General features: G+C 37.5%; 3 protein-coding genes across 8 annotated transcripts in view; 2 read left to right on the forward strand and 1 right to left on the reverse strand.

The window, feature by feature from the left end:
* Window positions 1-13,916: 13,916 nt before the first annotated feature.
* LOC114360075 (homeobox protein Hmx) lies at window positions 13,917-47,867 on the reverse strand. The gene is made up of 4 exons (XM_028314632.1): window positions 47,737-47,867; window positions 37,692-38,001; window positions 22,275-22,381; window positions 13,917-15,132 (listed from the first exon to the last, which is right to left on the reverse strand). Exons 2-4 carry the CDS (start codon window positions 37,973-37,975, stop codon window positions 14,489-14,491), a joined length of 1,035 nt encoding a protein of 344 aa, XP_028170433.1. The 5' UTR covers window positions 37,976-38,001; window positions 47,737-47,867; the 3' UTR covers window positions 13,917-14,488.
* Window positions 47,868-53,706: 5,839 nt separating this feature from the next.
* On the forward strand, window positions 53,707-58,154 carry LOC114360074 (CBP80/20-dependent translation initiation factor-like). Its single transcript, XM_028314631.1, has 4 exons — window positions 53,707-53,785; window positions 55,190-55,387; window positions 56,014-56,233; window positions 56,850-58,154. Coding segments are annotated over exons 2-4 (408 nt in total). The 5' UTR covers window positions 53,707-53,785; window positions 55,190-55,201; the 3' UTR covers window positions 56,852-58,154.
* A 5,290-nt stretch (window positions 58,155-63,444) lies between these two features.
* Window positions 63,445-72,089, forward strand: part of Frl (formin-like protein) — a 90,671-nt gene continuing 82,026 nt past the window's right edge. For all 6 annotated transcript variants that reach the window (XM_028314641.1, XM_028314636.1, XM_028314638.1 and 3 more), the window contains exon 1: window positions 63,445-63,814. In XM_028314641.1, the coding sequence (XP_028170442.1) occupies window positions 63,662-63,814 (153 nt within the window). In that variant the 5' untranslated portion in view covers window positions 63,445-63,661. The remainder of the gene's footprint in view (window positions 63,815-72,089) is intronic.

Here is a 72,089-nt window from a genome sequence, read left to right on the forward strand (position 1 = left end):
GCTATTCATCATCATCATCATCATTTCAGCCATAGGACGTCCACTGCTGAATATAGTCTCCCAATGCTTTCCATGTTGTCCGGTTGGTAGCGGCCTGCGTCCAGCGCTTCCCTGCTACTTTTATGATGTCGTCGGTCCACCTTGTCGTTGGTTCTGGAATGGAGGCCGCGTACTGGAAAACGCTGCGTGTGATGTAAGGTGGACTGACGACATCATAAAAGCTATTAATTGTAATAATGTATTGAATAGCTTTGGAATGAAACACTCAAAATGTACTCAGAGGATTTACACATCTACTCAGGCGCCATTCGATCAGTGCACAGATTATATCTCCGCATCATCCAAGAACAACCGTGGAGTATGGTCGGTCAGCATTATTTAGTGCAGAAATTATATTTTATGATGGCTATTTTCAAACGGGTTTCATTTGATTTTTATAAGAATGTTGGCGTTCCAAATTCTCTATAGGCTTGAGTTGACAGAGTTTTGAACACTTAATTTTTTATTAAAATATAAATAAATTATTTTCAGACTTTATTTTATGGGACAAGAGGCAAACGAGCAGACGGTCGTTTTAGCCAGTAAATAACGCTAAAAACTGTGTTTTATTGTTTAACCATCTCTGTCTATATTTTTGTACAGAAACATTAACGCTATTAAGCCCAAAGGCACGGCATCCGCTCGTTAGGGCACATCAAGCTCCACATAACCTTCGGAAAGCAATAACTGAGCCATTTGAGCTATTAAACTACGCTTAATTGTAATTAAAACTTAACTTGTCATAAAAATAAGCTTAACACATCGCTAACAAAAAATATACTTTGGAGTAAGTATGTATTTCATTACTTATGGTACTTAATATCGAAATATAAATAAAATAATACCTATAACTTCTACAGGGTGTTAGGTAAATGGGTATATGAGCCGACACTAGCCCATGTTAACATGGGCATATAAATGGTATGGTGAAGTAAGCAAATTGATATCATCATATTAATTTTTTTAATTTTCATACAAGATAAATTTTATAAAATCCGATTTGTATGAAAATAAAATAATTAAAATGAAGATATCAATTTTCTGACTTCACTATACCATTTATATGACCATGTTAACATGGGCTAGTGTCGGCTCATATACCCATTTACCTAACACCCTGTATATCAAAATACTTATTAGCACATTTTTTCTAAAATCTCTGTTTTTTTGTAATTTTGAGACAATATTTCACAAATCATATTATTCGTTGGTATGAAAGTTGACTGAGTTTCTTGCGTTGCTTTTTCTCAGCCCTGACTTATTTATTTGTCCCAAAGCAGTGGTAGGATAAAGCAGTACTGAGATGCGTAAAAGCGCTTTTTAAAAGCCTATTTGCAGAAAATAATTATAACTTTATGCAGTTGTTCCGGCGCGGCGTTTCTTCTCAGCAATTGCCATTATGTTTGCCTCGAAGCGCTGGTAGGGCCCAAAAGATAAGGAGACATGTTTCGTATCATTCTTTTTTTATTATTTCTATATTTTGACGTTCATACCTAAGTGTCACTTGTGGTCTAAACTGAATAAATATTTTTGATTTTCATACACTAGATAAATAACCCTAGTAATCCAACCAAAGAAATAGCACGAAAAAGTAATAGATAACCTTAACTAAAGGCCTAACTTTCTTAACTAATATGCAAACCATAAAAAGTCTTGTTGACGAATTAGTATCATATCCACGCGCCACGTGTCATTAACCTGAGTAATTGCTAACTAATATAATTGTCTAATAGTAATTAAACAGATCATTAACTGTTTTGCGGCTCGAAACTATCCACTCGAAATGCACCCGAAAAATACCATAACAATACAAAGTTATAGGATAATACGTGTTGGTAATTGTCTACCTTATTTCAATGGTATTTGGTCGAGAATTAAATAAAAATAGTTTATGGGCAATAAAATAAGTTGGCGTTTCTAATGCTTCCAAAATTACTTTTGCTGTTATGAAAATCGCTATTAACATTTATAGAGTGTAAATAAGGTTGATTTTTGCCTGTTCCTCATTTTAGTAGGCGTTCAAAAAAGTTTGCTGCGCCCGTTTAAAATCGATTATCGCGTTCAAAACATCTGCCGTTCGAAATTTAAATAATTGACAGTTCTAAAGAAAACAAACATGTTTTGGCGCGAGCGGCCATTAGAGTCATGTTTTGTGTTATCTGTTACAAAAACTGACAGCGCGCGTAAATTATAACCTAACTTGTAATTAATGCTTTTTGGGCGGCTGTCCGTGACGTCACTTTACATGATATTTTGACCACATTGTAGGTTTTACAGCAAGTTTAATAAGCCCTGTGTGTGGTCATTCACAACGATCGCCCATATCAGAGTTAAATTGACCATTATTTTTTTAATGTTGTTTAAAGGAACCACTTAATTGTTGATAAGATAAGCTTTTATGTTGTCTTAGTATAACGTTGTGCAAAATTTTATAAAAACTAAGACCACCAGCAATCATGTAAAAATATTTAATTAACGCTATTTTGCTGTCAGAGTAGGTACGGCAATACAATGTTATGTACCTAAGTAATATAAGAACGTACATTTTTAAAAACAATTTTTTCCTATTTTTAAGCAATCCCGCTTGCTGGACAATTAAATAACCCAGGTGCTGACACCGCAATAGCGGATTGCCGTTGGAAATGGTCCTTAGTCTCCTAATTGTTATGTATTATCTATGAAATAAGTAGTGGAGTAACATCGTTGAAAAAAAATAACAATACTGCTGCCACCTCTGGAACTCTGTCAAGAAACATTTGGCTGCTTTGGATTCGGTGGAAAGGCGTGCCAAAAGACTAATCGACGGCCCGACCCTTGTTGAAGCGTCGCTCCAGGAATTTGACCACCGCCGTAAAGTAGCTTCTCTAACGGTTTTCTACAGGTTTTCTTTGAAGAATGTGCGAAGGAATTACACGAGCTAATTCCACCAGCCCCCTTTCATCACCGAGGAACCAGACGCAGGTTAGCGTAACCTCCCTATATTGTCGACATTTCCTGTATTATTAGAAGGTCTAGGCCAGTGGTTCCTAACCTTTTCAATGTCACTACACCTGTGAACAAGTATGAGAATATTGAGTGTACCCCTAGCTAATTTGAAATAAGTAAAGGCATGTATTTAAATGATCTTTTTAAATTAGCAAAAACGGCAAATAAAAAAATCTAAATGGTCACCTATTTTAATGATTGATCCTCTTTCTTTGAGACATAAAATAAATGAAATCGATCGATATTTTAACCTCTTTTGAACTACGCAAAAAATTATTGAGATGTAAAAATTATATCTGATCGTTACTTAATGGTCCTCAAAAATAAAAGAAATGGGCACCAAATATTCAATATTGTGATACTTTTTTAAATAATTCGATTTGTGTAAATTATTTTTTGTCTATATCAAATAATCTTCAAAATAATTATGTTATGGTACTTATTTTTATTAAGTTGTAGTCAAAGGATGGAAACTATTTAAAAGCACTTGATGTTCAAAGATTTATTTTTTATTAAAAAAGCATACATAACACGTTCACACTGCGTTATCGGGTCGAATTGACCTTAGGTGCTGGATGCGTTGGTGCGGGATGGATATATTCGGTCTTTTCAGTAGTACGAAAGATACATATTGTTTTGCAATTGTTTCGTCAAACACAGTAAATATTTGGAAAAAAAACTTATCAGGTCCTTACGACCCGATGTCGCACTAAAAGTAAACAAATATCGTTTAGTGCTTTTATCGTGTCTAATCGACCCGTTGACAGATGACTTTATGGTCACTGATCACGGTCGAGATCGGTATACTAAGAGAAAATCAACCTTACGATTTAAAAAAAAATAAATAAAGAGGTAAAAATTATGATGTCGGGTTCAGGGATGTCAGAAGTAAGAAATTTTTTTACATAGCTCCTCTAGTCCAAACTAAGCAAAGCTTGTAATTTAAACAAACATGGCAATGTACCATTCTGCTTGCTTATTGGCCGCTAAGCCCTTGGCCAACTCAGTAGGTAACCAATGACGGACGATTGTCACTCAACCACAAAGTACCGCGTAAATTAAAAGATATTTTTTAATTAAAAATATTAACCAATAATATTTTTAGTTAGATCAAATATATTTTAAAGTTAAGTTATACATAGATCGAAATGTATTTATTAGGTGATCAATATTAAAAGGCAAACTTGATATAAAAATCATCAAATTAACAAAATTAAAGATCAATAACTAAAAAAGAGGATCAAATATTATTTTTGTTTACCAAATATTAAAAGAGTATGTTAAACATAAATATTATGTTACCATAAATGAAGATCATTCATAATTTATCCGTAGATCAACTAATATAGACCCAATAATTAATATAAAGATAAAATATAATAAAATACATCATTTATTTTTAAAAGTGCACATACAAAAAAGATCAATTAGTTTTTAGAGGATCAAATAATATTGTCCCATAAGTAAAACCACAAAAATCTCGGCGGTCTCCTGTGGCTCTACAGAATTTAAGAATTTCGTGGTGGAAGTAAATTAATGTCGCTGTAACCGAAGGCATACGGCACATTTTACGGCGGCCAAAATTACCCCCACACGCAATTTTTTGCTAAATAAGTTTGGCGCGGCCTATAACGTCCTACTATTATTTTGTGTATTGCTATTTTAATACTTTTTCGTGCCATCCCGTGTTACCCCTCTATAATTTCCGTTTTACCCCTGCGGGGGTAATTACCTCCAGGTTAGGAACCACTGGTCTAGGCTGACAAGGTCTCTCAAGCAACTTTTCCTCAGCGACTTTGTAACTATAACCTGTTTTGAGACAAAACTTTCTATCTTTACATGTATCTGCTGAAAAATTGTCCTTAATTGGTGGTAGGTAGGTGTGTGTAATATTATAGCTTGAATTGTGATAAGTATAGTGCTCTGTAAAGAGCTTTTAAAGTATAGTGTTTAACTTACCTTCAAAATAATCACCATAAAGGCCATAATTCGATAATTAACATGGCTGTTGACAACACGCCGCCATCTTTACGACATTACGCAAGCATCAGAACTGTCGTTGCGATTAGTGGCAGTTAACGCGTTCGTTACGTTTCAATCGACGATACGCCCTTTTCGCGTTTGACTGTACGCGGAAAAGGGTCAGTAAATCCGCTGACTTTAAAAAAAACCTGCAAAGTACAAAATGAACCTATGGAGGTTTCCGTACCAGGTTTGATGACTCTATTCTATCTTTCATAGATCGAACGAAAATCTCAAAAGAGATCACGATGGCAATAGATACTTAATCTGAAAATTTCTGTGAGAGTGCGATTCAATATAAACATACTGGTAAAAATATTTGAAATCCATATAACTATATATTTGATGTAAAAATATACTTTCTAATAAAATTTTTTACAACTTTGTCACTCTCCTGAAATAAATTGTTTCATCCTCATTTCCATTCTTCTCCTCTTGATCCTCATTTCTGCACTCTGCACTAAGTTCCTGGAAAAAAACATATTTATCATGTCTTTGTAATTGCATCATGGCTGTTTAATGTCACCATAATCAAATATCGGGCCTTCTCTACTTTGTTACCATGGGATATCTATTTAATTAAGCGATTCGCCATTATTAATTCGATTATTACTGCGCTCGTAAAAAACTTACAACAGACCTTTATCGCGCGTAAGCACGAACCGGCCATCACCGTAAAGCAGTTTGGATTTTATCGTCCACTAATAGAGATTACATTGCCTTATCATGACAATCGTCTAATTACTGTCATGCTTTCACATAGACACGCCATCCGATTGTAGCGAATCAAAATGGATCCTAAAGCCGAGAGGTTAAAATGCATTTAGAAAAAACATTTACAAATTAAAAGGCAATTAAAGTGGTCTTTATTTGTGGGGAGTAGAGTTCAAGTCGACGAGCGTTAGATAGAGTTCGAAATTCGAATCTTAATTTAATTAAATTGGAGCGTTTTTGTCACGCCGTCGATTGTTCGTGGCTTTCCGCAGTTTTGTTGTTGTCAACTGTCACTTCATTATCGGAATTGAATTTGGAACGCTGCGGGGGATTTAAGAATATGTTTTCGGTGGCCGAACATATTTTTTGCGGCCAGTATATTTTATCATCACTAATGAGTTTATCAAAAGGATAACTTCACGTAATAAAGCTGCTTATGTTTTTATTTTTCTTATTCGATTTGATAATACTTCAGTGTGCTTACCATGAGTTTACGTCAGTTGTGCTCGCTAGCGACTGCGTAAAAAAATGACATTAATTGTATGACATATTGTGCAGCGCCCCTAGCGGCTACTTTCAAAAAACAAAATCTTCATAGAGATTTTTGACGTATTCGCTAGCGAGCACACCTAACGTAAACTCATGGTAGGTACACAGATAGCGTTTAAGTTACTCAGTCAGTATGCGTAAGTTTACGGGTACGTAATATGTTACTTAAAGCCCTATCTTTTGTTTATTGGTTCCAAAATACACAAAATGCAACTACATATCTAAAAAACAAATATCCTTAATTCACTGCCTATTTTAAGTCGATTTAATAGTTATTCCTTTTTTTCAACCGGCAATTAACGATTATTCACATTGTTCTCTATTAAAACTATAATTGCGAGCCCGTTAAAAATTCCAAATCCAAATGGGCAATAAATCTCTCCCGCCAATTCATAATGCACCCGTTTGACGCCGTCCGGACCGGACGCGGTGGTTTTGTTCCGGACGCGGCGGTTTTGTACCGGACGCAGCCGCGCCGCTTACACCCGCAATAGCGCTAAATGTGGCCACGTGACATGAAAATGCTCTATGAAAATTATTATTTTAAAGTGGGAGACGTGAAAATAGTTTAGGAGCAAGCTCGGGATCCTTATTTTAAGGTTAAGCTAATGTCATGTAATGCAACCAACCTTTAGGGTTGCAGTGGGGACGTGAGATGATAATAATATAGTGTAGTGTACACCGTACTACAATTTGAATTATCTACCATGATTTTGTATTTAAGTTTACATACGTATCTAACATTTGTACCCCTCAGGCGTTGTACAGTACGTCAGTATTGTAGTCTGTAATTTGAATAGTTTATTAAAATAATAAATACAAACTTAATAAATAAATACATATTACCCATACCTAGCCTCCCCAATCCGTCTGACCAGGGTGGGCTAGGCCAAATACTCCATCTGCCTCTGGTAAATTAGAGAGGGTCGCCCTCCTGTTGTGGGGACTAGACCTGATGATGACTCGTACAGAGGGCCACAGTTCAAGGTCCGTTTTTTCTCTTTCTATCATCGAATGGTGGATTAATTGAGATAGAACGAGACGACATGACAGGAAATGGGTAGCTGGAAATGTGGCCGATAATAGGTTTTAAGTACCTACGTAATAAGTATTTCAAAGTTACGTAAATGTCCTTCTCAGATTGTAACACTTACCTTAAACGGTTAAAGCAAACTCAACTTAAAGTAGTTACAGTAACAATAATCTAAAACTTATCAAAAAATTTAACCCTATCCAACCGGACACGGCGGTTTAGTCCCGGACACAGCCGCGTGGCGCCACTTACGATCGCTATCAGATGGTTACACGAAAGGTTAACAACAAAAATGGGGAAAACACGAAAATTAATGTTAAAGTTCATTCAGTGTATTCAATTACTTACCGACTAATCGGTTGCATCAATGCAAAAAGCTTTGTTAAGTTACTAAACTTGATTAAATTATGTGGATAGGTATAATTTAAATTTGAGTGTACTACGTAGATATTTCAGATTTATTTGTTTTTAATTGTGCGTTTCATCGAGAGCTTTTAAGAGTAAAGGACGTAGCACACTTATCAACCCGGAAAGGGATCGTAACCGTATTAACTCGAGGCGGTCTGTATTATTTGTGTGAAACACTTAAGCATCCTAGTGGGAGGTCTGCCCACGCTACGTCTTCCAACTCGTGGGCGCCACTCAAAAACTTTCCTGCCCCAGCGGCCATCAGCTCTTCGAGCTATGTGCCCCGCCCACTGCCACTTGATTTTAGCGATTCTGCGGGCTATGTCAGTCACTCTGGTTCTCCTACTAGGCCTCCCACTAGGTGGACCGACGATCTGGTGAAGGTCACGGGAGGTACCTGGATGCAAGCGGCGCAGGACCGGTCTTTGTGGAAATCCTTGGGGGAGGCCTTTGTCCAGCAGTGGGCGTCTTTCGGCTGAAACGAAAGAACGAACGAACTTAAGTATCCGCACTATAACGTAAACGCCTCGCCTTGCGGTTGACAGCGCGCGATAGGCGATGAAAGCTCGCGAATGGCTATACGGCGTTGATCCCTTTTCGAGTTGATAAGTCTGCTATTACCTGAGGTTATTTACACTAAATTATAAAGAATTGCGATCTAGATTGTCATAAGTAGTTATAGTGACAACATAAGACAAAAATAAACTTCCAGATATTCCAGCTCAATTTTTTTCAGAGTACTTTAGTACTCTTTCAGCTTCAACTCGACAGAGAAGCAAGTACAGGAAGAATGTATAAAGTGAAAAAAAAACTTATAAACTCGAAAACTCACTTCAACTAGAGGTGGGCGCCGATATACAATTGGCCGGCGGCGGCGCGCCGACTTTTTGGCCTCGGCGGCGGCGGCGTCGGCGGCGTGACCTTGTTTGACCTTTGTTCATTAGGTATTTTTTTTAAATCTGCTTTTTTAGTATCTGTCTGTCTGTGTATCTGTCAAGACTAATCAGGTGATTTGCAGTTGGTTGGGGTTTGAGCCACTGGAGCAGTGGTTTACCCTAGTAAATTAGCTCTCTTGATCATAGATACTTTGATATTTGGATAGCGAGTTTGGCTGAGATCAGGTTCTCGTGTATTTCCTAAAGGCGAGCGTACCGATGTGCCGATAAAAGTACCCTTAACATGTATTTTTGAACTCTTTGGAGGCTCATAGTTAATGTTGGATTAGCTGACTGTCGGTCGAATAATATGTTCAGATTGTTCAGATCTATTTATTTATATTTAAGGTATTTCCATGTCATCCTACGGTTCAGGATTTTAATGCAGGTTGATTGCAGAAATGTTTCGAGGTCTAGATTGGCCGGAGGATAAGTTTCACGTCTTAAATGATAATATGGTGAGACTTCGGGGCTTAATTACATGCGCCACTTGGTCAGCCAAGCAGCTGACTTTTCAACAGTCTAGTCGCTTTAAGGTCACAATTACATTTGAGGGAGGCCGCAGCTTTCTAGTGTCTGGGCTACTTTACTAGTAGATGTTATAGAGAATCGGACCAAGTACAGAGTCCTGGGGTACTCCAGCTCTGCAGCTAAAAAGAGAAGATTTAGTCACCGAGTTTCATTTAAAACTGTCTGTCACTGAGATAAAAATCCATCAGCAGGTAGTAGAAGTGTGCTGGAATATACTTTTTAATTTCATAGAGTAGTCCTTTAGATGATTTAGCTGAAGCCGCAGCGAAAACAGACGTACAGGATTCTTTCTTTTCCAAACATTATACTGATTAATTATGGTTGGTATGGTTTCTGCCAAAATTTATGGTCGGGTATACTATATTACATGGGTCATACTTAGGCAAGGGAATAAACGAACAAGAATGATCCTTTTCCATAATTTTAACAATACAAATGTCAGATTAATTGAGCGATAGGAGAATTCGTTAGGGGACTTGCCAGTCTTATGGATCATTTCCATTCCAAAGTTGAGAAACTTGCGAGGTTCTCACTCAGTGTGGTCATTGTCAAGACCATGGACTTCATGGTGATCAGATCAAATGCAAGCTTTACGAGGGTCCATTTTGGCTATTTCTTTAGCTTAGCCATCTCTCTTAGCGTTAGTTCTTTCGTTTTAGCCGAAAGACGTCCTGCGCTGCTCGCAGGTACTTCCTCCGACCTTCCCCAAATCGTTGGTCCACCTAGTGGGAGGCCTGCCCACGCTACGTCTTCCGGCTCGTGGTCGCCACTCAAGAACTTTACTGCCCCAGCGGCCATCAGCTCTACGAGATATGTGCCCCGCCCACTGCCACTTGATTTTAGCGATTCTGCGGTCTATGCCAGTCACTTTGTCCTCCTGCGTCTTTCGTCCTCACTAAGCGTAATAGGAATCAATCTTCTACTTTGAACTTGAGGAGGGTAAGCGGAAATATGGAGGTCAACTCCTCAGATAGTCAGGTACAAAGATGTCCAGAAGCAGCATACGAAAAGATGCAAAATGGGCCCTCTCAAATCATAATGGGAAGGTTTGGCAGCACAGCACCTAGAATGGCGAGAGATTGTGTAGAGGCAAGTCCGCGAGTTCAAGGAGCAGCACACAACTGAACTCGACGCAAAACGCGATGATGTAAATCTCGTCGATCTGCCGCCATTCACTATAATTATGTTGGCGCCGGGCTTAGATACTTTCAATGTGCGAGGAGTTTGCCGCGAAGATCGGCTATGTAAGTCATCTTCAGGCACACAAGCGCCGGTAAGACAGCTAAGTTGAAGTGGTCACCATGACCGAAATCGGTCGGATGAATCATCATCATCAGTAGAAATCAAAGGCAGGCATAGCTGTAAGTCTCGGATCAAGTCCAATGCTTGATCTTATTTTTTGGATTGAATTGTGTATTTTTTGGATTATCCGTATCAATGGGTTTAAACTTTAAATAAACCGGCTTGTCATGTAGCAAAGGTCTGAGATTTTTCTTTTCAGTTCGCACTCATGTATTACCGGACCTATTAAGCGGAGAACACTTTGAGGGAGGTACTTTGTTGCCTTCCAGAGGTTGTGGTTCCCATTTGCATTCCGAGATATATTTGCCAATCTCTGTGTGAGTGATTCGCTCAAAGTATAGTCCAATAGTGTGGGTTGTCTGCCAGACAAAGGCGGGGATTTTTTTCTTGACAGCAAGAGGTACCGGCACCTCTCGCGATCAATTTTTACTAGAACAAGCAGCAACTTAATTAATTGATATAGTTAGTATTAAGTTATTTAATCAATTTATTAGTATATCAACGGCATTAAGCTCGCCTTGTGTACTAATTTATATGGCATTAAAGAATAATAATATTATAGTTAGTTATTCTGCCTTCGAAACACAAATTAGTACAGCATAGAAGAGGAATAAATTGCAAATAGTTGGTACAGTATCAGTATCGGCGCGCCGACAGCTGATCGTCGGCGGCGGCGGCGCGAAAAAATTCGCGGCGGCGGCGGCGCGCCGGCGTGGCGCCCACCTCTAACTTCAACTACACCTTTAGTTTGAAATACATTCGACATCAAATAAATCGCACCTCCCGCGACAAGCACTTTCAAACGTATGCATCCCCACTTCCCACCAATATTGGCACCATTTAAAAGCCTAGTTCTAAACTTCATTTCATTAAAGGAAAGGTTTTTATCCCAAAAATGTGTCTTTAGACGGATCCAGAGTCACTTCTTCAAAAAATAGGTACGCTTGAGCCAACTTTTATGGCTATAAAACTTTTAAGTTGGGATTAATCTTTATCCATCTGTTAAAGAGGACACGTGTGATCATTATTTGGTTTTATAACCATAAAATTTGGTCTAATTGATCCCAGAGCCCAAAGTGAGGTCTTTTTTCAAATCANGGCTATAAAACTTTTAAGTTGGGATTAATCTTTATCCATCTGTTAAAGAGGACACGTGTGATCATTATTTGGTTTTATAACCATAAAATTTGGTCTAATTGATCCCAGAGCCCAAAGTGAGGTCTTTTTTCAAATCACATTTATGGTATACTAGCTTTCCGCCCGCGGCTTCGCCCGCGTGGAATTTTGTCTGTCACAGAAAAACTTTATCGCGCGCGTCCCTGTTTCAAAAACCGGGATAAAAACTATCCTATGTTCTTTCCCGGGACTCAAACTATCTCTATGCCAAATTTCATCAAAATCGGTTGCGAGGTTTAAGCGGGAAAGCGTAACAGACAGACAGACAGACAGACAGACAGACAGACAGACAGACAGACAGACAGACAGACAGACAGACAGACAGACAGAGTTACTTTCGCATTTATAATATTAGTTGGGATGATAATCATTTATTTAGAAATTAAATGTGTTTTTCTTTAAGGATATTTATTGGGCTTTCAAATGACACCAATATTGTTGGGGCACCATGATTGTGTCAGAAGAAAATCTTTAAAGTTCGCGTCGCGGAAGGTGCGGTTTATTTGATGTTGAGTATAGTTTCTAAAAAAAACAAATTCTAGAGAAAAATTGTGCAGCATTTGCCAACTTAAAAATGATAACTTCAAAACAATAAATAACGTGAATCTATCTATCTAATTGGATGACTTACTATCACCTTCGTGACTACACTCGGGCTCGAACCCCAGACCTAGCACCCTAACGATGTTATCTGTAAACGTTGTTAAATATTGGCACGCGACTGGCCCGTGTTACATTAGAAACTCATTATGGATGGACGGCCTTTTTTTGAAATTTTATTACTTTTTTTTTATTTTGGTCCAGGACTTTTTTCGCTGTGACTTCTTTATAAGTGACCAGTCATGTACAATTTCAATATTAACACTGAAAAAAAAATCTAATTTATAGTTGTTTCATTCATAACTTTTTATTTCTTTTCTATACTGTAATTTAAGTAAAACTTAAGTTAGAAAAAGATAATGATTGTTATTGTTGAAAAAAATAATCCCAACTAATATTATAAATGCGAAAGTAACTCTGTCTGTCTGTCTGTCTGTCTGTCTGTCTGTCTGTCTGTCTGTCTGTCTGTCTGTTACGCTTTCCCGCTTAAACCTCGCAACCGATTTTGATGAAATTTGGCATAGAGATAGTTTGAGTCCCGGGAAAGAACATAGGATAGTTTTTATCCCGGTTTTTGAAACAGGGACGCGCGCGATAAAGTTTTTCTGTGACAGACAAAATTCCACGCGGGCGAAGCCGCGGGCGGAAAGCTAGTTAAAGCTAAGAATTGAAGTGTTAATAATCATTAGAAAATGCTTAAAAGATCCGTGTATTTAGATTAAGGCTAAGTTGTACCATCTTACGTCAACTTTAACAAACGTCAAAAATCTGTAATACTCCATACAAAAAACTCCGGTTGTTGTCGTAGTTACGGTTAAAATAAGTTGGTGAAACTCCGCCTAACCGTTTATTAATTTTAACTGTTTTTCTCTAACTAGCAATTTATGAAAAGTTTCAAGTATCTTTTCAGTCAGGTAAAAATAAAATGTACATAGTACGCAGAACTGACGGCCGTTGGGGCAGCAAAGTTCTGGAGTGGAGGCCGCGTACCGGAAAACGCAGCGTGAGACGTCCACCCACAAAGTGGACCAACGAAATCATAAAGGTAGCAGGAAGGCGCTGGACGCAGGCCGCTACCAACCGGGCAACATGGAAAGCATTGGGGGAGGCCTTTGTTCAGCAGTGGACGTCCTATGGCTGAGATGATGATGATGAAAAATAAAATGCAGTGTATATTGCATATTTCTTTTATTTCTCGCCTTATCCCAGCAGACTCATAATATTACAATGCATATGACGAAGATCATCCAACTACTATCAATAAATAACATTAATATTTAGAATTAAGCATTATTCATTTATTAGGCTAGCAATATTACAGAATTACATCGAAGCAACATGGCAACACATTTTTACAATCTATTGGTAGAACAGGCAACACTGAATTAAAATTATTTTATCGTCTTTGGTGTTCATATACTTTTTCGGTTAACGTTAAAAATATTTTGGTTTTGGTAACAATTTAATACTATGATATGAAAAAGAAACAAGCCTAAGTAACTTATAGAAATAAGTAAATATTGTTTTAGAGTATTAGGAAAAATACAAAATAGTAATTAATCTTTTACTATTTTATTGCTTTTATTGGGCAAACCGAGAAAAACTTTTTTCACATAACAAGAAATTCAAGTAAAATCTTTAAAGAAAGAAGCTATTAGTCAGTTCTTTTTAATAACTATGTACAAAATTATCTATATACTTACCACTGAATAAATACATGGAATCCGTAAAACATTCTTATTTACAAAACTATATACAACATGGAATGACGATGATTTTTGTACGTTACATTTATTTGAATTTAGATTATCCTCCATAGCTATTGTATTCTCTAATAAATAAATGTACTAGGTCGTTATCACTAGGCCTTAATTAACACTTAAATATAAATTACAAAAATTACAGTGCGACAAGTTTGAAAAAGCAATATTATTCTTATTTTTGCAACTCAAAACTCTTTTTTAAAAACAGAGATAAAGTTACGAACCAAACGTCAAGGAAGACACCACCTTATTTTTATTTTTCAAAAAAAGTTTGTAGTTCCATTTTCAAACATTTGAAAAGTCTGCTACTTGTCGCACCTCTTTGAACGATTAGCTTTTTGACACATCGACATGACTAGTCCGTTCTAAATTCAAATTCAAAATTGTCCGTCCGCACCGCTGTCGTTCCGGCGAGCGGCTTCAAGCGAACACTACACTAGACTGGACAGCGGCGCTCGGGAGGTGACTGGAGACGCTGGCAGCGGCTGCAGCTGCTGCGGGGCTTGGGGCTGGAAGTAGACTCCGGGTTCGTTCGAAAATTGCGGATGAATAGGTAATGGAGTGTGGGGCATAGACGTCGGTCGCGATTCGTGATATAAAATTGGGACTCGGACAAGTCGTTGCGCGGCGTGAGCCATGTTCGCCGCTTCTAATTCAGCAGCAAGTTGTCTTTTCCACTTGTTCCTTCTGTTCTGAAACCAGATTTTGACTTGTGTTTCTGTGAGATGCAAGCTGGCAGCTAGACCGGCCCGTTCTGAGCTGCTAAGATATCTCTTCATATCGAAAGTGGATTCGAGTTGGAACACTTGGGATCGGGAGAAGACCGTTCTGGTTTTTTTCTTTCTTTTGCCGAGGTTGGCGGTGTGGTCTCTTTTTTCGTCTTTGTCGAAGTCGTCGCTTTCGTCGACGTCGGGGTCGGAGTCTTGGGGGTCTTGTTGTTGCGGGTAGAGCGCGGGGTGGAGGCGAGGGGAGCGGGGGGACGAGCGGGAGGGGGAGGGGGGCGTGGGCGCCCGCGGGGGGCTGCGCGGGCGCGGGGAGCCTCCAGCTGAGCCTTCCTCGTTGGTTGTTGAATCCTCTGCAACAATAGAAAGGATTTTGTTAGAAAAAGTGTCAATATTTGACGTTGAAACCCTACCTATTTAACGGTCAGAAACTTTAGATTTGTTAAGTTGTCGCAAGTAGTAGTATTACTTAGAAAGATTTTTCATGTCGTATGTAAAACTTTCCAAAGTACTACTATTTTATTTAAGTTTCATGTCTCTTTCGAGGATAATTTAAGCTTGTTACTATCCGCTCTATTTTCTTTGAAATCTTAATTTTACCTTATTATGTATAAACATAACCCGTTACGTAAACATTTTACGAGTATTATGCTCGTAATATTAATAAATAAGCTAATTGCTTTATGTAACGAACGTGTGGTTTTAGCTTTATAAGCAAGGCCGTGTTTAGTCACCGAGCATTAGAATAAACCGAATTAAGCGGATTATGGCGTCGATCGGGATTCAGTTAATTTAATTCAGCAGCTTAATAGAAAACAGATTGAATTTGCTGGTTGATTTATAGTACAGTCAACAGCACACATGACTCTACAATTTGTTGAAAAATAGCCTTTTACAACTACAGAAGGCATCACAGTGTTTACATGGAAATAATAATAAATATGCGTCGTTTGTACAAGGGCAGCAGTGTGCGATTTTGCAACAAAACTGTGCAATCGGATGACTCCAGTTCTTCACACATATTTTGCTTCCAGTGGGACTCGAACCCACGACCTCTGCTGTATATAACATGCGCATATAAGCGCTTAGGGGTGGTTTCACTACAGTTGTCCAACACCTTTGATTTACCAGAAATAGTCCAGCAGTCGACATCCTACCAAATTTACTATCAAATAACAATAAAATCAACATCACGTGACTTCCTAGTCGAGTCCATGCATTATCACTGTTGTATTCTATTATTTTGATTTTCAAAATAAAAAGCAATAAAATCAGCGTCACGTGAATTCCTAGTGTCTAAATATCGCGCGACTTTCTTTCTCTAGGTATGTAATATTCGAGTCACTGTTGCGTTCCATTTTCAAGATCAATGAGCAACAAAATCAACGTCACGTGACTACCTAGTGTCTAAATGTCACGTGACTTCCTTTCTAGTTTGTGTAAAGCCACTGTTGTTCCATTTTCAAAATCAAAAAGCAACAAAATCAGCATCACGTGACTTCCTAGTGTCTAAATGGCACGTGACTTCCTTTCTAGTCTGTGTAAAGCCACTGTTGTTCCATTTTCAAAATCTAAAAGCAACAAATCAGCGTCACGTGACTACCTAGTGTCTAAATGTCACATGACTTCCTTTCTAAAGCCTTGTTCGTGAGCACGTAGGCACAAAATATAACAGAAGGTAAACTCATTTATGTAACTCGCTTTGCATACCTCTCTCGCTCGCACGCTCGGCCGTCGCGCTAGGGTTGTCTTGTCATGTGTTGCGTTTATTTCGTTATGATAGAAAAATGTAACTCTTAATACTATGCAAGAAAGACAATAACAGATATCCACGTATACTTATTTATATTTAGTACGTTATTATAGTAATAGTTTGCAAACAAATACACGAGAAGGAAGTAGTATTTAGTTGAGTGGTTGACACTATTATCCAACTAATATTATAAATGCGAAAGTTTGGATGTCTGGATGTTTGTTGCTCTTTCACGCGATCACTACTGAACGGATTTTGATGTAACTTTACAGTATTATTGTTTATAACCCTGAATAATATATAGGCTATAATTTATGACGATCTGTGACAAACTAAATTTCACGCGGGTGAAGCCGCGGGCAAAAGCTAGTTATCTAATAATTNATATCGATAGTTTAAATTAAGTTATAATAAAAATTTAAAAAAGTAACAAACAAAGATGTTTTAATAATTTAGTCTAAATATTTTACAAATAATATATACGTGCATAAATACTTAAATAAGCTTTATTTAAAGAAAACATATTTAATAACATTAAGTTGCAACTTCAAATGTTTGTCACGAAAAACATTATTTAAATTAGCAATAAATCGTGTAGCAAATTAAATTATAATCAATTTGCAGTTTTGATTTTGTTTGTTTCTCTTGACGCCATGTCGACATGTGCGTTTCTTACGAATGCGAGGCAACACTGGCTGCACGAAGCTAGCGTGGGGTGCGGTACCAGGTGCGCAGGGTACAAGGTGCTTCGACCTGGTTTCGCATTGTGAAGACATTTTATTACTTCCGTGCGGTACCAGGTCTAAAAACCTGGTATTAAGGTAGGTACATCATTGGATTCTATTTTAAGAATACATCATAGAAAAATATTCATCACTTTCCTACACCGGACCCAATTGAAGTTATGCCTTTCGCACGACAAGGAAGACTATAATTTTCTTAGCCGCACGGTAAGCGAGACGTGCACAAGGTCTATAGACCTGGTTTCGCACTCAACGTGTTAATGATGAGTTTAAGCAACCAAATACCGAACAATTAAAATACGACTTTTTCTGTTCACTCATTTTCGTCAATTGCGCAAAACAAAATAATATCACAGGCGGTTGACCGGCGCGTGACTCAAGCGAACCACAGGGAACGTGTGGCGAACGTCTGTCTGTCGCGCCACGTCGCGCTCGCATTCGTCCAAGACAGTCTTGCTCGAGCGGTGTCTATGTGTGCGTGGCTCGAGCGCGTTTAGTATGGAGTTTGTCTTCTGTTATATTTTGTGACGTAGGCTTGGGTTCATTGGACAAAATTCTAGATTCAGGCTAAAGTTTGTGTAAAGCCACTGTTGTTCCATTTTAAAAATCTAAAACCAACAAATCAGCGTCACGTCACTTCTCAAAGACGTGTCCGCGTTCATCAGCAAGCATCGGCAAAACAAATCACGGATTAGCATTCAGTTGGGCTCGTGTGAATTCGTCGCGATCCAATTACGCGTCGCGACGCCTGCCGTTGGGCAATTTGACGGATTCCTCTTTAAACTAATCCACGGATTAGTCCAATTACGTATCGGTATGTGACATTTGGTTGGACAGTTCGAGTTCGAAATAGTTGGATTAAACAATTTTGTGATAGACGTGTTTTGGTAAGCTCTATCTTGCAAACAATGTTGATTTGATATGAATTGATTCAATAAATGTTACGAAAATATCAAGGTAGAGTTTAGAATTTTCTAAAAAAAATCTGAGAAATAAAGTTACAACTCATCAAAAAGATCTCTGTGTTATTGTTAATAAATTAAATACCTACCTATCGGGTCTTTTTAATTTTCTAACATGAAAAAAATATTCTAATTTAAAGTAGTTAATTGTTTCACTTCGAAAATAATAAAAATAATACTGGCAATGCTCATGCAAGATTATGAAAAAAACTGTAAGCGATAGAAAAAAAGGAATAAATACCGTTCGATATTCAAAGTTGAATGGAACATGAGCTCAAACCGTGTCATCGATGCATTGCATGAATCACTACAATCAAAAGTTGCGTAATCTTTCCGAAGGACCTTACCCCTTTCGCCATAAAGCTCAATCTAGATTGCACTGATTTCATTTTCGAGTTCACGCGTGTCTAGTGGCCCAGTATAACTTGAGCTGGGGTGAAGTTTGGTTTGTTATGTATGGGAGGTCTAGTCGACTGGTCAGTCGTGTGATTCCAATTGATTTTAGAAGCCAAGTAGGTAATCCTTTGTTACTGCTCGTTTGCTGTTTACACAAACGCTTAGTAGATAAGTAGTTTAGAAGTTTGCACGAATATGCATTTTGTAATATATTGCGTAGCGCTTCGTTCGATTATATAAAAGGATTGGAGACACGAGTAACTTAAGTGCCTTGGCCTTCAGGCCCTAAGTAAGTGGTAAATGATCAAATACTTAATACCTGACACTTCTTGGAACTTGATATTATTGGATGATAAGTTCTTAAAACGCTTTTGAAGTAGGTTATAAAAACTAAGATGAGCAATAATATTAGGTACAGGACTTACAGCAAGAAAATCGCGACCAAAAAAATACTTCTAAAGTGACTAATAACAATAAGCGTTTGAGCGCAGTACAGGTAAATAGTTAAAAAAACAATCAATCATCGATGTAGTTCATCAATTATTGCGGTAACTCCAACTTAACAAAGTACTGGCTGAAGTCATTACATTTAAAAAAACAATGCCAAAAGGAAAACCGCATTCGAAAATTAAAAACGACTCCAAACTGGCAACACGTTTTGGCGCGAAGACACACGACATCCTTACAATGGGTCAGAGAGAGATGCATATACGTTTGACATTTCTGCGGTGCGCAGTGTTGCTACACGCGAATAATCGCGGGTGGATGGTAGAAAAGTATTGTTTGGTCGGTTTAGGCCGTGTGAAATGGCGTGCTCTTTGTTTGGAAAGATGGGTTTTGGAAAATTAAAACGGGGCTGGAGTGATGACGATTGCTTGTTTAGCCATGTGTGTTATGGCGAGGTGGGCAACGGGCTTTGTTCGGGTCCGTTGCACTGTGACGTAATGTTTTTCGACTGAGTTCAAGCGTGCTATTAATATTGAAGTTTAAGAAGTTAGAAGAATGCTTAATCAGTTATGACATTTTTGTCAGAGAAAGTGTGTGTATAGACTCTATATTTTGTTTATCTTAGAGTTAGAGCATTAGGCTTCCAATTAGATGCTTACGACTAGTTAATTGTACTAGAATATCTCAATCCCATCAAAAACAATACTTGTCAAAAAAACCAAGTCTCGCAACTCAGTTGTTCTACGATAAAAAGTTGTGAGATCCATGTAATACCAAGTCCAGGCCAGGAAATCTCTAACGTTTTACATAAATTATTGACTTGGCCATCGCACTAAATAATATTTTAATTTACACGTGTTTTCATGCGATGGCCAAGTCAATATATTTATGTAAAACGTTAAAGATTTCCTGGCCTGGACTTGGTATTACATGGATCTCACAACTTTTTACCGTAGAACAACTGAGTTGCGAGACTTGGTTTTTTTTGACAAGTATTGTTTTTGATGGGATCTCATTTCTTTTTGTATTTTGTAGACAGCAGTTATGTATCTAGAAAACTGGACCGAAATTGAAAAATTTTACTCGACTTGGCGGTTGCACTACCGTGCCCCCAAATATTTTAGTTTTTCCTTGATTCATACACCAAACACTACTTATATTCCAAATTTGAAGCTTCTAGGTCTGCTAGAAGTGCCTTAGAATTTTGATGATCGGTGAGTCAGTCAGTGAGTCAGTGAGTGACAAAATTAAGTAACTTTGACCCGTTATAATTCTTAAACTACTGGTTCAAATTGAATGAAATTTTAAATATACCGTGTCTTTACAATGCCTGCATAGCTAATGAAAATTCAGCCTTCTAGTTTTATCCACAACGAAGTTACAGGCGGTTGAAAATGGCCTGAATTGCTTCGAGAAAAGGATGGTACGGCCGTGCCACTTTTTTGCTCGACTTGGTGGGGGCACTGCCGTGCCCCCAGATAATTTAACAACTTAACGTAATGAAAATCAGGCCTTTGAATATGACCAAAACACAGCAAAGTTAAATTGAGTTCAGAGATTAGCTTAAGTTAGTGTAAATTAACTTCAATGACTTAACTATGACATCTATCGGCCATTTGAATGCTGGCTTTTAATGAAAGGCTTAGACTCCAAGAGAGGCAAAAAGTTTCTAAGTTCATGTTATTTCTTATGTTCTATTTTCAATTAACATTTTCCATCCCTCTACAGTGGCGCCATGTAACGTAATTTAAACGTTACAAAGCTCCAGTTTTCGCACCTAGATGAAAAAAAAGTTTCTGTTTTCAAACAACATCAATTCCGAAAAGTTCTATTTTCAAATGACAACAGTGGCGCCATCATAAACGCTCCAAAGCCAGCTCCAGCTCTAAGCTGTCGCACATAAATAAAAAAAACTTCTAAAGATGACCCACGCTGAACTGTCCCGCCAAACTCAATGACAGGGGGGCGCTACCATCGTTCAACTATATGGTTTCCAACATGGCAAAAATCGGAACCAGCGATCCGGTATTGACAGTGGCGCCCCACTGTCAATGTCATGCATAGGACAGTTCAGTATTTTGGAACTATAATTTTCAAATCACATCATTTTGAAATTGTTCTATTTTCAAATGTCATCCCACAGTCAGTGGCGCCATAGACACTCCAAAGCCCCATCTTTCGCGCTTAGCGCCGAAGCGCGAACCCGACACCGTCGAATCACGGTAACGCGAGCCGCGGCCATACCGGTGCGTAATCCTGCGACATGTGTTGCGTCCGATTCGATTCCGTAACGCGCGCGTAACTTTGTACAGGGTGTTTGAGAATACGCAGCTATAGGTACACACACAATACTTTTTGAAAGTATAAAGATTTTGGGGTATTAAAACAAATATTCGACAAAATGCCGCCGCTGGACTACCTATCCACTTGTGTCACAAGCTTACCGGTAGGCCTAGGATGCGTGCCTAGACACGCTATTTTATCGATTTGACTGATTTTTCAGTCAAAAGTGGTTTTGTCTCTTTCACAAAGTCACTTTTGACTGCAAACGATGTTTTTTATTATAGTTCTTGCAACTCACGAAGGCGAGTGAGCTTTACTTGTGTGCGTACGTGTACATGCACATAACGATAGTGTAATGTCTGTCAAAACTTTTGAAAAACGGAGCGAGCCACCACACATGTAAAGCTCACTCGCCTTCGTGAATGAGGGTTTTCGCAATTGAAAAATCCGCCAGATGGCAATACGTAGACGCGAGGTTCAAATGCTGCATGATTGGTGGATTTTGACATATCTGTCAATGTCATGTCAAAAATTCATTCATTCATTCATTCATTCAATTTCAATCGCGGAAACCCTCATTGCAACAACTATAATAATAATAACCTCCTTATTAACCCTCCTTTTGCTTTGCCGTAGTCGGGTAAAAATATTGTAATAATGTGTGTCTAAAGCCTGGTCCGTGAGCATGTAGAATCCTGTCCAGTGACCCCAAGCTGCCCATCCTTGTCGCTCGCACGTAATTATGTTGCTGTCGCGCTCGCTCACTCACTGCGGGCGCGCGTCGCACAGTCGCGACAGTAATATAATTACGCGCGAGCGATAAGGATGGGTAGCTTGGGGTCATTGGACAAAATTCTACGTGCTCACAGACCAGACCATAGTACCAAATTAACATCTTTCTTTCTACATACCTCTGGGGGGCGAGATTCTCTCCTGCGGCCGCTGCCAGTACCACGGCGCGGGAACCAAACCCCCGTACCGGCCGGCCAGCGCGCTCCACTGCGATATTAGGCCCAACCTGCAACAAAATATTTGGGTTGACTGGTGTTACAAGTTGGAGAGTTCCAGGTTTGGTGCCCGGAGAGGTCAAGAGTGGCATGGCGAGCGGATGTGTGTGGCAGATGTTTCGATAAGCATGCCAATTTTTAAAATAAATGGGCGCAAAGGATCACCGATTCTAACACCCGTATTCACAAACGATGCTTGCTTAAGTGAAGCAGCAATGCTATGCGAAGTCGTACGCATGGCACTCCGCCACTTAAGTGTTGTCTATGAATAGGTTTTTGGGATCCTGTGCGTCCACGCGCACTGTGATACCTCATAGGAATGTTTGTGAATACGGGTGTTTTATTCATTATCACACAAAACATCTTTAAGTGACAAGAACTTCATCATCATCATCATCATTTCAGTCACAGAACGTCCACTGCTGGACACAGGCCTCCTCTAATGAATTCCACATCGCTCGGTTGGTAGTGGCCTGCATCCAGTGCCTTCCTAAACTTAATTAAATTAAGAAAAAGTAAAAACTATTTTAGTAAAATCAGCTAAATAAATTATGCCTCATTATTATATAAATATTTAAATGTAACTCCTTAGGCCTCAGCCTCGAACTTAGCGGGCAGCGAAAACAGCGGCGCGGCAGCGGCGCCGGAGCGGGCAACGAGCGGGCAGGGGCGAGGGAGCGGGTAACGAGCGGGCAGCGCACTCCTTCTTTTGCCCACAATAAATCGAGCGTTAGGAATAAATTTGAATCGAAATAAAATTGTCGCCGTTGTTCAGACATTTCGTTTGCGAATAAAAACAAATATCTTGACAACACAACCCCGAACACAACACTTCGCCGCTAAAGCGCCGCGCGAGCTGCCCGCTTGTTTCGAGAACGGGTCTGCGTTGCCCGCCCCGCTCCCGCGCCGCCGCCGCCGCCGCCCCGCTGCCCGCTAAGTTCGAGGCTGAGGCCTTAAACCCAAAAGTGTCTTTCTTCCAAAGTGAGATATAAGATGGAGACGGATGAAATATGGAAACATTACTAGTTCAACCAAAAATAAACACCTTATAATTTTGTCCAAAATCCACCAATTGCAATCACAAAAACCAACTTTATCCAAACTCCGAAGTAGTGTTAGCCTAAGTGCACGATTTATACCCGAGCAGTCCCAGCAAAACAGTGATAAATCAATTTGTTGGGAAAAACAGGCTTTCATTTATTAGATCATCCTTAGATAATAAAACCAGCTCCATGACATGTGTAGTCATCCGAATTACTGCTCTATTCTCAGTTTGGCCGCAAAGTTGACTGGAGGAGAATGCCGAATAGCATTAAGTCCTCCTTTTGTACCGTGATTTATGTGCATGAAGGTTTTAAATAAATATGCTTGCAGATTGTAAAAAGTATACGAGTACTTGAAAGATGGTAACTACAGCTTATTTAAAAGTGTATTTAAAAGATTTGTAACTACAAAATATGAAAGCAGTCACACACGTCTTTTCATTTGTTCAAAAACCGCTCATTGCAATCACATAGACCAACTATATCCAAACTCCAAAGTAGTGTTAACCTAAGTGCACGATTTATATCCAAGCAGTCCCAACAAAACAGTGATAAATCAATTTGTTGGGAAAAACAGGCTTCCACACTTACCCCGATCGGTATCAATATCGATTGTTTGGCAAAGGGGATTGCAGCACTACGCTCTTGGGAGCGTCGCTTGTGGCTAGTGATGTGCTATCGATCGATAACGGACAGGTGACGGTAATTAAAAACATTTAACTAAGTTTTTATCTTCTATTCTTTCTAAATATAAAAGGAGAAACTGACTGACTTAGTGACATATCTACGCACAGCCTAAACGGCTTAACGTAAGCACTTGAAATTTGGAAGGGACGTAGCTTAGGTACCGCAGAGGTGCACTAAGAAAGGAATTCCCGAAATTCCCATTGGAACGGGAATTAGCGGGAAAATCCTTTTGTATGAAAAATCTAAACCGCTTAAGTTAGACGCTTGAAATTTGGCATGCAGGTATCTTAATAAACTTAAAGCTTAGTTACAACAGGATATTGCAAAATTCCCACGGGAACGGGAGTTAGCCGGAAAAAGCATTTGTATGAAAAAATGTAAACCGCGTAAGATAGGTGAAGGGGGTAAAACGGGATCCACGCGTACGAAGTCGCGGGCGGCCGCTAGTACATAATAAGGCAGGTATGTGACCGCAATCGCACCTGGTGTTAAGTGAGATGCAGTCTACGATGGTACATATCCTGCCTATTCACTCTCCTCCTGAAAAGGCCCGGATTATAAAGGTTTTGACACGAAATAAGTCGACTAGTTCAATCATCGTTGATCTATTGTGATGAGCCTACACCTATCACAACCATTACTTGAATGAATGAATTAGGATAATATTAGTAATTTTTTACACCAAAATTACTTAAAATAAACAAACTTTTTCTTAACAAAAATCATTTAAAACTTTTTAGATGATCGCTTACTACGAACGCCTACGAGTGTAGTCAGTCCGTAGCATCTGTAGCATCTTCGTAGACGATTCGTAGTCAAGCGCCTACGCAGTAAAATGCTACGACAGCGAGTTTTGTACATTTTAAAGGTGAGATCAATTGGCTTTAAATTTTTTCTTCGACGATATCCACTGCTGGACAAAGGCCTCTCCCCTAAGGATTTCCATAACGACCGGTCTAGATTTTCTGTTATTTCTCTAAAAAAATAAAACTATAAGTAATTGCTGCTGTCTTTCCCGAAGACTAGAATCCGGGCGTTTTCAAGGCGAGAGTGAATAGGCACTTGCAGGGCAGATATGTACCATCCTAGACTGCATCCCACTTAACATCAGGTGCGATTGTGGTCAAATACCTACCTGCCTTGTTATGCATAAAAAAAAAGTTAACTCAAGCTCTGCCTAGTTCCGGACTAGACTACTAGATTAATAACTGGTTAGAACTGTATTCTACGCCTAACTTACGAACTTCAACTAAAACATCAAGAATAAAAAGAACGAAGAGAAAGGTCAGTGCGTTGAAGTTGCTCATTTGAACAAACCACAAACGCGGTTGGAATTAAACTCGAAAATTCAAGCTCATTTAAATCCTCGATAAAACTATCGACATATCCCCGCCCTACCGCAGCCTATTCAGATAGAGGCACTATTTATTTTTATCGATACCCGAACAATGGCGGTTTCGCGGCGACAGCCGAAGCCGGGAGCGGAGCCAATGTATGCGATTGAGTGTTTTTTATTTAGCTAGTTGTTCGGGAGAGCTGGGAATAAATATTTGTGAGGCGGTTGAAGCAAAATGCGGGTAGTTTTGATTGTCTCAGTTACTTATTATTACGAGTTCGATTTCCACAGTCAAGCTAAGCCAACTGTATGTAACATATTTTTCAGGTTGAATATTTTGTATGTCTATCCTTGGGGAAGCTTCTATCGAGCAGTTTACGGCTTTCGGATGAATTTACTATCGATCTTATTCGATTTGTTCACAATAAATCTAAGTTGATTGTGTTTTCCTTTCGATTCTACTCGTTTCATATTTATTTCTTAAGTCGAAATAAAAATGGGTGTTGTAGGAACAAAATCATTCCGAAACTTCTTGTAGTAATATATGGACTGTAAAGCTGACAAGGTTAAAATAATTCGAATTGCTTTCTAATATTTGTGACTGACGACTACATTCAAATTTTAATCCGCCGACGGCTTTTGCCAAATCAGTAAATACTCGTACACAATATTCAGTCTAAAAATACTCCGTATTCACGTATCAAGACTTATGAAAACCACAAAAGATCCCAACAGAACTCATTCCACACAATTACATTGTTGCCAACTTAACAAAGAACGCACGACTCAAAAAGTTTAAACTCGGCATATCGCTAACCTCCTAATTACGCTTGAAGTAAAGGAAAATCGATATAAAAAGGCACCACCAATCTGCACTGGACGGTTAATCCCGTCGCGCAAATTTCCAAAACCAAATTCCATTACATGGCGCTTCTTCCTGAAAGGGAGGAAGCCACGTGATTGGTCGGCTCGCCGCGCTCTGATTGGTCGCCTCCTGACCCCGCCCCCCTGTGAGGGTATAAAAATCGATGCTCGCTCGTCGCTTCGTCTTTTTGCTGCGACGCGTCGGCGACACTTCTATTGCTAATAATGGCTGCGCTAAGTGTTTACTTGTATCCGTTGTTGTGCAAGCGACGCGGGAGCCTTTTGTTGGTCCAGATAGGGATAGCCGCTTAAAAGCATCTGGGAAGGCTTTGTCGTTATGACACTAGCCTCCTTAGCGGTACTATGGCGCGGGGAATTGTACGATCCGTTTTTAATGGACTGGTACAGCTGCACTCCGCTAAATGGGTTTAACTTGTACAGATATATTTCAATTGGGACCGGAACTGTTTTTATGTTACAGGGCGATGTCTGTAGAAATATAAAATGCATTCGAAACTTAACTTTTTCTTACAATTGATTTTTCTGTTGAAGGCCTCTGCAATTACATAGGTACATTTATTTTATAATAAGGTGCTAAGATGATAGATTGTGGTAAAATTAAAGGCAATGAAATTACTCCCTTCTATACTTATCAATACTTGATTATATTGTACTCCAAAATATAAGCGATACATTGATTTCCGTGTCTACTCGTAGTGGTTAAAAAGCTGTCGCCAATGAGGTGAAAGATCAATGGGTTCATCTCACCCCAAACAGTCAATTAATTCAAATAAATATCTATTGATGTTATTAACAGAATAAATTAGTTTTTAATTTACATCAGCCACAAATGTGGCTCGATGAAACCAACTATGTATATTGTTATTCCCTGCATGCGGTTACGTATCAGTATGATACTATCGCCCGTATTCACAAACGATGCTTGCTTACGCAGCAAATCGAACGCACAGCGCTGAATAGAGCTCTGTGATTGGTTCATGTGTCATTTTGTGCGCCCACGCGCACTGTGAGACCTCATAGTAATGTTTGTGGTCGTAAGTCAGTTCGTACCGTTGTATCGCGTTGACATTTCCGTCGTAGAACATCTAATAGGATAAATCATGAATATTTAACTCCCCAATTCTACCCAGATCCTCTTTCGAGGATAAAAATGCGCAAAGAAAATAAAAGAATAAAGAAAGAAAGAAAAGACACTCTTATAATCTCATTCCGCCACTAGACGTTAATAACATTAAGTCTTTGGAATCAAAGCCCCAACTGAAGGGCCCTGCAACATTGGGGCTTCGAACCCAAACCTCGTAAGTACCTGCCCCTCCTTAGCGGTGCACTTGGGGTGAGAGTTGTTGAAAATAAACAACTCTTTTGGGTTCTTTTTTTGGTTAATGTTTATTTGATAAAAATGGCTACATGTAAGTTAAGATTAGATTTTTCATGAAAGTTTTTAATTGTAAAATAATAGAAGTAAGTAGTTTTGTAGAATAAGTTTCATAAATGTAGCATTAAAATCGTATTTGAGATAATTCATTTTCACTCTTGGAAAAAATAAATTTAAGTTATTAAAAGCTTATTTATCTATTGTAAAATTTTAAGGAGCAAAAGTCTTTAAGTTTGTTTTCAGGAAGTAGTCTTTGGAACTATTGAACCGATTTTGATAGTTCTTTATGAAAATTACATATTTCTAAGTGAGCTAGGCTTTATATTACAAGTATTCTTATAGTATCTTATTGTGACAGGCCGAAATGCATGAGGGCAAAAGTAGATTTTTATACTTAAATTGTTCTACTTGCCGGCGCACTGTAGCAGACGAGGCGAAGAAAATCGGCAAGACTTGGAGCGAGATCAAACGCGAAGCTCAAGACCGAACGCGATGGAGGACTGTTGTGGACGCCCTCTGCCTTATCTAGGGGACAAGGACCTTAAGTCAAGTAAGTCAAGATTGTTCTACTAAAGTAATCTTTGACTAATTTATTTTCACTCACAGTTATAATTAAAATAATTCTACGAATGATGTCTCATAAGTGACGTCACACATAAGCTTAACCATCCATTAATAAACATTATTAAGCTAATAAAATCTCAAGCCATCTCACCCGCCAAACAAGCGGTCCCATATTAGAGGGGCGCCGCCCGCCCTATCGGCTGGCTTGGGCGGGGACCTTTGGCGTAACTTGAGAAAAATAATGGACCGATTAGCGGTACTTATAGAATTCTTTCCTGTTAAATTTTGGAGTAACTTGATATATTTAATGTCCTGTGATGATGGGTTGGAGAAATGAAATTTTTTGTTTGTTGCGGTATGGTTACTAATTAAATATTATAATTGAAGTCTTACATTATGTAGTTTCTTTCATAGTAATAGAGGTTAGCATTATTTTTAACTAGCTTTTAGCTGGGTTATAAAGTATAATACAGTAAAGTTTCATCAAAATCCGTTCAGTAGTTTTTGCGTGAAAGAGTAACAAACATCCATCCAGACATCCAAACTTTCGCATTTATAATATTAGTAGGATAATAAATAGAAAAGTTTGAGAAGAAAACGTTCCTTAGTTTATGTTTAATTTTCTTAATTTTTCATTTTAAATTGCATCTATGAATATCTCTTAAAATATATATTTTGCATTAAAGTTGTTTATTATGTATTTCAGCCAAATGACGTCCACTGCTGGACAAAGGCCTCCCCCAAGGATTTCCACTACGACCGGTCCGACGCCGCCCGCATTCAGGTACTTCCCGCGACCTTCACCAGATCGTCGGTCCACCTCAAATTCAAAAATTTTTTTTGTGGTGTAGATTTCCGCGTTATAACGCGTAAGTAAGGCTGAGTTGCACCATCTAATTTTGACAGTAAATATAACAATAACCGGTGCTTTTTGTATGGAGTTTGGCAGACTTTTGAGTTAAAAGTTAAAGTGAGATGGTGCAACCCAGCCCAAGTTTAGTTTTGTTTGACGAATGATCTCACAGCACACACGAGTAATCTACTCGGAAAGTCTCATACAAAAAAAAGGACGGATTTCATTCAAATCATCCAATAACTCATCCTATTAAATCTTCTTCACTCAAGTAGGTATGTAAATATTGTTATGTGGTTACCAAAAGGCACGTTGCCTATGGCGAAATAGGGGGAAGGGAACCCTTGCTATGGAGAATATCTCGAAAATTAACTGCTAATAACGAAAACGACGTTTATACTATAATTTCGAGGAGACTTTGACGCTGACAGCGTTGTGTCTCTTGCTTTGCGAAGAGAACACTGCGATCAACTTTTATTGTACAAAGTTGTTAATGGCTATGTTGACTCGCCCTACCTTTTGAGTAAGGTTTTGTTGCGATGTCCGAGAGCGAACATGAGGTCATGCGATACATTTGCCATTTCTTCTTGCCGTACTAATTATGCGATGAACCGATTTATTCTAAGATCAATGAAATTGTATAACTCCAAATACTGTCACTTAGATATTTTCAGCCTAAAACCAAACAAATTTAGGTCGTTGTTAAAACAGTAATTACCTAACTATTTATTGTTTTAACAACGATGTGATATTTCGAGTTTACATTAATTGCCAAGTCATAGTATATTTAACATAGAATCTAAAAAAATTGTTTTCTTTTTCTGTATCTGTTTACTCAATTTTTAAAAACGATACCTATGTATAAACTATTTGTGAAAACTATTTTGGCAAATGTGAAGTTTAATTGGTAACTCTATATGTGTTATAGAATGCTGTTTGTTTTCCTAACAATAAAATAAAATAAAATAAAAATACATCCGACCTACCTACGAGTACCTCGTAGGCACTTCTTAAAGATCTTTTAAAAATATATTTCCCAATAAGTTCAATAACCAAACTTTCCACAGAGAAAACTAATACTTTTGTACCTCGAATTACGCAAATAAATTGATTTGACACATTGAAAGGGCAAGGACACATTATTTATTTAAGTATATTTTTTTACAATTTGTAAGTCTATTTCAATGCTAATAATGTAAAGAAAGAACGATCTCTTTCTCAAATGGGTCTCAACGCGATTTACCCGTAATTTTCTATTTTAAGGTTAATACTCAATACTCAATACTTTTATTGCATAACCACATTAGCATTCACATTTATAGGTCTTACAATTTAGGCAGTTATACAATGTGGTTATTATTGTGGTGGTTAGTATAGACTTAGAGCATTTTCTCGAGCATTTCTATGTAATGTAACGTTCTTTTCAATATTACATTACAGGTATAATGTACGATACGTTTGGTTCGTAAAAGGGTGATACTTTAAAACACTGGTTCTTAAGCGGTGGTCGGCGGACCACTGGTGGTCCCTGGAGGCATTCCAAGTGGTCCACCAAGACATCGTAATAAACAAGAGACGTGACGTGATGAGTCAAGTCAACACAACCCAAACGGCGCACAGTGGGCGAGAAATCGACCTCCTCTTTCATAGGATTTTGAAAAAAAAAGTGGTCCCTGGCAAGACAGAAATTTGGTAACTTAAAGGTTAAGAACCACTGCTTTAAAACATATCATAGAGCGGCTCGTTGTTCTGTTACAAGTAAATGCACTAGTCTATACTCACCTTGACTTTTCATGACGTCACACTATGGAGCGAAATTGCGATTTATGGACATAGCGATTTTTTTCACAATTTCTATTTGAAAAAAATACCTATCGATAGGTTACGTTATTCTGATGAATAAATGCTGCACAAGTTTTTCTCTAAAACCAATAGTTTGACTGGAAAAAAATATTTTCCATTTTCGTTGTATGGAATGAAACATAAAGTGGTCGATTTCGACTAAGCCTTGACAGATCTCAAGCCATAGAACAAGGCTCAAGTAGTTTCAAAGCAAGATCTGTCAAGGCTTAGTCGAAATCGACCACTTTATGTTTCATTCCATACAACGAAAATGGAAAATATTTTTTTCCAGTCAAACTATTGGTTTTAGAGAAAAACTTGTGCAGCATTTATTCATCAGAATAACGTAACCTATCGATAGGTATTTTTTTCAAATAGAAATTGTGAAAAAAATCGCTATGTCCATAAATCTCAATTTCGCTCCATAGTGCGTCATTCCTAAACATTGCACTCAAGACCGACCCCAAACTAGGTACCTACATAGCAAATATAATTTCAAACAACATCAGACACATATCAAAGGGGAATTACTCCCGTAAACACCCGGTATATCACGGGATCACCGTCACGCAGGGATCGATGTGCCCTTTGAAACCCTCCATACAAATATAATAGAGAATTATTAGGTTTTCGTTATGTCGGTCCTTAGCTTTGTCGTGAGATTGAATAGGATTTGCAGGATTTTTGGGATATGCGCTTTGTGTGGGCAGGTTTATAGCTAGAGGCTTTTATCCAATTGATGATTAAAGGCAATTTATGCCATTATAGAGACAAAAATAATATTCTGTTATTGAAAGGCATGAATCCTTTGCAGAAGAAAGGCTAATGACTAACGGGAATATTCCCACCTTTCGTTCCCACCGCTGCAACTCCTGTATAGCCAGGATCTACAGCTTGACCAATAAAAACCCAACCAGTGAAGGTCAAGTTTGTCCCGGGAGAAAGTTAAACTGTCATTAGACCCGCAACGAAATTAATCAGAAGAACATAGGAGTCTAATGGCTCATCAAACACTATCACATCATTTAAATAAAAACATATTAAAAACTTATGTGATGATTGTTAGTTTACCTTTGCCTAAAACCTTGCTCATTTACTCCTCTCAGTTGCTCTCAATCTATATTATGAATCTAAATCATGACTAAATTGAAGTAATTGATTAGTATCAAATTGGTTGCTTACGTTAATTTGACGAAAATCAACAAGAGAAATAACAAAACAATTTACTGTGCAAGAACTACCCTAACACTAATTAACAAAAAAGAAAAAAGCTGACAATTATTCCCCTAATCTACAGAGGTTTAATTACAGAGCCGTGATTTTCTTATTTTTTCCTTCTGAAAATACCTAATTAGCCATTTAAGAAGCTGCCGACAAAACAAGGATAAACACCGTGAGAAATTAAAAAGAAAATAAAAAAGAATACTTCGAGACGTCAAAAAAGGCGGGAGAAATGACAGATCGTTTACATGACAACAAAATGTCCGCGCCTAATTACGAGGGGACAAAAGTTGGAATGAAGATGTTTTATGATAATCTTAAGATTTGTTTGAAGATGCTATTTACAACATTTTGTGACACTGATAAATTCATGAAACAGATTAGGGAGTTTAATCAAAATTGGAAGACATTGACTCCCATTTTATACGTAAAATCTTTGTAAATGAATGAAACGTGATACTTTTCGACTATTCACCGCATGGTGGCAAGAGCAAGAAACTATAAACTTCTTCTGTTTTCTATGAATTTTTATTTCCAGAATTTTGTGAAGTGAGACAGATATTTCTTATCATGAGACCAAATCAAAGTTGCAAGTTATTTATTGTGTAATGTACCTACATCTGTTTGTTTACTATTTCTTACATCACGCTTGTCAAGTTCTCCACCAGATTTTATAGTATTTATTTTTTATTAAATAAGTGAATCAGAATTCGCAGTGTTTTAAATACAAACTTCCTAAGATTCCTTCCTACACCTTTGTCTGCAAGACTTTAATTCAACCCCCAATCCACAGAAAGGGCTTCATTTATCATTATCCCCCCACCCCAAATCACCAAATAAAAACAAAGCTCTTAGCTCTCGAATAATCCTGTTGGAACATCATTACCCATCTAATCAACCTCGTAAGAAGTAGTTTTTCCCCTCTTACAGGGCTTTCACGACCCTTTTATCGGGCAACACAGGCATAAAGTCGGGGAATGGGTAAACGAGTCGGGTAACAAATTAGGGACGGCCACTGTCTTGTCTGACACGCTCGGTGACGTTTAAGCCAGTTGGACATGGGAGGCAGTTTGTTTTGCCAAGCTATTTTGGTTTTGGTTGGTTGAGGGTTTTCATGTTGGGTAATGACGGGGATTTGATTAATTGAACGAATTAAGAGGTTTTAATTGAGATAGATTTAGAAATAACTGAATTAAAGCACTTTGTTGTCATAGTTACACACAAAAGTACATTAAAAAAAATTAAATGACTCTCCTTCTGATGCAGTCGGGTAAAAAGAAACTGATTGTGTCAATTTTTGTCTTTTCCTATATTCTTTAGTTAGAGAGTACCCCTTCAGTTTACATTGGGACTTTGCATTTATGGCTTACTTTCAAACATAAGTACTTTACCAATGCCAATGACTTTATAACATAAGTAGTTGCTAATAGTCACTAGGTAAAAGAAAGCAAAAATCAAAGTTACAACACACAAGTTCTACCTGAGTGAGATTACGTGGCGATTATTTTAAGTGAAAAATTAAGTTTAAGAAACCGATAGATTTTAACGGAGACCAACGAACTCACAAATAACCTAAGCGCTCACACTTTCATTGTAATTTTAGGTACATAGTTGTTATAAAACATTTTATAGATCCTAAGTAAAGGTAAACATCCTAGAATATTCTATAGACACTGGTTAACTGGACATCTAAGATGTAAATTAGAAGACAATAGACGCTTGAAGCCTCAATTAAGGCCAGATGTTATCAACAAACATACAATAACAACAAATCGACAACAATAGGCATGCTCTCAACAATCAGAGTAAAGCACTTGGATCACCAAAGCGATTGTCTATTGACAATAGTCAAGCAAGTAAATAGGTTATACTAGCTCAGTATACGTACAATAGGTGTATTCTCTGTCAATAAAATAAATGAATAAATTGATTGTCATACTGGCCGGCGAGAACTCTCTTCTTCTTCTTATTATTTTGTTTTTGGCCAGATTTTGTTTTAGGGACAAGAACTCAAGCTTTTCGGAGTGACAAGAGCTGTCAATACTCGCTTGGCGGTCTAAACACCCGCCAACATATCATCCAGCTGTCATTTTATTCCTCAATATCCTACTACTAGGTAATATTATAAATGCGAAAGTTTTTTCGAAATTGGATGTCTGGATGTGTGATAAAACTTTCCAGTATTGTTGTTTATAACTCTGAATAACATGTAGGCTATAATTTATGACGATCTGTGACAAACGAAATTTAGCGCGGGTGAAGCCGCGGGCAAAAGCTAGTATACTTAGTTCATAAAGCTGCATAGCTTATAGAATCGATAGCCGTTGGAGAGAAAAGTTCTCAAATGGCAACCACTGGCCGGAGTACGAGCGAGAGAACAGTGACGTAGTGTGGCAGATCTTCCATTCAGTGGACTGACGATCTTTGTCCAGCAATGGACGTCTTTTACTTGAAACGATGTCGGTGTGAGTGCCTGATGAAGCGAGGATCAACATTTGACAACTAGACTTGTCTTCCGCCCGTATTCACAAACATTGCTATGAGGTCTCACAGTGCGCGTGGACGCACAGGGTGACACACGTACCAATCACAAAGCTCTATTCAATGCTGTGTTCGATTTGCAGCTTCACATAAGCAAGCATGGTTTGTGAATGCGGGCAGGCCTGTTCATCTCCGCGAGTTTGCATCGAAAACAAAATTGTTAAATAGTTGACAGTTGACATACGGGACTATTCCCACCTCTCGTTCCCACAACTGCAACTCCTGTGTAGCCAGGATCTACAGTTTGACCGCCATAAGAATCCAACCAATGAAGGTCAAGTTTCTCCCGGGGGAAAGTTAAACTGTCATTGGACTCGCAACGAAATTAATCAGAAGAACATAGGAGGAGTTCGAAATTAAGGTTCGACTTCCCTCCATTGCAAAGCGGATGACAGGTGACAAACAAAGGTTTAAAACCGTTGACAGTTGACAGTTAGTAGCTTTCTCATCAGTGAGACTAAACTCTGATTTTTAATTCGACGGAATTTTGACATTTCAGAAGTGTTGTCAACATTGAAACATTCCCATTATGAATGGAGAGCATTTTCACAAATTAAAAAATAATCCTTTCTTGAATTTAAGGTTTCACTTGAAAAACTAAGGTTTAAAAATGTACTGATCATTTCAAAATGGTTATTTGAATTTTTATTATCATATTTTTGAAGTTACAAAAAAAATTGGGAAATTATTTTTCTATTACTGGACTCCCTGGCCAATAATCCATGGGTTACAAACCTTTTTTATGAAAATCCTTTTGTTAATAAAATCTTAGCCTCATAAAATAACCAATGTAACAATATGCCAATTTTATAATGCAAGTTGATTATGACGACGATAATGATTATTGATGATCAATACATATTTTCGTTTATGATAATATGTTGTTTTACTGTGTTAAAACACGTTTTTTTCTATTTAATCTCTAAAATGTACATAATAATTAGTGTACATTGAATTGACAAAACAAACAATAGTACATTCTTGTAAGTTGTACTTGATGAAATTTCATTTCATATTATTTATTAATAATTCAAAGCAAAAAAGGCTTATTACATCTGAATTGTCAAAAAATGACAGCTGTCAGAATTCCGTCGAATTAAAAATCGGACTATAGTTCCTAAGACGAAGCATGAACCATTGATCGCCTGAGGCCCAACCGATCGGCAAGTTGCTCTCGCCGCAATTTAGTATCAAGCCCGGTGTAAGTGGCCCTGCTACTTGGCAAACTAGGTTTAAAGCGGATACGGAGTATGGTGCTGCGTTTAGACTGAGGGTTGAGGAGAGTTGCTTGAGCAAGTTGAATCAGGAAAAAAAGCTGTCTTCGCTCAGCTTACACTCGTATTTATTTGTATTGTTAAAGAAACATTACAGTGTTCAAATCGTTTTAAAATGCCGATAAAAAGTATATAAACAAAACATAAATCAATAATAAACAAATAACTTTTTTAAACCAATTGCAACTTTTTAGCCACTATTATAAACTTTTGACCGTAATGGAATAATATAGTTGAAACATAATATTCATAGTCGAAAATCTTACTTCTAATCTTAAGCGTGTCGTGTGTCACTATAAAAAAAAACGTTCTAAAATACTTGTGCTTATCGTACTAACTGTGCTTTTGCTTCCGGTGGGATTTGCTACTGAGGTAACCCCAATCTGGCTAGGCAGCTGCCAAAATGGTAGACATTTTTTACGTTTCTACAACCCGCACCCCTATCAAGTAAGGTTTTAAATAACTCTTTAACTCACAAATTCCTCTTTCAAGTCGACTTGCCATCCAAACGCAGCACAGTCTTCAGATTAAGCCGTAATGACCGCGGTCGGCCAATCGATCCTGCCATTATCCCGCACCGGCCAGCTCTGCGCCACTAACCAAACACAAGTCGCAGATTGAGCCTACAAGTGGCAGATTGAGCATTGTACAAGTGGCAGATTGAGCATTGTACAAGTGGCAGATTGAGCATTGTACAAGGGGCAGATTGAGCTTTATTCAAGTGGAGGAGATGGACAACAGCTCATCTTGTCTCATTAGTCAAATTTGTTTGACCCTAGGTATGTAATATAGTTTTCATTTTTAGTACTTTCTTTAGACTTACACATTAGGCATGTGAAGCTATACAGCGTCCATAGATAAAGAGTCAATATACAGAACCCATGATGTACGACTAACATATTTCTAAGAACATTGTTACTAACTCTACTAATATAGTCTCTAAGTTCAAATTGTTACTAACCAAACTATGGACTGCTTTTGTCTGAAAATAAATGATTTTTATTTTTATTTTTATTTTTATTTTTATTTTTATTTTTATTTTTATTTTTATTTTTATTTTTATTTTTATTTTTATTTTTATTTTTATTTTTATTTTTATTTTTATTTTTATTTTTATTTTATTTTATTTTTATTTAGATCTACCTTAACTACATACTTCCATTAATTTTAATTTCGAAAGATCATAAGGTTTTCGCGTTGCTCATTGGATAATGTCATTTAGTTATGTGTAAGTATATTATTTTGAGAGAGAGAGATTAGTTATAGATCCTTGTCAAGTTATCATTAATGTACGAGGTTCGAAAGCCTATAAAAGGCAGTTAATTTTGAGTATGTACATGCATAACAACAATGTTAACAGCATTGTTGTGTTTCGGCAGTTAGAGGTAAGATAGCCAGTTCCTCCGTGGTTGAGGATTCCGGGTGAAGCTCGCTTCCACCTTCGGCCTGATCATCACTTACCATCAGGTGAGATACAGGCCAAGAGCTTCCTCGTTGTGGATAAAAAAATAGTACACTTACGAGTATTTACAACGGACTAGTTAAAAGAAAGAACAACCCAATATGCCTCTTTCAAGGATTTACAACGTTTTCTGTGCCATCCATGACCTTCACTAGACCGTTAGTCTACCAAGTGGGAAACATGCTAAATACGTCTGCTAGTGCATGTTATTTCTTTACAGAAAGAAAATATTACTAACCTGGATAGCATAGCATCATTCGCATTCCCAAACTGGTTCGCCGCCAAGGCCGCTTCTAACACATTCTCTCTTCTCGGCTCCGCTCTGTTCAGTATAGAACTAATAGAGAAGCTGGTGTATGGCGCACTGCCTGTCGCCTTTTCTTCTTTGTCCTTCTTGAGCTCGTAGAAGGGACTCTTCTGGTCTTTTCTAGAAGGAGACGAGGGGATGTCGGGGCTACTGGCGCCTGATACCACGTTGACCTCGATGTCGCGGTCGTCTTGGGAGGACGCGGGGGAATCCATGGTGATCAGCACCTCATGGTTTGTACCTGGAAGAAAAGGTTTGGTAAGGAATGGAAGGTATTTACTCACACAAAAGTGGTTTGGTGAGTAAGGAATTTACTCACACAAAATGTTGTGGTTTTGCATGTATTTAGGGAAGGAGACAAATTCACTATTTATTTATTTTTCCGGCAATTAGAGGCAAGATAGCCAGTTCCTCTTTGGTTGAGGATTTCGGGTGAAGCTCGTTTACATCTTCGGTCTGATCATCACCTTCCATCAGGAGTGATGAGCAGGCCAAGTAAAAAAAATACACTCGCGAGCAAAACTATGGAATCACTTACATGAAGTTGTTTCCACGCGAACTTGTGTACTAACGAATTCGTTAGTAACAAAAAATGTGGCACCATTTTAAAGATTAAACTTTTATCTTTAAATTGATACCAAATTCATTTAAATCACACCAGTATTTAAAAAGCTATCCCGGCTGATGTGAAAAAGTAACGAAAAAGACATGTATGAACTGTTTGATACGTCGCGAGTTGCGGCCTATTTACCCCCTATAAAAGCACGCGTTTTTAGATTTTTGCTTTCACACGTTGATTCATACACATCTCCGCTTCTTTTGACACTTTACCTGGGATTCTACACCTTCAGAAGCAGCACAAATCGTTGCACTATTGCAAGAAAGGCTCAGCCAGCGGGCTGTCGCACGTCAGCGCCACATAAGCCAGTCACGGGTTTCGAAAGTTTCAAGACGCTTTCGGGAGACTAGTGGCTTTATCCCGAGACCAAGTTCTGAACAGCGCCGGTGCACATCGCAGAGGGAAGACCGTTTTTTCATGTCAACCTCTCTATGAAATCGTCATTTGACTGGAATCGATGTGATTGGAAGGCGAGTAATGGAGGCGAGTTCTGTTCTCCGATGAATGCAAACTGTGTTTGCAGGGCAGCAGTCGAAGAGGTCGGGTTTATAGGCGGCCTGAGGAGCGATTTGTGCAGTACTGGTTCGCTGAAACAGTGGCTTATGGGGGTGGCTTGCTCGACTTAACATCGAGATGTGTACGAGCAAATTGAAAGCGTGCTTATCGGTGACCTACCGTCAGTTTCGAGCCTGTGGCAGACCTTTTTGGAGTTAAATTCTATTGCTTATGTCTTAGACAAACTGTCTACTCGCTAACAGCTATCCTACGAACATTTCTGAGCTCTTACTGTACGTCGATTCCAGTCAAATGACGATTTCATAGAGAGGTTGACATGAAAAAACGGTCTTCCCTCTGCGATGTGCGCCGGCGCTGTTCAGAACTTAGTCTCGGGATAAAGCCACCAGTCTCCCGAAAGCGTCTTAAAACTTTCGAAACCCAGGACTGGCTTATGTGGCGCTGACATGCGACAGCCCGCTGGCTGAGCCCTTCTTGCAATAGTGCAACGATTTATGCTGCTTCTGAAGGTGTAGAATCCCAGGTAAAGTGTCAAAAGAAGCGGAGATGTGTATGAATCAACGTGTGAAAGCAAAAATCCGAAAACGCGTGCTTTTATAGGGGGTAAATAGGCCGCAAATCGCGACGTATCAAACAGTTCATACATGTCTTTTTCGTTACTTCTCCACATCAGCCGGGATATCTTTTTAAATACTGGTGTGATTTAAATGAATTTGGTATCAATTTAAAGATATAAGTTTAATCTTTAAAATGGTGCCACTTTTTTTGTTCCTAACAAATTCGTTAGTACACAAGATCGCGTGGAAACAACTTCATGTCCAAGTGATTCCATACTTTTGCTCGCGAGTGTACTTTAGACAATAATTCTGATAAAATGACTTAATGGGGCTTATTACGAACAGCCCACCCGTTGAACACTTGTTTAAATTGTCATTTAATATGGAAATACTATTTTAAAACAACGTAGTTTTTTATTTTTTTTGTAATAATGTCCTTGGAGTTCCTACTTCAAATAAAATACTTCTTTCTGAAATCAATTTTGCCATTTGGTATTAGATATTATTATTTTTGTAAATTATAAATATCTTGGAAAAATCGAACTGCCTAATGTAAATGCCTATTTTTGTAATGTTTACTAAGCCTCCAACGTTAACCCCTCTAAGCCCGTCACAAATGTCACAATAAAGAACCTTTCCAACTTAATGCTTTATTACATTACAATAACAAAGCCATAACCAAGCAAATACGATTACGTATAATCCAAAAGGTTTCCCAAAATACTGACGTAATATTACTTATTCAGACAACGAGTGGGGGGCCTTAATATTAAACTACGGCCCAGGGGACCCTTAAATAAGGCTAGAACAATATAGCACTTAAGACTCGTGAATTATAAATGCGTTAAACGTCTCAGAAGGCTCGGATCGAACTGTGCCATATTGGTGGAAGGTCTTAGGTAGGAAGCGATTTCTCCCAGAACACCTGGGGAAGCTGGATTTAAGTTTAATCGTAAGCATTATACTTAGTTAGCGACAGTAAGATTTGAGTTGTAGGTACGAGAGTATCAGTTTCATCTACCTATATTCATTTTAATACAATTTCATATTAGGCTTATAAGATTTTTAAGTATTTATGTTGATATGCCATCATCTTTACCATGTACCACAATGAGAATACATAGAAGTTAATGTCACCAAGAACCTAAGAAATATCACATTAAAAATAACCCTCCTTCTGGCGCAGTCGGGTAAAAAGGCTGAAACCATTTCAAAGTCAAAGTCAAAGTCAAAATTTCTTTATTTGTTTAGACTAATAAATAGTTCTTACAAATCGTCATTTTGCTCTTAAGGAGCCTCTACATGTCTCATAATCTTTTTACCCTACCAGTTAATTGAAATTACAATTAACTAAAAATTATTACCACCCAATATGCCTAGTAATATCCCAAACACCATTTACGTTAAATGGCAATAAATTAACAAAACGCTCTATCCCTGACGGGTTAATATTAATCAATTTCAACTATGCCATCGGCCATTGATGCATTCATAAAATGGTACGAACTGCGAAATTGCCGTCGAATTAAACTCCAAATGATACGGCCATTACAAAAATGACATCCACCAATACCGGTGTTTACGCCGATTTATTATAAAACCCGAAACTGTGCGAGCAATTCCCGCCAAAAGCGTGTCCGAACCGCGAAATAACGTGAATTTTGTTGCCGCACGAATGTTGTCGCCGTGTCGACAGCGATTCGGAACATTCCGCGTTTGAAATTTGAAAACGTTCGAAAATTGTTTTGCGAACTAAACACGTGTTGCTTTTGTTTTATTTTTTTAATTGGTAGTGCTTTGGGTCATAGATTTTTTAGTTTTAAATTAGGTTTTATATCATTTGCGAGGAAAATTTTTGAATAAAACGTTTATTAAATTTTGAACCTGTGTGTTTTCATTAGTAAGTCTTAGTAAATGAAGTAGATAAATTGGAAATATTGCCTGTTAATTTTCGGATTGTTCGTACAAAGTATCAATTCCAGTTAATAATTAAAATTAATTAATCCTCGATTGTGGTTGTCGAGTTTCAATTCACTCAAACTTTTACACTTTCCAGGAAACCATTTTCATGTTCCGTACTTACCCTTTTCCGATATATTAGAGTCTTTAGTGAAAAAAAGTAGTTCTTTATCCCAAAGAAAAAGCTTTTGGCCTGCATTTCTCCTGATGGAAAATGATGATCAGGCTGAAGAAAAAAGTGAGTGAGTCTAACCTCTAACTACCGAAACAGAACAATGCTGTTAACATTGTTGTTATGGCGACAGACTTGAGTAAGATTAGTGGTAGGCGTACTCAGATCAAGCTCTACCACGAACCTAACCGAAAATACTTTTTTTACAGTTTATAGAAGGCTCACGGTCATCCAAAGGGCGATAGTCCGGGCTATGCTCGGAGTTTCCCTGCGTGATCGAATCAGTGATGAGGAGATCTGCAGGAGGACCAAAGTGACCGACATAGCTCGCAGAATTGCTAAAATCAAGTGGTACTGGGTGGGGCACATAGCTCGTAGAGCCGATGGCCGTTGAGGCAGAAAAGTTCTCGAGTGGCGACCACGGGTTGGAAAACATAGCGAGGCAGGCCTCCTACTAGGTAGACCGACGATCTGGTGAAGGTCGCGGGAAGAACCTGGATGCGGGCAGCACAGGACCGGTCGTTATGGAAAGCCTTTGGGGTAGGCCTTTGTCCAGCAGTGGACGTCATTTGGCTGAAACGAACCAACCAACAAACGGTTTTTTCACACGGTCATATAATTAAAGTAATACATAGTAATATTACTGCGGCCTTTACCTTACAAAGTCGTGCTTTTAAAGTAGAGCTGGCCTATTAAAATGGTTTATTGCCATATAATTAGTCCCGAACGTGCCCGCAGTAGTTAGTTTAACCACCGCCACGCCTCGCAGTCAAAGTTAACTCTATTTTATGTCACCTTTAGTGTTCCGTGAGTACTTTTTTGTATTGGCAACATTATAGGCACCAAGCAGAATATTGTGACTATGGCATATTTTGAGTATAGTTGCAATAGAAGCGATTTTGCACCAAAAATGTAGGTATACAGGGTGGAAATTATAAGTGATCTCACTCGATTGTTTCTAAAGTATACAAGATATCGGAACACTAGTTACTGATCATGAAAGTGCTTCACGAGCTTCTGTCAAACGATATCATTATTATTTTACAAAGTAAACTGGATCTATCCAAAAATTCAATTTTTCCAGCTTCCATACATTTTGTACAGCCAGTTAAGTAATAGAACATTCTTTAATTTTTGTCAATTCAATGCCAAAATGATCTAGCACTTAATTGCCTATGAAAATTAAAAACACATAAAATAATTGCCGTTTATTTCAAGGACAGACATAAAAATTATATTTAAGGCCATTACCGTATCTATATCGCGTTAAAAATATACTATCATTAAATTATGCCTGTAGAGTGTAGATCCAATTGTTTATATTGCGTGACTAGTTAAATAAAACCGGTAGGTTCGGCCTAATATCTAGCCGGCGATGTTTAAAGTCACATAAATTAAAGAATAATACACGCTATGACCAAGTAATATCATTATTGTGGTATAAATGGACCATTTTCATTGTATGCGTGGCTTTTAAATAGTTCACACGGTTGGTGTTGTGGGTGCGGAATGATTTTTCAGTGAAAAGGTTAACAAAATGAGTTTCTACTTCTATTTTTTACAAGCTTTCAGTAGGCTTCTAAGTAAGTACTAAGTAGACGGGACTATTACCACCTCTCATTCTTACCTAACTGTAGTGCGGCGTAAATTGCAGTCCCCGTAGTGCTTTACGGTAAATATCTTCCCACACCAAAAGCATAATTATAAAAAGTAATGAAAACCTAACATTTAGGATCATTATTTCTATACAAACGCTCACCCTGTATTTTCACTCAGATTGATGTGAAGTTAGAGGTTGCATCTATTTCAATTTTAAGAAAATTCATCAGAATAGTCCAGCAGTATAACAACATCCAATGAAAACAATAAACAGAAATACCCACCTAGATAAATCTTTATCTAAGTGGTATGAAATGTTTTCAGTTTTTTTAAGCATGCAAGAATTCTGAAAACTTACCTTACAAACCTACACATTTTATTAGAATCTCTAAATGATTAAATACTTAATTGAATTTAAAATACTTTTTTACGCCTTAACATCAAAATAACTACCGAACCTTATAAAACTAACCATACGAACTCACAGGAAACCACTAGCCAAAACCAATCAATATTGTGAAATCTAACACCAAGGAATCACGCCCGGTGTTGCCGAATCAACCGAGCGTGTTGAAATCGATACTTTCTATCGATTAAACTCCCTAATCATACCGATTTTTAATTTTATCTATGGCTTTGACCTGTCAAAATGTTTTTTGTGTAAAAATAACTTTCTCACGGTAGAGCGGATGTTTGAAACGATATTAGGTTTCTCGGTTGATAGTTTGAGAGATATTTTAATTAGTTGCTTTCAAATACAAAGTGGGAACGTTAGTTTTGTTGGTTATTTTGAACTAAATACGAAAATGGATTTAATAAAATCTATACTTGCAGTTAATTTAAAATCTTTTTTAGAAAAATGCTACTTTCTTGAAGTACCTAGGTAAACTAAGTATTTATTATTTCAGAGGCGGTTTTTCGATACACGAATAACTTATCAGAAATAAATTTTCTGCGCAGAAATTTGGTAAAAAATAATTTATAACAATATGAAAAAAAAGTAGAAATATACATAGTCAATCAGACACCAGCTTTATCCACTACAGAGCCAATTAGGAAAATAATAGCTATCACATTAACCACAAAATATATTAATTTTCATCACACTTATGACCCAAGTGCCATCAAACTAACGCCTGTATTCACAAACACACGAACCAATCACAGAGCTCTATTCAACGCTGTGCGTTCGATTTGCTGCTTCATTCAAGCAAGCATCGTTTGTGAATACGGGTGTAAAAATCATTTCGTAAACTACAACCCTACCCATTAGCATAAAATATTCAAAGAAAGCAAACGCTAAGCACAACTTGGCTAACCGACTACAAAGCTCGGCAGATGGTCACTTGGCGATAGGATCGGCTGTAAACTTGGCAGTAACCGCGCTAATCAACGACCGCCGACGCTCACACCGAAATGTAACGTTACACCGCCGAATGGTGGCTATGAACGAGTGTAGAGCGGGAGTTTTAGACGAAAGTGGGCCTAATACATCCGTGACAGTTTTAATTTTGAATTCGCTTCATGGTGCGAAGTAACTAAATAATAAAAACACCGAAGTGTAGTAATTTCGGAATTACAACTGTCACGTTTGTAACTCTGTCTAGGGGGGACGGGGGGACTAACTATTCTCTAAACCGTCGGATGTTATGCCTATAGAGTTAAGATGAGCAGAGTGACAGACAGATCCGAAACTACATGATAAAATAGGAAAAACTGCTGACAATAGAATTCATGACAGAAAAAGTATTTTTGAAACACAATTTTGACAAAATTTTTTTTTTTCAGATCTAAGTTGAGAAATATTTTTAAAATGCACATTTGCCACTTTTACTCTACCTTTAAGACTAATTACCTATTTATCAACCAATTTCTCTGTCAAGGATATATTTTTTACCATATTTTTCTGTTTTAACCGTCAGCAAAATGGTTTTTAAATAAGAGTACATTTAAGGCTCATTACTTTATATTATTAGACAAACATATAATGTTCACCTCTATGTAAAAGCTGACTCTAAACACCGAAACTCATCTTAGTTGCACGTAAAGGGTTATATAATTTGACTTTGTAATTTTATGGCGCTGTTAAAAGTTCATTTAGGAATGGCCAGGGGTGGCCAATCGGACGCTAATTAATTATATTACCAGCACGCGTGCGCGCGCGGCGGTCCTAAATTCCTAATTATAAACTGCTATTTCTATTTATTTATATTAACCGGCAGACAGTGGTGACTGAGTTTGTTGCGGCGCTTCTTCTCAGCACTTGCCAAATGTTGGTCTCGAAGCGCTGGTAGGGTAAAAAGATTATGAGACATGTAGAGGCTCCTTAAGAGCAAAATATTTGACGATTTGTAAGTACTATTTATTAGTCTAAACAAATAAAGAAATTTTGACTTTGAAATACTAGCTGAACCGGCGAACTTCGTACCGCCTATGTTCATTAGAAATCCACGGAAGACCAGCGTCGTGGTGTCCCTTACGACACCTCGACATGATGCTAAGTGGATACCGTTTCGGTGACACGCACATTACCAACTCTCTTTACATTTGTTTCATATTTTTGATGCTGTTTTGTGTCGCTGAATAAAATATTTCATTTTCAACAAATAGGGTTTTTAGGGTTAGGATTTTAATGGTGGAAGAATTTTTCAAATCGGTAAAGTAGTTTCGGAGATTATTCAATACAAACAAGCAAATCTTTCCTCTTTATAATATTTCGCATAAGATGATAGTAACGGGCTCTAACGCGGCGATTATTAATTATGTAGTACATGAGTACTTCATTATGATCAGGTAATTTAGTAATCCGATATAAAAGGACACAAATTTTACATAACAGTGCAATTTCGGACTAAATAATCAATTTTTCTTTCTTTACGAAACTAATATTTGCTACATTAGTATCGTAATAGAAAGAAAAATTTACATGTTTTTTAAAGTGAGAAATTATCTCATATTATGGCATATATTATGGCCCCAAGGCTTCAAAGTTTGAAGACCCTTGCTATAGATTAAGAAAAATCTAATGGTAGAGCTTACACGAAAGCTAAAGCTTTAATCTTTATTAGCACTATAATCAACCCCTCTCTATTCTCCGAAGATTAATTATAAAACAACTAGCTGACCCGGCGAACTTTGTTCCGCCTTAATGGCAATAAATAACGGGATAAGAAGTATCCTATGTCCTTCTCCTGGCTCTAAACTACCTCCCTGACAATTTTCAGCTAAATCAGTTCAGCCGTTCTTGAGTTATAACTGGAGTAACTAACACGACTTTCTTTTATATATATAGATATAGATAATGGAAATGAAAGGTACAGTTCGATTCTAAGTAGCAGCACTAGTAGCAGCTAGAACCGTTGACATATCCAGCTGTTCTTTGACTAAATTCACAAAAGTTACTTTATTTATTTTATGTTATAGCCATAGCGGCAATTTTAATTGGTAAATATGTAGGTACTAATTAATCTACTCTATCGCATTGGAGTAACCTGTAATGTTAGAGCTAAGATTGTTATGAAATAAACAAATAAAATTATCCCTTAAAATTATTTATCTTTTAAATTAGGTAGGTGGTTATTACTTTCAGAAATCTTTTTAAAAAACCCTACTTGTGGTCAGCCGCTCGGGCGGACAAAAATAACGAAATACCTTTTAAAATTAAAATAGGTTTATTTTTACCAAAAATGCCCACAGGGCTATCAAAACATACAAACTTCAAAACTAAAAAAACAAAAGGTATCAAAAAAGTATAAAACATAGACAAAAATACCAAAAGAGGTTGGTCCACCTACCGGTTCCCAACACCTACTTTTCATAATTCTGATAAATTGTGTAACACATATTTTAGGAAAACAGTTTCAATTATTGCCATATAAAATAAAATAAAATAAATTAATAAAATATTTGAACAAAGCTTAGTTTGTATGTTCATTATAAAAGCTTAAAAGTCGATTTTAATCCCGGATTCATTGTTCCAAAAACTATAGAGCTAAAGTAGGTATACCTACTTACACGAGTGTAAACAAATAATTTGTAAATCTTTCAATAACTTTTGTTTATTTAATATCTCTTTAATACAAAATAATTATGAGTTTTACTTGAAAAAAATATTGCTTAGAAATCGATAACTGAATCGGTTTCTTAGTTACTGCATACAGTAACTAAGAAACCGATTCATTTCTCACCTTGTCGAAATGTTCTAATATTTTTCACTACGTTTATAAGTCTATAGAATAGAATAGAATAGAAAGTATTTATTTGTCTCAAAACAGGTTTCATAAAACGTTTTAATGTGTATATGATATATTTACACAATGTCTACCTATCAAGTACCTATTGTTATTTTATCTACAAATCTTTTCTTCCAGAATAGAATATTTTTCTAAATATTCATAGCTATAACACACATTGCCCTGCCACGTTGGGCGCCAAATTAACTTCACAGAAAATTAATAATTTAATACATGAAAATCCGTCTCTACAATAGACTTCATTCGGTAAATAACACTAGGGTAGAGTTTGAAATCGTTTAAATTTTTATTTTTAACTTACCTATTACTAAAAATCAACAACTTAACAACACTAGCACATCATCAACACTCACTTAGTCCGATCAACAACAAATTCAACTGTAAAATCCAATTTATAGGTTATACCGGGCGGTTTCCACCCCGCGTGGTCGCGCCACCGCTATATCTCTAAGACTGCTGACTACCCTTACGACTGGGGCGTAACTCTTGTGTAGAACCACCCCCAAAATTACGGAGCACCCCTATACCTGGCTCGCTCACACACTCTTCTCCCCTCGCAAACCCAGCTGCGCAAAACTCGACCGTATCCACTTGTATTACGATACGTACACTCGTAAAATTAATGTTGTGAATCAAGATCAATACCGAATTTCGTATGATTTCAAGGAATTACAATACTATTTAGTTGTGAATTGTCGTTTATACGTTCAATTTCTCGGACACTGATTAAGGTTTGGGCTCGATTTCGCGGCGTTTTTGCCTGATTATTTCAGGGTTGAATTGGTTTTGTTTTAATTCTTTGTTACTTGGGGGTTTAGATGTTATTTAGAGGTAGTGTTTGTTGGGATGGGGCGTAGGGGACTCGTTTACGAGTGATCGTGATTTGGTTTTTTGTTTTGTGCGATCATAGAAACAGTTTCTTGTAGTTAGATTTTATTTTGTTTTTTTTTTCACTTGAATTTGGAATGTTTTAGCATTTTCTGTTTAATTAATATCTGAACGTAGGTTTATTGTATGTAGGTAGTTTGCTATTTTTCTTTTTTCTTTAACATTTAAGATAGGTTCACTGTTTTGTTCAGAGAGAGCCCGGTGCGGTTTAGGCATTGATTGCTCTGATTTTTCCCTTGTTGCAAACATTTAAGGCTGTTTTCAATCTGATGAAACGTGTTAGTGGTTTCCTCTTCAGTTATCATTTTATTTATTTTTATTTTTCGATGAATACCACGAGAAAAGCGAATCATATAACGATAAATCTCTCTCTATGTTTAAAACTTCAAAGTAAGAATCTAATGAAGCTTTTTTTGTCTTGCTGCTTTTACACTGACCTTTACAGGTCAATTTAAAAATAATACCCGATTATTATATTTTTTATTTTATTTTTCTTTATTCAGAAAACCACAGTTAATTATTTAAGTAGTTTGCAGGTTAACTATCATCATCATCATCAACAGCCTTTTACAGTCCACTGCTGGACTATGAGCCTCCTCCCTCCACTATAGTGGAGGGTTTTGCCCACGCTTGGCAGGCGGGTTAGAGATCGCAGTTTAAAAGATTGATGTTTTTCAGAGAGCGCTGCTGCCCGTTCTCTGTTTGATGTGTAGTCCCTAAGTCGCCTCTTAGGAGTAACTATAGGTCTAACCAAATAGATCACGTTCCTAGCGCGTGTCAAACTTTATGAGCTAGGTATAGGCTTTCGACGTAGTTCTACCTTTAACGTGGACCGATGAGGAGACTGTGCTCTTTGGATCATGATAACATGTCTTATAAGATTCTAAACTTTCGCGTTCCATTTCAATTAAAATAGTAAGACACGGGTCTTAACGCGACGTTTATTAATGAGTTACATTATGTACTCACGGCTTGACGTTTCGGCTGCGATGCTGCAGCCGTGGTCACAAGCAGACGCAAATAATACCTACAGTTGTTTTCAGCCTGAAAAGTCTGAAATTTAAATTGCAAAATCAACGAATAGAGTCGTAGGCTTTCTCGCTTCTTTAAGTAGAGTTATTATTAACTCCTATAAAGACCACTAGATGATCTCTACTCTAAGGAGATTTGAGATTGTCGTTGTTTCTAAGGAAATAATTTATTTATTTAAAGACTTTATTGCACACACATAACAATGTTCCGTACAAAAAGGCAAGCTTAATGCCATAAATCATTCTCTACCAGCTGACCTTTATTCTATTATTTCTAATTTAAATAAATAAATAAATTATATCCTTAGACATTTTACACTGCGCTTCTAGTCCCAAACTAAGCAAAGCTTGTACTATGGGTACTAGACATTTGTCCTAAAAAAATCCTAATTTTGTCTCCTAATCGGAAATATTAAGTTGACATCACCTAATATTTCCTTTGTTTCGTGTGTTCTTTAAATAAAGTATGTTACAGTTATGGAGAGTTAATTTACTTAGTACCTAGATCTTTAACAGAAAACAATTGCACTTACGTAGGTAATAATTACTTACTTAGTTCTCACAACAATAAGAAAAGTAAGCAAAAGCGTGTACGGCGATTAGAAAACAGCCCTTTTTATAATATAATATTCCTTTAAAAAATACATAATTGTTGAACAATATCTAAAGTAAAGGATAGTTTGTTTGAAAATGTTAAAACTAATTTCCTCGTAGCTACAGTACATAATCTACTTATTTAATAATTAGCAGAAAAAGTTAATGATTAATGCTTGCATTATAACTGGCATTTGCACCTCGCAAGATACAAACCCGCAACCAAACCAACAAATAATCCGCAAATTTATGTCTTTCAATCGCCCACAAAGTAATAAACGCTCAAAGTGGAAATAATGGCTCCAATAGCACTATTGTAGACCTCTTTATTCATAGTCCCGTTTATCAACCTCAGTTACAAATATTTATGGGCCCAAATTAGTTGTTCGCTATAACACCATAATAATAATGCCTATAAAGACCTTTAAATAAATAAATAAATCTTTGGACAATTTCACACAGCGCCAGCTAGCCCCAAAGTAAGCAACTCAATGCTTGTGTTATGGGTGCTAGCTTAACGGATATACTACTTATATACTTTTTTTTTTATTAAATACATACATATTATACATATTTACACCCAGACCCGTCACAGAAATTAAAATTCATCATTTCAATTTCTGCCCGGCCGGGAATCGAACCCGGGACCTCTCGGCATAGTAGTCCGTTCTGAACCACTACACCAAACGGCCGACTAACGACGACCTTTGGTGGTAATCAAATGGCACTGGCCCAGGGTTAATACTGGGACGTGTAAAAGTGCTTTATAAAAGCCTATTTGCAAAAATAAATGAGTTTTAAGAGTTATTTATGACTTTTTTTAAACGCTCTTTTAAAGCTCATTTAGCACTTATTCTTATTACCAAAATATTTGTTAGGACAGCACCACCAGGTAATCCGCAAATCCAACCCTTTAGGGCTATTGTCGTAAGAATTAGCCTCAGCTTCGCTGTAGCCCTCCGCAGCCCTACGGAAGCCCTCCGGAAGGAGGAGGCACCAACAAGACCAATTAGGCGCAAATTAGTCGCCGCTTCCACCGCCGCGGAAACGCTGCCGGCTAACATTCGTAGGCCAGGGGACCGCAGTCGGGGTGAGAATTTTGAGGATTAAATATTTTCATTAATTCTTTTTTGTTTATCTGCAGTTGGCACCATTATCCAGATACAGACCATTACTATCAGTAAAATAAGACGAATAAAATAACTGGTCTAGTCCGCTACAACAAGAACTTAAGATTCAAGCCGTAATCCATCGTTTCTAAAAAGCTCTGAAAATCATTTTTTATGTTTTTTTTGTTAAATAAGATTTTTAGTAGCTTTCTTCTCAATAAAATAGTCAATGAACTTGGCTTGACACGAGTTGCAGAAAATACTTGTACTTGTGTAATTAACTATTAAATACATTTCAGTAATTCAATTTAAATACGTGTTTATCATATTATTAAAAATTTACATTCCCCGTAAGGAGTAAGAAACATCCTATTTTAGATGCATCAATTCTCTGAAATCCCAATAATACCTAATTATGAATGTGAAAGTTTATGAGGTTGTAGGTATGGATGGATATATAAGGTTTACTCTTTCACGCAAAACGATCAAACTACAGTAGGATATTTACACATCACAATTTATAACGACAAGGTATTATAAATAAGTAAGTAGTAAGTAAGGTAAGTTCTCGAGTGGCGACCACGGGCTGGAAGACGTAGAGTGGGCAGGCCTCCTACTAGGTGGACCGACGATCTGGTGAAGGTCGCGGGAAGAGCCTGGATGCGGGCAGCGCAGGACCGTTCATTGTGGAAAACCTTGGGGGAGGCCTTTGTCCAGCAGTGGACGTCATTTGGCTGAAAACGATTATAAATCCACGTTGAGAAGCCGCGGGCAAAACAAACATAAGTAAAAATTCATAAAAATCTCATAAAACTCATTTATTTTTGCAAATAAGCTTTTTGTCCCAGTATTAACCCTACTACTGCTTCGGGACAATAAATGGGCCAGTGCTGAGAAGAAGCAAGTAATAAATAGGTTTCAGCATTTTACCTATGTAGGTATAGATAGATTTAATTGTTGAATTGGATTGAAAACGATCTCTTTGCCTAGGGCGGGCGGTTGGCCGCGGTGACGCGCAGTTAGCACAATTAGGAGACACCTTTTGTGCGCGCGCCTTTTCAGATGTGATGATATTATTGGAGACGAGTTAACCAGCTACAGCCCGCGGCTTCGTGCATTTTAGATTGTCACGGAGTCTGTCGCGTTTACGTTCGTTTACCTACCAACCGAATTAATGTTAATTTTCGAACCCATAATCTTTTTGCGACAATATTTAGGCTGGGTTGGACCATCTTACTTTAACTTTGACAAACGTAAAAAATCTGTCAAACTCCATTCAAAAAACACCGGTTATCGTTATAGTTACGGTCAAAGCTAGGTGGTGCAACTCAGCCTTATTGTTCTCACCGTTCCTTTTTGTGTCCAGTTGCTGTAACCACAGCACACATTCACCATGCTACTTACTCTTAGCATCGGCGATTTTGCGACTGTATCGATGATTCGATGTAGCTCATCGCGATTTCACGACTTCATGCGTTTGGACAGTAACGGAATCACGCGTTTTAGCGACTGCTGTCGCTTCGTTGAGCTTCTGAAAGCGATAAAATAACAGAGTTCTGCGTTTTTAAGCGTGCGGTGTGGTCGCTGCGTTCAGCTCCTAAAAAGCGGCTAAATCGTTGCATGTTGTGGCTCTATCGACTCGGTTTCCTGTAAATATGTTGTCCCGTCAGTAACCGACATCATAGAGACGGCCTTGTTGTTCAGGGCAAAGTGGACGGCACCAGGTCACAAAAACGTTCTATAAATTATTGGATTGGATTGAAAACGATCTCCTAGCCTAGGGCGGGCGGCTTGGGCGGGCGGTTGGCCGCGGTGACGCGCTGTTAGCACAATTAGGAGACACCTTTTGTGCGCGCGCCTTTTCAGATGTGATGATATTATTGAAGACGAGTTAACCAGCTACAGCCCGCGGCTTCGTGCATTTTAGATTGTCACGGAGTCTGTCGCGTTTGCGTTCGTTTACCTAGTTACCAACTGAAATAATTTTAATTTTCGAACTCATAATCTTTTTGCGACAATATTTATTGTTCTCACAGTTCCTTTTTGTGTCCAGTTGCTTTCACTTGATACTATTGTAGCCACAGCAAAATCACACATGCTAATTTTAGCATCAGCGATTTTGCTACTGTATCGATGCAGCTCATCGCGATTTCGCGATCTATGCGTTCGGATAGTAAAGGAATCACGCGTTTTAGCGTCTACTATTTACGTCTACGTTGAGCTTCCGAAAGCAACTCAATCACCGAGTTTGGCGTTTTTAAGTTTGCAGTGTGGGATGTGTGGTCACTGCGTTCAGCTTCTAAAAAGCGGCGAAATCTTAGCATGGGTAGCGCATTTTCTTACATAACTTTTCTATTCCTATCATTGGAAGTCCGAAAATATTTCTCATACAATCTGATACCATAATGATCATTTTTCATAAAAAATTTAAAACCTACATATTTAAAAACATAATCATTGATATTCATAATTATCAGAACTTGTGTTTCTTTAATGAAAAGACCGATAGTTAGCGAGATAAGCATTTATTATTCGGGTTCTTACACAGACACATCTTGTTCGTACATAGCCGGAAGAGGGTAGAGCGTTCTACCGGANCGAGACTTTGGCCTCGAGAATTCCCGAAACTCGAGAAAAAAAATAAGTCGAGAAATCAGAAACCCTAGGCGAGACCTTCCTCGAGTCGCTGCTCAACACGTGCCAGCAGTGGTACCACGACCGCGACAAGGTGAGCGGGATATGCTGAGACATAGGTACAAAAAATGAAGACCGGCGAGACCTTCCTGATTGTAATTTTGGACTCGTAGGACATACTTATTTGTAGGTTTTAGAGCGGAGCGCTATCACAATCGGTGATAATTTCATCATATCGATAATTTCATACTATATGACAGCGAACTTTAAAGATAGCGAACTTTACATTAAAAACCGCAGTTATAACATAAATGGGTAGTCGATCCGTTATGACATTTATGGATTAAAATAATGATTCAGTGAATGATGATATTTATGATATTATTTACAACGTTCTCTTGATATTCAGTAAAGAAGAGGCACTTTACTGCGATCTAACGCAGACTTTTTGAAAGAACTTGAAATGATGTTGTACTGTTTTAAATTGTTTCATTTGCACCCATAAACAATCACAGACACATCATTATTCATATTCAATCAAGAAAGAAAAGAAACATTTATTGCGATGCCTATTACGCAACACATATTCATATTCGAGCACACTATAAAATAACGCAAAACTGCCAAAAATTACGCTTCACACTTATCTTTCCCGCCAATCAATCCAAAAATAAGTTTCAGAAGTAAGGATTTTATTTTCAAAGCTTGTGAACTTGACGAACTAGTTCATCATTAGCTCTTCGAATTTTATATGCCAAAGACAATTGACTTGTAAATCTATAGAGCGGCCATATCTACAAAATAAGCGTAAGTGCACATAAAGGCTAGCTGGCAGCTTATTAACATAAGTTATAGCTGTTATCAATAAATAATAATATTAAGCTAACCTTACTTTGGAGATGTTTATTACCATACAAGATACCATAATAAGAAGAAGTACCATGCAGGATGATTTCGAGTCCTGAGGACTTAGTGGGAGTTTACATCAAACGTCGTCACTAGCGAGCGCGTTAAAATAAAATAATATGAAGATTTTAGTTCTTAAAAGTTTCCGCTAGGGGCGCTGTACAAATCGTCATACATTTAATGTCACTATTTAAGCAGTTCGACATCGAAATTGACGTAAAAACACACTAAGCCTACTAATTCCAATCATTTTTTTCTGACTCAGTAAACGATTGCCATGTTACTTACCTGTATTTATTTCAATAAGAAGATTTCACCAGATGGCAATACGTAGACGCGAGGTCCAAATGCTGCGTGATTGATGGATTTTGACATATCTGTCAATGTCATGTCAAAAATAACCAATCATGCAGCATTTGGACCTCGCGTTTACGTATTGCCATCTGGCGGATTTTTCAATCGCGAAAACCCTCTTTGTTAGTTGTCCTAATATCGTGATTCTTAGGAAAAAGTAAGTTTCATGCTTTTTTCTTACTTCACGACCTTGCCTTGCCACATTATCCATTGTGTTTTAACCCTGTCCGTTCCCCAGTTGCTGGGCGCGATGGTGGGCGGCGGGCGGCCGCGGCTGATGGCGTTCCTGTCGTTCCTGCTGGAGATGTACTGCCAGCTGCGGCGCCGCGCCATCCAGCGGCGCGGCGCCAGCGCGCAGCCCGGCCAGGTGTTGCTCACGCTCATCTGCAAGTGCTGCGAGGACTGCATCCGCCAGCCCGTGCCCTCTGCTAGCGATGTGAGTTTGTTTTAATACTTAATAGTGCGGTTATAATAATATTATGTGTTTCATCCTTTGTTGCAACTTTTAAAGCAAATAAATATATTCTATTCTATTCTAACACCTCTTCTTCGTATGAAAGATTGGGGCTCTTTTTTTAATTTTGCGACAAGAGCCCCAAAATTAAAAAAAAAATAAACTGAAAACGAGCACTCTTATTGGCATGATATTGCAAGTGTCAACATAATCTTATGCGTACCAAATAAAACAAACATCGTCGATCGCATAGAATGATAGTTATGCGGTTATCACACTGCGCTGCGCTCGACAGATTTAATCATTGTATGCAAGTACCTCAGTTTGTATAGAAAACACGCGCGGCACTTCACACTGACAACGCGTCCGCGCGTGTGATTTTTTATATGGAAATCACGCGCTCGCGGCGGAGCGCGGCGCAGTGTGATAACCGTCTTATGTCCTTCCATCATCAAAACCGCGTGTAGTCTATACACTCAGTTATGATGATGGAAATAAGTCGCGATCGCGATCGGTGTTGAGCTTGGGCTAGAGTGAACGCATTCGATCTACTCTAGGCAGCAAATGGCACGGAATCTAGATAATAATGTCTTTTGTATCCCTTTCAGACGGAGAACCTGTTCTTCGTGCTCACGTACATCGGGCGCGACCTGGAGTCGCAGCTGCCGGGCGACCTGGAGCGCCTGCTGACGGGCGTGCGCGACGCCTTCCTCAACACGGCCGCCGCGCCCTCCATCCGCCGCACGCTGCTCCAGCTGATCGAGCTTCACGCCTCGCGCTGGCAGCTGCCCGGCTGCGCTGTGCTCTACTACTACCCCTCCTCCAAGTGTGAGTGTGTTGTGTGCTACAGTTGGTGTAACCCACCCGTTTCAGAGACCCGTGGAGCGGAAGGGAGTCTGATTTCCCTAATAGTTACATTATTTTCGTGAACGGTTTTAACACTGCATTTGGTTACCGTGTTTCGGATGTTAGATCTCGGCGATAAGCTTAAGTCCGGCTATTTGTGGACGGCTCTGTGTTTCGTCTCGATGGGTCTCTTGCACGCAAAGAATGTCACAGTTGGTTTTCAGGCAAAGGTTAGACAGAACCTCTGATTTGTCCTGCGAGAACCCTTCAATATTAATCGAGACTACACATAGGTAGGAGTTTTGGGCTGATACTGTGTAGGTTTGTTGTCGACACGAAAAGAAGAAGACTGCATTTGGTGCTGGCTGATGTAATATTGACCTTCCTGTCACTTGCTTATGCAAACTTGCAGCTCCTACCGCTTTAGCGCTCACCGGTTAACGTCAGTAGCAAGTGACAGGAGGGTCAATTTGCGAGATCGCATATGCACTCACCAAGATCCCGCCACTGTAGAGTTAGGTCCGGTCACTCGCAAATGGCACCAAACCAACACTATTCACGGCTATTTTATTGTACGAAGAATTTTTTTCTTTTGCAGAGGTCACCTTACCTCCATCGAATGGACAATGAATGATCTGCACACGTGTCTCCGTGCTAACGGTAATAGCAGTCTGACGTTTATTCTGCGGACACGAAGCAATTGTGGAACTGCATTATGTGTGTTGTGCGTGTAACTTCAGCACTCCTGAAATGTTTAACATAACATCCAAATAAACCGTCCGTATGTATATTTACATTTCAAGCAATAAGTTTCTAGTAAATAGTTATTAATTTTTTGGGGCACTTTTAGGGCCTGTTCATTCAATAGTTTAAAAAGTTTTATATTCACACAATACTAAAAATATATTTAAACAATAGTTATATAAACCTCTACTTGATAGTATGCGCTATCAAAGTCTCAAGTTACGTTGCCAGCCCGACGGAGAGAGATCTCGTGGTGAATAAATTATAGTATTTAATCCAGCTAAACAAAGGTTACAAGCATTTCTGATCGAGTGTTTGAGTATCTGTACTTCAATAATGTAGATTAGTTTATGTACAGGAGGTCATTAGTGGTGTCGTCCCTTGTGCGTATTTAGGCAAGCTGCCATAAGCTCATTTAATTGTGCCTTTGATGATTTTAAGTAATAATTTACAGCCTCGGCACTTTCAAGTTTGTATAAGTTTACGTAGATTTGTTAGTCTAGTTAACTAACATTTGACAAAAAATATAAAAAAATACGTTACGCTAAATAATTCTTGAAAGTGTGAGAATGTAAGTTTCATGTTGAAATAAGGTATTAGAAATTTAGCTTAAGGTGGATCTATTGTAGACGAGGGATATTATGCCTTTAAAAGTATTAAACAAGTACGTGTATCATAAGTAGTTTGGACAAATGAACGATGTACACTACTGTACGACCTTCGCATAGTATTTCGTGCATTGTAAGCCTTTGTCGATTATGTTTAACTGTAGTTATTTGCCATCTTGATAGGTAGCGCTGAATAACGCTTGTCATATCGTTTGCCTAGGGTATCAATATTTTAATGTTTAGCTTTGTTTCATAGTTTAACACTAAGCACAATAATAATGTTATATTACTGCACTCTGGATTTTAGTTTTTGTGTAAACACCATTCAGTTTTAAGGAAATTAATGTATTGCAGTACATAATAAAAGTAATAATTTATCATTTTAATTTCAATTATGATGCTTATTTTCTTTATCAAAGGTTTGACTGAAATTTTAGCAAAACAGAACCGTATCAATGTTAATGCTTGTGATATTATGGTAAATTTAAGTTATTTAGTTTCTGATATCTTTTCTGTCCTAACCAAAGACTGTTCTGATGTGGAGATTTAATTTTATTATTAACAGAGAAAATTTCATTTTGTTGAAGCTGGACCAAATTTTCTGTTGTGCATTAAGTTTCAAATTATTTTCATATTATGGTTGGAATTTGAAACTCAATTCATCTGTGAACATAATGTTCGATTAGTTATAGACTGTTGTGTGATCATTGTATCAATACCTAACGTATCTTTTAACCCTTATTCAAATAAAGGTAGATATATTACCACTTCGTTTACTTTTAAAAAAGGATCCTAATTTTCGATATGGTGATACTTAAAGATATCGTGGTCACTTATTTATATTTTTAAATATATTTTTTTACTTATCTATGCCATCTTACAACTTTTCAACGTTATTTGTCACTGTCAGGTAATGTCAAAGTCAACCAAACGGTTTTGGTGTGAAAAATTTCAAGTTTTTAGCGCGCGTTTTTGGTATTTTTGAAACTTTGTTCAACGAAAATTCTAATAAGTGTTTTTTCGATTCAAAATCCTAAACTATAACATTTATTGTATAGTCTCACTTATAGGCAGCGTCTGCAATTGATTTATTCATATAGTTTAGACATTTTAAAGAAGTGGTAAATAGTTTACCACTGTCCGATCCCGTCTTGACAAAAGTTTGATGATATATAAAAATAACTGTTGTTTTTTGTATGTGCACAAATAAAACTAAATAAATATTTGGAGAAATTTTAAGTTATTTTGATAACTGTTTACCTAACGTTTTGACATTACGTATTAGTGAATTTATTGTTACTTTCAGACTCAAGGTAAGCATAATAATTGTAAGCATAATGACAAATATTAATAAATATTACTTTTATAAAAACAATATTATTTCATTCCCAAAATATTTAATAAAATATAGGTAGAACCAAGAGGAAGTCACTAGTCAAGAACCAAAAATAAACCAAAACGGACAATGGTAACTATTTTACCACCAACATTGAATAATTTGTAGTCATGAATGGATAATGGTAAATTATTTACCACCCAAAAAACTACCCCTTCCCCTATTTTTTAATAAATTTTGATCAAAAATATGAAATAAGTGACCCACAATTACCCAAAATCCACTTCAACTTTGTAAAAAAAATGCATACCAGCTCGCATTTGAATAAGGGTTAAATAGTTAATTACATATTATTGAAAAAAAAAAGACCATAAACTTTTTGTTATTACTACTTATTGCATTCGTAGCGGTTAAGGTAATGGTATCTTTCTATAAAAAAATAAATAAAAACACAAAAAAATGGTGCTAACAACATTGGTGTATTGTATATTATTTTAATCGGATACGGGCAATAACATTGGTCTCGTTACCGCTGTAATTTTGTACCTACGTAAACCAATAAAATTATATCTACAAAAAATAATGTTTCTTTTTTTTATTGAGATACTAGCTGACCCGGCGAATTTTGTTCCGCCTTAATGGCAATAAATAAGCAGACTTTTTTTTTAATTTCGAACGGGATAAAAAGTATCCTGTGTCCTTCTCCTGGCTCTAAACTACCTCCCTGACAATTTTCAGCTAAATCGGTTCAGCCGTTCTTGAGTTATAAGTGGAGTAACTAACACGACTTTCTTTTATATATACAGGGTGGAAACGATAAGTGATCTCACTCGATTATTTCTAAACTAAACAAGATATATAAAAACTGGTTACAGATCCTGAAAGTCCTTCACGAGCTCTATCCAACGGTATCAATAATAAGTTACAAAACAAACTGGATCTATCCGAAAATTCAATGTTTCCAGCTTCCATACATTTAGTAAAACCACATAATATTAAAAACTATACAAGATATCCAAAAACTGGTTACTGATCCTGAAAATGCTTCACGAGCTCTATCCAACGGTACCAATAATAAGTTACAAAACAAACTGGATCTATCCGAAAATTCAATGTTTCCAGCTTCCATACATTTAGTACTGCCACAGTCATAGCACTCATGTCTTGATAATATTATAGCAAGTAAAGCCTAAAACCACAGCCTAAATGTTTTCCATGAATAATTTTAAATAAGAATGGAATTTACGAGTTCATTTTAAGTGTTCATTATTTAATAAAAAAAATTAACACTTCTAATATTGTGTGGCTGGCATACATTTAGTATGGAGGTTGAAAACATTGAATTTTCAGATAGATCCAGTTAATTCTGTAACTTAATATTGGTACCGTTTAAAAGAGCTCGTGAAACACTTTCAGGATCAGTAACCAATTTTTGGATATCTTGTATAGTTTAGAAATAATCGAGTGAGATCACTTATCGTTTCCACCCTGTATAGATTTATCCATTATTAATTTCACAAACAAATTCAGATTGAGCACTTCGATTTTTAATGAAAAAAGTTAAAGCTCTTGGTAGGTACACTTAAAACCATAAAACAAAAATACACTGTGATATGAGATCACACATATCACATCACCTATTAAGTGGCAAATTTTCCTATGGTTGCCAATAGATGGCGTTGCGTATCATTTAAATCGCGGTGACATTATATGTTGAAAAAAGGGTATACAATTTTACTTAGAAGGAATCTTCAATGACCCTGGCTGAAAAATTAAAAACTACTAGATTTTCAAAAATTGGATCTGTCAACACTCAACAGCACTGAACCTGAACCCAGAGCCCCGATTACGGTAACTTTTAACGTTTCCAATCCAGACGCGCTTCTGATTCTGCGATACGATTGGTCAAAACAGCTGATGTACGCTGTTGAACGACCAATCGTATCGCAGAATCGAGAAGCGTGTCTGGATTGTAGACGTTAAAAATTACCGTAATCGGGGCTTAGGGGTGATTCCAGTAATTCACTGTGTGTCCTCCGAATGAGTGCCGTGACGTCACCGATCAAATTGCGTGAAATATGTATTTGTTATCGCAACTTTGGGGCCCTGTAACTACATTATTTATAGGGATATTTTCATGATTCTTTCACAAGGGAATTAATTATTGGTTTTACATATATTTTCGAGTTTTGTTAATAGAAAAAATCTGAAATTTCTCTATTAGGCACTCAGTCCAGCCAGACGCATGGCTTATAAATCTCAAGATTTACCCCGTAAATACAGCAACACAACACTTTCAACCGGCTGTACGTCATGTGTAATAAAATTGTTAAATAAGTAGGCAACTTCATTATTTAAATGCGTAAGTTTATTAATATTATAAATTAATAACTTGACACTGCTTAATAATTGTGCAAACTGAATCATTACAACCATAAACGTTAGTGAGTATTTACTTACGTGGAAACTCGTAAAATGGTGAACGTCAGAATGGCGGGTGTATGATCACAGAAATGAATAAAATAAATATGATTAATTAATACCTGAGGTGTACCTTGGTGTACCTTTAGTTATTTATTTTGTACTTCCCTAAGACGGGAACAATTACGATTACAAAATGAGCCGCCAACCTGATATCAGGTTGGCGGGTGTATACTGAAATTGGACGAAACAGGTAAGTTATGGTATTCTAATATTTATCATTATTTAGTACCTGAAATCTACCTCACAAATATATTAATACGAACCAAATGCGACGAATAATTAACGAGAAAATCGATACGAAAAATTTGATATCCACCATTTTCTTGATGGCCACCATTTTTTATAAGAAGTTAGAAAGTTGATACCAACACAGATAATACATTACCGTAGTATTTTTAAAGTCTGTTTTTTATGACACGCACACTTGTGAATTTGTCAATACCATTAATTTGCTAAAATCAAAAAGTATTGATAGCAGCGCCCTCCTGTAATTATGCATAGAGGAATTAACGTGTAAATATCTTAAATAAGGTTGTACAACGTGCAAATTAATGGTATTGGCAAATTCACAAGTGTGCGTGTCATAAAAAACAGACTTTAAAAGGGTATGATTTAAGCTGTCACCAATTAAAGTCGTTTTCTGTTTCCATAATAATACAGTTTGTCCCCAAAATAATAGATCCAATCAAAAACAATACTTGTCAAAAAGACCAAGTCTCGCAACTCAGTTGTTCTACGGTAAAAAGTTGTGAGATCCATGTAATACCAAGTCCAGGCCAGGAAATCTTTAATGTTTTACATAAATATATTGACTTGGCCATCGCATGAAAACACGTGTAAATTAAATTATTTAGTGCGATGGCCAAGTCAATAATTTATGTAAAACGTTAAAGATTTCCTGGCCTGGACTTGGTATTACATGGATCTCACAACTTTTTACCGTAGAACAACTGAGTTGCGAGACTTGGTCTTTTTGACAAGTATTGTTTTTGATTGGATCTATTATTTTGGGGACAAACTGTATTATTATGGAAACAGAAAACGACTTTAATTGGTGACAGCTTAAATCATACCCTTTTAAAGTCTGTTTTTTATGACACGCACACTTGTGAATTTGCCAATACCATTAATTTGCACGTTGTACAACCTTATTTAAGATATTTACACGTTAATTCCTCTATGCATAATTACAGGAGGGCGCTGCTATCAATACTTTTTGATTTTAGCAAATTAATGGTATTGACAAATTCACAAGTGTGCGTGTCATAAAAAACAGACTTTAAAAATACTACGGTAATGTATTATCTGTGTTGGTATCAACTTTCTAACTTCTTATAAAAAATGGTGGCCATCAAGAAAATGGTGGATATCAAATTTTTCGTATCGATTTTCTCGTTAATTATTCGTCGCATTTGGTTCGTATTAATATATTTGTGAGGTAGATTTCAGGTACTAAATAATGATAAATATTAGAATACCATAACTTACCTGTTTCGTCCAATTTCAGTATACACCCGCCAACCTGATATCAGGTTGGCGGCTCATTTTGTAATCGTAATTGTTCCCGTCTTAGGGAAGTACAAAATAAATAACTAAAGGTACACCAAGGTACACCTCAGGTATTAATTAATCATATTTATTTTATTCATTTCTGTGATCATACACCCGCCATTCTGACGTTCACGTAAAATGCATCTCTTTTTCACTTCATACGCGCATGCATGTTTGTGGTATGAAGTGTTCTATCCATTTATTACATTGTCTCTGGTATCTGTCTTAATTTAGTTCGTATAGTTCCAAAATACTGGACTGTCCTGTCGATGACATTGACAGTGGGGCGCCACCGTCAATACCGGATCGCTGGTTCAGATTTTTGCCATGTTGGAAACCATATAGTTGAACGATGGTAGCGCCCCCCTGTCATTGAGTTTGGTGGGACAGTTCAGCGTGGGTCATCTATAGCTCGTCACTAGCTAGCTGTCAAAGCTTTTCAAACGTCAACTTCAGACCATCCACTTGCTGTTCACTTCACTTCATTCATCATTCGTGTTTCGTCGTTGGTTTTGCTATTGTGTTGCGCTCGCCATTTGTTGTTGAACTCGTGTGGAGCGTCTCCGCCGCGAACTGTGATGTGATCCGTTGAAAATAATTAGTTTCAGTGTATGCGTGCTGTTATCTGTGATAAAATGACCTGAATATAATGTGGTTGCATTAGTGGTGCCAGTTAATTAGTGTAAAATGGGTTTGATCACGTCAAGGGAACCAACAATGTTGGACGGACCGGTCGCGTCGACCAAGAGTAACCATGTCCGCCAGCCTTCAACCAGGAATCGGACGAAGCCTCCAATGCCGGATCGAGATGAGCTGGAGAGCCGATTCATCAAAGTCCTGGTGAGTAAAAAATGTGGAATTTGCCGGCCCCTTTGTTTACAAACACGCTAATTTTGTTCGATACTTGGGCGGTAAATAATTGCGTTACGATCTTGCTGTGGCCCGTAATACCTAGTGAATGGGCGTTTATCCCTCTGTTAAAGTAACGGCATTGTAAATGCCTTTAGATTAACACAAATATCGACACTTCTTGCTATTTTTAAGTCACAGTTCCTGTTTATGAGGTGCTGGTTCATACATTCTGCTAGGTGACTATTTTATTATTATTTTTATTTCGTATTCTCTTCGCACAGGGCTGACCCTATGAAATCTTTTGATTAGGTTTATATAATTTTGTCCATGGAAATCATTAAATATATACCTACATCTATATATCTAATATACATATATAAAAGAAAGTCGTGTTAGTTACTCCACTTATAACTCAAGAACGGCTGAACCGATTTAGCTGAAAATTGTCAGGGAGGTAGTTTAGAGCCAGGAGAAGGACATAGGATACTTTTTATCCCGTTCGAAATAAAAAAAAAGTCTGCTTATTTATTGCCATTAAGGCGGAACAAAGTTCGCCGGGTCAGCTAGTAACTCAATAAAAATACATTAAAAACTTAAATTATTGCTTCAAATAACATCCACACAGATTCCTTAACAAGGAAAAAATGGCATGGACAATCGAGCAATAGAATTAACCTAAGGCTAAACCACAAACCTTTTATTTTTTGTGTTAAAATTGAAATAATTAAATTTTTGTTACTGACCATGAAAGTTTGAAATTTATTTGGCCAATAAAATGTTTTTGTGTCATTTACAAACTAATAAACGTAACTTCCCTTCCATTACAACACGCCTTCCTCCTATTATCATAATTCAGAGTAAACATGTGCAACGCCTGATAATTCTGACAAAACGTTACATTTCCTTCCTCTGTATCTATTTGATAAGGCTGATTTTGTTAACAATCAAACAGCTGTACTAACAAACTTCTCTCTGTTCAAGATAATAATTTGATTTAATTTTTTAATTTGCGTTTCTGAGTAATGGAGTTAGTTATCAAGCACATTGTTTTCAAATAAGTGACTTGTATGATTCAAATTGCTTTTCAAAGCCCGATTGGCTAGCATCAGTCTTAGCATCAGTGTTAATGTCTAGGCAATGTGAACGCACAAACTAATGGAATGCATTTTTTAGCTGTGAAGATTAATTCAAAACAATATTAGCAATTCTCACTCTTTTATTATTCTCCTGTTAGGTACATAGATACTTAAACACTTCTAAACATCAATTTAGGTTGTAAAATGTAAAATTTTTAAATTCAGTATTATTGATATTCCAGTAAATTGCTTCCTTTAGCCTACAAGAGACTTGTGCTTGTGTTTACAAGTATATAGTATAGGTAGGTACTTACATTTAGATGTGTGCAGTGGGGCTGCGCCGGCGCCCTTTATCGCGTCAAAGGCCCCCATCGATGAGCAAGCTATTTACAGCGCTATCAACTACCGCAGCTCCTTGTTATCTCATGCTGTTTGTGATATTTGAAGTCATTCTGCCCTGCTAACATGCTTTCCATTGTTAAATATTTCTGTATTAGAAGGTTTTCAAAAATATTGTAGAGAGTAATGTTTCCTTACGTTTTGTGTTTTTAATTCCTCCTTCAACATGTAAAGTTATACAATCTTGTTTTTTTTTATTATTGATTGTATTGTAACTATTTCTGTAACCTGTTGAAGTTACATGACTGAATTAACACTACTTAATACTTTTTAGTGTAAGAGTAAACTCAATATCTTTTAGGAATTTCATAATTTTCATCTTGTGCTCACTAAAATATTAGTGAAGTGCAAGTCATTGCTACATTGAGTTCATTGACATCCATGTTGATAACAATGTCGTTCGGATTACTTAGTTATTTAATTATATTTCCTTGTCTACCATAAAAAAAATTAACAAACTGTGGTTTGGTAATAAATGTCTCATTTTTAGACAGAAAAATTTCGCATTTTGGTGGTCATAATTGTTTCGACGTTTAATTGAATGAATAACGCTGACTGAAGAAATAATTCGTATATTTCGATTACTTTTTAGATTAATTTACAACCGTTGTTCGTTCGTGTTTTCTTGCTGGTAATCGAGTGAAGTTGACGCGGGCCGCCCCCGCGCTCCCCTCCAGGCTCCTTGCTCGTATACAACTTCAGACGTATTATGTGCGCTGATGCGCCGATAGATGGCGTTAACATGCCGCCGGCCTTGGAAGCTCCAAGCTTCCAAAATGATGATGATCGAATCTTCATGCGTGTGTCATCGAAGGGCTCCCCGATGATGCCGCAGGTCTCGACGAGGTCGCAGGCGTCGACGAGATTGCAGGCGTCGACGTTTCAGCTGCAGTGGGCAGTGGTAGTGGGCAGATCTTTGAAAAGGCCCGCTGTACTGTCCCCGTCGCGGTGCGAATGTCAGCGACTCGTGAAACTCCGTCTCTGCCAGGGAAGACGCGTATGATTCTCCCCAGGCACCACTTGAGAGGCGATTGATGATCGTCTTTGATAAGGACAAGACTATCTAGTTTTATGTCGTCCTTCTGCGTTTTCCATTTTGTTCTTAGTTGAAGCTCCGCCACGTATTCTGTCGACCAGCGCCTCCAGAAATGTTGCCGTAGTTGCTCGACTCGGTCGTAGCGTGCCAGGCGACTGCTCGGCACCTCGGTGATGTCTTCACAGGCTGGAGCGGTCAACGGTCGGCCGATGAGAAAGTGGGATCTCATTTCTTTTTGTATTTTGTAAACAGTTCTACTTTTTTCCTTTTCGGTACCTTCTACTTATTGTATGTATATCTAACCAGCAACGAATTTACTTAAAGTCCTCTCTCTGACTTATGAAATTTTCTTATTTTTGTAGGTAGCCTTCCGTTTTCTCTTTTCCGGTTCTACTTCTTGAGCTGAAAACTGGACCGAAATTGAAAAATGTTACTCGACTTGGCGGGGACACTACCGTGTGCCTTTATATTTAATTTTATATGATATTACAAACTTATTTAGGTAAGTAGTTAAATATTTATAAAACTGGACCGAAATTGAAAAATTTTGTTTTACTTAGCGGTTGCACTACCGTGCCCCCAAATATTTTAGTTTTTCCTTGATTCATACCAAACACTACTTATATTCCAAATTTGAAGCTTCTAGGTCTGCTAGAAGTGCCTTAGAATTTTGATGATCGGTGAGTCAGTCAGTCAGTCAGTGAGTGACAAAATTAAGAAACTGACCCATTATAATTCTTAAACTACTGGTTCAAATTGAATGAAATTTGAAATATACCGTGTCTTTACAATGCCTGCATGGATAGTGAAAATTCAGTCTTCTAGTTTTATCTACAACGATGATACAGGGGGTCGAATATGGCCTGAATTGCTTCGAGAAAAGGATGGTACGGCCGTGCCGCTTTTTTGCTCGACTTGGTGGGGGCACTGCCGTGCCCCCAGATTAATTTGTCACCAAAATCAAGTCACCAAACAATATAAAATCAGTTCCACGAAAAAACACCTAAAATATAGACCTAGATAATAATAGGGTCTAGTACCAAATTAATATTGTTGAATGTATTTTAATAGGTTTTGTCCTAATAAGTATTGAAGCAAATTAATTTAAAGTTTTTAAAGTGATCACCAATTATAATATATTTTTGTCGCTAGAAAATTTCAAAAAGTTTCACTAAAATTAGGAGTTATCATCACGAATAAAGTCTACCTGCTACTTTATTGGACATATAGGTAATGCCTCCCCCAAGGATCTTAATTCCCACAGGTAAAAGCAGAATTTAGATGAAATTTCTAGCAGGTTAGTAAATAAAACACATAGTTTACGTGACAAAATAACAAATTAAAGGGAATCGCTGTTTGGGATCGAAAATCGATTTATTTGTTGACAGATCTACCATTTTGAGGACAAAGCTATTATTTATTTATTTATTTATTTATTCTAGAAGGCTGCTTGAAGGCTTACAGAAAATCCAACGCGCCAACAAGTTATAGGTACAATCGTGCAAATAATATCAATTAAAAATTTAAGTAACTAAAACTATTATTATGAGAACGATGTTTATATTCAATCAATGCACTAATTTATTTGGTGATCCATCTTTAATTTTACACATATTATATTAACATTAATTTGGTGATTCATACCTGGGAACACATTTGTTTATCTGAGAACGAAAATATTTCGTGGCGATAGATCTTAATATTTGGTGATACAACTTGATGACAAATATACATTTTGGTGACAGAAAATATTATAGTTCCCCTTTAAAAATACTACGGTATATATTATCTGTGTCGGTATAAACTTTCTAACTTCTTATAAAAAATGGTGGCCATCAAGAAAATGGTGGATATCAAATTTATCGTATCGATTTTCTCGTTAATTATTCGTCGCATTTGGTTCGTATTAATATATTTGTGAGGTAGATTTCAGGTNCAATAATCAAGTTCTCTAGTATATTTGGAATGCTCTATACAATTTCCGATGCTTTATCAAGAATTAAGTGCACTTCGTAGTTCGAAACAAAAATATCAAACGACGGTAACGAGATAAAACAACTTTGTTCCTAATTCGAGTCCATTACGCCATCTAAAACAGTAACTTGTGTCGCAAATTACAAGACAATATCGCAGCAACTAGAGGAAGGAATCATCTCGCTCAAGGCTGTACCACGTCAACATTTTAATAAGTAAATTGCCCGAAACAACATGCTTGAGTCATGATATTAAACTTCTTCGCTCCTATGCAATAGGGTCGCCCAAGGGCCTTGCTTTGAAGCAACATGTCCAATCAAGCCGATAAAAAGCGGTTAGACCTTAGTGATGATTGGGTTACGTCACTAGCCTCAATTCCTTCGTAAATATTCAAAGGCTTTAATTTCTTTGAATAATTTAAAGGTTTTGCCATGTATAGCAATAAATTCATAGATCAACGCGTGAAGCTAAACTAAATCCCATTAAAAATGCTGTTCACGTAACATTTGTGTGTGCACGCTATGTAATCAAATTGTCTAAATAATGGATTCCAAGAATCGTCGTTTCAATATGACTAAGACAAAGTTAACGCAAACTGCGTAGGCGCAGATACTCGGCCAGTATGTCCGCAAACCACGTTATTAACCCGAGACGTATTAAAGATGCTATTGCGCCTCTAATATTAATATTCCACCACGCGCACCGATACTGGTTTACCATTAATCACCGACGGCTATGGGACGTACCAGACTGTGTTACTCCATAGATGCTACACAGTACTTTCAATATTAGAATAAACAAAAGCCAATATTAAAACAGCGACGCTAACCATCCACCCAAGTTTTTAAAGTTAAATAATCAAAAATTATCCGGCCATTGTCGATATTGAAGACTAAACATATGAAAATAGATACGGTTCTGTTTTTCTGTGCAGCTACTCTCATCATGGGAACAACAGGAATCTCGTGTTTTCGCATTTATTTTATCTCAAGGTGGTGTAATCAATGAGAGATGTACCTACCTATAGTAGAAGTCCCGCAGTAACACAGTATGTATGAAGGAAAGAAACGTGTAGCCGCTTAACGTAGAGTTCTTCCCAAGTAATATGCACCCAAACGGTGTCTATCGCACTAGTGCATCTGTGTGCGGAACACTGGTCCCGGCTGCATTCCACACACCCATGGGGCGAGTGCACCGCACGCGATAATCGACTCGTCTACTCAATTAAAGTTGACATACAAAATTACTGTAAATCACACAAAAACTTCGTTACCGAACGCATTTCGCGTCCAATTAAAATAAATTAGAACTTTTTCCATGTTAAATAAAACGTGACTGAGACAAGCAAACGGTAAATGTATTGAATGGTTGATTTAATCAGAATGACATTATGGAGAAGCTTATGTGAATTGTTACCGGTTACAGCATCAGCAGTAAAGTAATTCATAACCCTGGGTTGCACCATCTTACTTTAACTTCAGCAAACGTCAAGTCTTCAAACTCGACACAAAAACACGGGTTATAGTTACGGTACAAGTTATGGTGATGCAACTCAACCTTAGACAGTGAACGTCTCCGTCATCGAGTCGCGCTATCTTAATCGTGGATTCGAATCTGACATGACCCACGCAAAGAAAAAAGTCAAATTGTGTAGATGTTCCTAATTTGGTTAGAACACAGGTCAGATGATAATGATGATTCTGCGCTATGCAAGGCACATCAAATGCCAATAGCTTGTCTTAAATTCTGTTGATATGATCAGAGATTCCCACACGATAAGAAGTTACAGCATCAAAAAAAGAAAGTGGCAACAAAATCGCAGCACTGACAAAACCTTTTGTGGCACCATAAACAATGCAAACAAAACAATATCCATGGCATTCACGCAGCACGTACGTATCATCAGCTGCCATCGCCCGCTTCCGATACGCTGTACAACAGCCAACATGGTATGCAGAACGAATCGACAGTTCTATGTCCTGTACAGAATTTGCTACATGCATAAATAGAGGCTAGCCTATGCTTAGTTAACTTGTAGTGAAAAAAAAAACAAACCTTTGAGAATCTCTTCGTTTTGTTGAAGTCGGTTAAAAAGAGTTCTTCATACATGCAACATTTTTGCAATTCCATTTGATATTTTTTAAAGTTTACTAAATTTATTGAATCGTGCATTTGTAAAAATAAAAAATTACAGGTAATGTTTTTATCGAGATTGTAATTAGTAGCAACATTTTCACCTGATTGTCGGCATGTAAAAAATTTAATAAGTCACTTACAATATCTTATTTAATTGAAATCATAAATATTAAAGACATGTCAGAATATAACTTCGGAAGTCGTCGTTGTAATCAATTTCTGTAAAGTGCGAATTTCTTTCACTTAAGTTACTTTTCATGAATAATATTTGTTTGCTATCTAAACTTGCAGTTTCTGCCCAAATCTAAACGATTCAACCCTGGTCTACATCAGTCGTTACAATATTATCAAGACACCAACTTCTTTTTTTTTTCGTGTCGACAACAAACCTACACACACAGTGTCAACTGTCAGTCCAAAACTCCGCCACAAGAGTGGCGTTGTCAGCAGCACTCATCAAATCCTCCTGAGTGCAGTTGCTAACATTAACTAGTAAATTGTTATTGCTCACTGAATGCGAATTCGAGATCACTTTTGCAGTAATCGCGCGGAATGTCCGCGGAATTCAATCAAGTTTCATTAGTGAATAATTGTAGAGCAGACGCGAGATTATCATCCGAGAAAGTAACGTTGATATCCAATGGAGTAATTACATGCTTGTTTATTTATCGGCCGTTTTGTTGCGATGATTTATGCGTCGAGAAAGATCGCGTTTTTCTAATGCACGCGGATTTGCTAGAGTTTACTCGATGGAACGATAATGGACTTTCATGGCATTTGTTATGGCTGGTCGCCTGTTGTGACACCAGCCTCTCTAGACAAGTTACCAAACGTGACAGTTGTAATTTCGAATAGCTTCGTTCTAGCATTTTTTGTATGTTCCAATCCAATCCCACTTGTTGGAGCTTAGAAAAGCTTCTTATGCCCGTTTTCACCATCAATCCCTAATTTTTAAGTGATCCCTATAATAACATTTATTAGACATTTTGTTTTCATAGGGGTCACTTAAAAATTAGGGATTAATGGTGAAAACGGGCATTAGTCAAAGATTGATTTACTCAAATTCCTGGAATCATAGAAAATTCTGTATCTCAACTCTGATTAACATCAGTCTTGGTTTGTAAGATTCCAAAAGTCTCTCTTCGCATACTATACTCGTAGAACCAACACTATAGTAGCTACTGAATCGTAAACTCTCCCATCAATTAGCTCAGCTAGTTCTTACGAGGTTAGCCCACCTGACCTGGCGCTATTTAAAGCGTCGTAACACGCGTGATTTAATGTTATCGACTTTTTCTGTCAGCCGACTTCCAAGTAGGCGAGATTCTAGCTGTTCATTATGCATGCATATGCGATAGCCGGTCTTACGCATGCGGCGATGGATGCATTAAATGGGGATGCTTCGCTCTTTTAGGATTGCAGAAGACGTATTAGGCTTAATGTCTTTGTTTATAGATTGGCCATCAGAAAGCCACTGATCACGCCAAATAAGGTTTAGAATTTTAGCATTTTTAATGCATTTTTAGTGCATATTATAACCAAATGCTCGCATGTCCTGTCCCCGTATTACTTTGATGTTTATTGATAGTTATTGTTGTGACTATGTCCAGTTGCATGAAGATTGGCTATACCATTAACGAAC

The sequence above is a fragment of the Ostrinia furnacalis genome, unplaced genomic scaffold (genome assembly GCF_004193835.3).
Source record: "Ostrinia furnacalis isolate ACB-3 unplaced genomic scaffold, ASM419383v2 OfSCF4876, whole genome shotgun sequence".
NCBI classification, from domain to species: domain Eukaryota; kingdom Metazoa; phylum Arthropoda; class Insecta; order Lepidoptera; family Crambidae; genus Ostrinia; species Ostrinia furnacalis.

Bases quoted from the DNA above. Each gene is read 5' to 3' on its own strand.
- LOC114360075 (XM_028314632.1), bottom strand. From the start codon at position 37,975: ATGGATTCCCCCGCGTCCTCCCAAGACGACCGCGACATCGAGGTCAAC. The intron at 22,382-37,691 runs GTTAGTAATATT...ATTTTGTTGCAG, and splicing joins AATGATGCTATGCTATCCAG to GTTGGGCCTAATATCGCAGT. The intron at 15,133-22,274 runs GTATGTAGAAAG...CTATTGTTGCAG, and splicing joins GAGAATCTCGCCCCCCAGAG to AGGATTCAACAACCAACGAG.
- LOC114360074 (XM_028314631.1), top strand. From the start codon at position 55,202: ATGGTGGGCGGCGGGCGGCCGCGGCTGATGGCGTTCCTGTCGTTCCTG. The intron at 55,388-56,013 runs GTGAGTTTGTTT...TATCCCTTTCAG, and splicing joins CCGTGCCCTCTGCTAGCGAT to ACGGAGAACCTGTTCTTCGT.